The sequence below is a fragment of the Citrus sinensis genome, chromosome 2, assembly GCF_022201045.2.
Source record: "Citrus sinensis cultivar Valencia sweet orange chromosome 2, DVS_A1.0, whole genome shotgun sequence".
Taxonomy (NCBI): Eukaryota; Viridiplantae; Streptophyta; class Magnoliopsida; order Sapindales; family Rutaceae; genus Citrus; species Citrus sinensis.
Genome location: NC_068557.1, coordinates 843,193 through 912,042, shown reverse-complemented (window position 1 = coordinate 912,042; position 68,850 = coordinate 843,193). Strand labels below are relative to the sequence as shown.

Sequence of the window (68,850 nt, the reverse complement as noted above, 5' to 3'; positions counted from 1 at the left end):
TTAGTCTAGAATGTTAGAATCCAGAAAAATTTGTAGAGTTTAATAGTATTATAAAATTAAATTTTAAAATTATTTTTTTGAATTTTTCCACACTTTAAAAAAATTTCTACTTTTATCATTATGTGCTTCACTTGACTTACGCTCACCGCAGACAATTTTTTCTTGGTAGGAAATTAATCTGTAATTTCACAATAACAATTTTAACTTCGATCAAAATTTCTCACCTAAAGCAACTAATTCATTATGAAAAATTTAAGGTATATCTCTTGCTAATCTCCATTTTCGACGTTAGCTCCGTGACGCATTCTAAAATTGAGATGACACATAGACAATTAATAAATTGGTCTGTCTCTTTATTTCGATAAATTAGTAAAAGGCTACGGCTATTTTAAAGGAGTTTCGTAGCTATACAATTGAAATAAAAAATAATAAAAATAAGTTATTATTTTGATTGTATAGTTATAAAGGCATGCTCTAAAGTAGAGTAATTACAACATAATCCGACCCGATTAGTAAAATCATCAAATTTTTATTATTATGGAATTGGAAAGGTGAGTGAAAACAACAGCAGTAAGTACAGAAATCAACTGCTCTGGTATATTTTTAACAATGTTAGCTAGGTGACAATTTAAAATTGAGGTGACAAGTAGACAATATATGTGTACAATGTTTGTTTCATTGATTATGTGCTTGACCTTTTGGAAAGGTGAGTGAAAACAGCAACACTAAGTACAGAAATCAATTGCTCTTATTTGTTTTTCATTCTGTGGTTGAGGTGAGCTAAAGAGAAGCACAGACAATATCCAAGCTGTGAAATGCAGAAATAAATTGATTGACAATGCAATGAGAAGAACAAACTGTTTGTGTGAATGTAAGTAGAAGGAGAACAACTGCTGCAATGACGGAGATAGATGCCCACGGAGTGTTGAAATAATTTTGCTTCAAGGTTGCCTTCCACTTGCGCCATGGTGATTTGGAGAACAGGCTTGTCGATTAGCAACAATACCAGAATATTGGAAATGAAGATAATCGATAGCGCATTCTTTATCAAGTGTAATTAAACGCTTGAAGGAGGAGAGAAAAAAAAAGTGATTTTGAGACGAAAAGTGCTTTCCAGAAGTTGTTAGGGTTGGGTTTTTGACAAAAAGATCAAATTTTCGGTCCCTGAAATGGGAGAGGAAAAACACGAACGTAGAAGATCTGGGTTTTGTGGTTGTCCGTTTTTAACCACTTGTTCTTTTAACCCTTGTTCTAATCCATGGTTAATTTTCAACCCCCAAACCCCACTCAGGGTTTGTTATGGCGTGAGATGCTCTGTAATAAATGGACTAATAACATCTAGCCCCTTGAATGTTGACAATTTCTCAAGTGGTGGTTTGGTTTCTCCATTTATATTACATAGTTCCCTAATTCAAGAATTCCTGGGCTTACATTTTTAGCGCTAAGTTGAGCAGATTCTCTTATAGGTAATGATGAATAAAGGATATGAGGCATATCTCTTGCTAAAACTAGAATCAATAGTCGATAATAATACTGGTTATTCACTTATTAAGATCTTTCACAGAATCGCAGTGATACATTATTACATTATTGCTTTTCTTTTCTCTCTGCCAGGCCATCGTCCATTACTGATGTTAGCTAGGCGACACAATTTAGAAAAGTCAAGCGACAAGTGGACAATATATGCTTACAAATGTACAATGTTTGTTTCTCAATTAATTTATTCCAATAAGCTACTAAATTATCAAGTTTTTATCATTACGTACTTGAAAAACATTAAGGGCAGAAATCAATTGCTCTTATTTCATTTACAATCTGTGTGGTTGAGCTAGACAGAAGCACCGGCAGTACAAATTTTGAAAAACATTAGAAATAAATCTACAAAGCAATTAGAGAAGAAACGGTTTGTGTGGCTGTGAGTAGAAGGAGAATAACTGCTGCAATTACGGAGAGAGATGCCCATGGAGTGTTGAAATAATTTTGCTTCAAGGTTGCCTTCCACATGTGCCATCGGAGTTTGGAATAGTCTTGTAGATCAGCAACAATTCCAGAATATTGGAAATGAAAATGATCCATTCCACAATCTTTATCAAGTTCGCGGAAAGTAGTTGCAAGTGCTTCAGTATTCCCTAGCCCAAAAATTTTGTTTCGAATGAGTAATTCTGCATCTTTTGGAGTTTTGACGAGGTCAGCCATCATTATAATAAAGTCATTAAAATATCCAGCGTAGCCATGCAATCTCTCGAAGGCAATCAGATTTCTGTACAAACGCTCCGTGGCATCATACAACGTTAGATATGGAATTTCCAGGATTCCTTGATTAAAATTGATGTCAAGCAGATTTTGGGTTGACCCTTTAGCAGCTGGTTTAAACTTGACTCCGGCTTGGTGAAGTTCCTTCAAACTGGGTATGTTTGGATCTTTCAATTCAGTTCCAGCTCGCGACTGAGAGTCAGATGGCTGAAGACAGTACAATCAGATCAAGAAAATGTTGAGCGTTGGGAAAGTGGATTTCTAATAAATTCTTCTGTATTGGTAGATGAACACCTATATAATCACCGATCAGAGGGCAACTAATTGTCATGAAGGACATATTCTTGAGGAAGCCATCACCACAGGTTTCTGTTTTGGCCAGCTTAAACAAGTCAATCAGAATGAACAATGGAAGCTGATTTTCAACCAGCCACAGGTCATGCCGTATGTTCCAATGCAATTCGGGTTTTCCAAATATGCGATCATCATCGGTTCTGAAACGAGGTTCGTAATATCTCAGAAAGAACACTATGAGAAAGAGAGCATCCACTAAAACCATTGTTACTCAATGAGAAAGAGAGCATCCACTAAAACCATTGTTACAAACTCATCGCTTCCGAGATTGTGAATTGTTTCAGCATAACAATCGCGCAATTCTGCTTCCTTATCCTTTATATGTGTAAGAAAACGTGTCATGCATACCTCGGTTCGTTGAAGAAAGCATTTAAGGTATCTTCGTTTATGCTCTTCCATGGGTTGTAGCTCTTCCTTACCATGATGAAAAGGGCCAATTGAAACCATTTGCGGAGTGTAATGACTCGGATTTAAACGCCGCCTGGGCTCAGCAACTCTGTAGATGGAACACTCTTTAGACAAGGGAGGCAGGGTCTCCAACTTCCCACTCAAAGAATCGGCCAACTTCTTCATATCAACCGATACATCCATCTTCTGATAAAATATTGCTCGCTGCACCAGCAACAAATTAAAATAAATGAAATTATTCAGATAATTTAGATAACTGCATCAAAAACAATTAACAACCGCAAATAATCTGCAGAGCTGACTCATTTTCAGAATTAATGATTAAAGGAAAATATAAGAATATGTATCTTGAAACGTCAATATTAAATGGAAAAAAAGGAAGAACAAGAAGAACGACTCACATTCCTGCTTCTGCCTATCGGCTTTGTGCTTCACATACCCAAACAACCCACTTTTAAAATTGAAAAACAAAAGCCCTCAACCAAAAAATAAATGAATAATATTCAAAATAACTTATTCCTTATAAAGACCAAGTGGACGACTTATATATATATATATATATAAAAGTGCTTTCGTCGGAAAACTTTATGATTGCTTTAATAAAACAAGTTGGATCGCAGTTGGTTCTTTTTAAATAGCTTTACCGAGTTTGGTTATTAGATTCTTTGAAAATAAATGGATAGATCTGCTTTGGAACGTGGTTAATCAAATTTTAGACTTGATATGGTACGTAGCGTTGTTATCTGAGGAATCGCTCCTGCTCAGTTATTTTAGAGCAGATCTTTAATAGCGCTTTGGACCAGTAGCCCGTATCCTCGAGTATTCCAGCTGATATACTAAATCAATTTTACTTTACCATATAATAATTAAATTCTTTAAACGCGGTTGTCAGATTTTAAATATTTTACCAAATCTTTATTAATTTCTTTAGCAAGCCTAGCAACACATACATCTAAAGGCTTGGGTACAAACACAGTACCAGATCCGGTTCCCGAAAATGGTGCTCTGAAGGAATGGAGGGAGAAAAGAAGGTTTACAACTGAGGATCGAGATCTGGTCTCTTTGCCTCAGAGGAATGTACAATTTATATGGCAGATTTGATACGGATCAGTCTGCAATGCATGCATGAAATTAAATTGCTTTAAAATAAATTGCAGAAATTTAAAGTTCAGAAATTTAAACTTGCTTTAAAAATATTTACATTTATTTCTTTTGATCTGGCAGCTTTAAGAGATTACAAGAGAGATTCCAGAAAAATTCTGAAGACAAGGAACTTAACCGATGATAGGAAAATTCCTTGAATACAAAAAACTTCTTTTGTCTCAGGAGAGAAAGAAGAGAGAGAGAGAGAGTCGGAAGAGAGGAAGAAGAGAGGAGAAGTTTTTAGAGAGAAGGGAGAGAAGAAGAGAAATGAAAAACCTGAGGAGTCTAAGTCTTCCTCTTGGTTTTTATAGAAACATTTTAAACTGTTCACTGTAGCGGAGTTTTAAGTGCACAGTAAACTTTGGAAATTGGCACTGTAGACTGTAGCGGAACTTTAAGTGCACAGTAAACTTTGGAAATTGGCACTGTAGCGGTGCTGTTGCTTTGTACAAAATACAAAATACACCCCGGGTGAAGAGACATGTGCGCTCTCACTTGTGTCCAGGGGACCACCCGAATATTTTTTTTTAAAGTAAATAATCAAATAATTATTTACAATGCTTTACTGGAGAGAAAATTCCGAAACAGTCATCTTCATTATCGTCTCCAAGAGAAATGAATGGTTCTTCATCAAATGGCTCTTCATCTTCTTCTTCTTCTTCAGAGGTGTCAGCTACTGAAGACTTTGATCTGGAGGTAAGGAGTTGTTCCATGACTTTGAAGTATTCATCTTCAGTTTTGGCACTAGCCAGGAGAGATTGGGCTTTGGATTTTTGGGTTAGGAAGGTTTGTTGGACTTTGGAGTCTTTAATGGTTTGTGGTAGAAAGCCTTTTGAACAAAGCCAATTTTTGATGAGGGATTCAGTCAATTTGGTTTGTTCATCGAATTTTGACCACCACTTGACTTTGAAAGTTCTTTGTATGATGAGTTGTTTTTCATGAGTATGAAATCTGAAATTCCACATCCATACCCATGGGAGGAAGAAATTAGTACAAAAACAGAGGAATGGAGAAAACCGTTTCTCTGAATCTGATGGGGAATAATGGGTTTTGAAAAGGTTTAAACAATGAGTGGCATTTGGAGTTAGGATTTGTGGTGTTGGACCAAAAAAATTCCACCACTGTTGGAACCAATTTGGAAGACTTTGGACGGTTATTTTTGAATTGAAGAAAAATAACCATGAATGGGACCTTTTTGGGTTTTGTAAGAAAAATGTGTTGAACCAAGCTTGCTGGTAGTCCCAATAGGAATAGGCCAGGCAGTGTGGTAAACGCATTTGAAAACTTGGAGGGAATGTTTTGAATTTGTGGAGTTGGTCACCCCACTGGTTTGGGCTTAAAACTTTTAAAATAGTGGCCGTGGAGTAGGCCGGCTCTGAATGGGTTTCACTGAGAAAGAAATGTTTAAATTTTACAGACTCAGTGGCTTCTAAAATGCTTTGATAATAAGGCTGGGGTTTTGTTAAATCCCATGGTTTAAAAAACCAGCCTTTAGGAAAAAACTTTGAGATTGCTTGGAAAGGATCAGTGTGGTAAAATTCATCTTCCATAGTTAAAACATTTTGAAAATGAGTTTTATCATACCAATCGGAAGTTTTATTTGAAGCTGTTGGCTGGGAAAGAACAATCTGAGAAGATGAACTTTCACCAGAAAGAACAACAGTTTGGCTTTGGGAAGAAGACTTTGTAATTTCTTTAGAAATTGGTTTTTCTTCCTCAGGGATCTGAGAAAGGGCTTTAGATTTTGAGATGCCTTGTAAGGCAAGCATAAGCTCAGGGGACTTTGTAATAGATTCCATCCACTCTTTGACTTGTTGTTCAGAGGAGATGGATTTGTACTGGGTTCCTTGATTTTCTTCAACCAATTCAATCCAGGATTTAATGGGTATGGCTGAAGAAAGTAATTTTTCTTTAGAGGGAGTAGATTGAGGTTCTTTGGAGGTTTTTGTAGGTTCGGTATCTTTGAGAATAGCTTTACCTTTGTCTTTTTTCTTCGGCGGCATTATCTGCTTTGCAAAAATTCTCTGGTTAGAAAATCAGGAATAAAATTTGTATCTCCTTTAATGAATTCAATATCAAAATCAAAAACACTTAAAATGGCTTGCCATCGTGCAAAAATTTGTTTTGATGCAATGTTTTGAACATCTTTTTCTAAAACATGTTTTGCAGCTTTGCAATCAATTCTAAGTAGAAATTTTTTATTTAATAAATCATGTTGGAATTTTGAAATGCATAAAACAATGGAAAGAATTTCTTTTTTGATGGTTGAATAATGTTTTTGGCATTCATTCCAATGTGCAGAAACATATTGAACTATCTGTTCCTTATCAATATCTTTTTGCTTTAATATTCCTCCATAACCTAAATCAGATGCATCAGTTTTAACAATTTTAGGTAAAGCAGGATTTGCAAGAAATAAGCATGGGATGCTTTTTACAGAATTCTTTATAAGTCTAACTACTTTAGTATGCTCATCGGTCCAGGAAACAAGATTCTTTTTTAACCTATCATGCAAAGGTTTGGACATCCTATTGATATTTGGACAGAAATCAAGAACATAATTTAGACTTCCTAGAAATCTTTGTAATTGAGTTTTATCAAGGATTTTATCAGGAAACTTGTCTGCAAAAGCAAGAGAACGCTCAATAGGGGTAATGGTTCCTTTGGAAATATGGTGACCTAAGAACCTGATCTTTGTATGAAACAAAGAGACTTTAGACTTAGAGATTGCTAAACCAGCTTTTTTGGTAGCAAGGTAAAAGGTCTTTAGATGTTTAAAATGTTGGTCGATGGTTTGAGAAAAAATCAAAACATCATCGATATAAACAATGCAAAAATCAGAATAAGGGTTATAAATGTCATTCATAATTCTTTGAAATTCTGAAGGCGCATTTTTCAACCCAAATGGCATAACAATCCACTCATACTGTCCAAAAGGAACAGTAAAAGCAGTTTTATAACGGTCTTTTGGATGAATTTGAATTTGCCAAAAACCCGATTTCATGTCAAATTTGGAAAATATGAAAGCAGAATGCAGTTTTTGAAGCAAATCCTTTTTGTTAGGTATTGGGTACCTAATCCATTTTAATGCTTTATTAAGGGGTTTATAATTTATGACTAATCTTGGTACTCCTCTTTCAATTTCAGAATTTTTGTTTACATAAAAAGCGGCACAAGACCATGAGGATCTAGATTTTACAATGAGTCCTTTAGACTCCAAGTCTTTTATTTCAGTTCTACAATGTTGTTCCAAATCCATATTCATTTGGATTGGACGAGCTTTAGTAGGTATATGTTTTTCATCAAAAGAATTCTCGTAAGACAAATCTACCAAATGTTGTTTCCTATTCCAAAAGGCTGAAGGTAGATCGGCACAAATTTCTTTCTCAATTAGATCTTTAAAATCAGAGATTTTCTTTTGGATGAAATCATTTTGTAATTGGCTTTCTATTCTTTTTAAACTTAAATCCTTTTGTAAAAACATTAAATCACTTTGTCTTGATCGGAGAAGATTGTTGATTTGATTCTGATAGACAGAACATGCTTTAACAATATTCAAATTTCTTGTTTTTGGCTTTTCAATAAATGGGAAAACAAACCTTTTGACTTTTGCTTTAAAAGATATACTATCATAATTGACAGTATAAGGAGTGATAAGGTTTATAAAATGGGTTCCTAAAATGACAGCATGGTGTATGTCATTTGTAAGAACAAAAGAAGTTTTAAATTCAAAACCATTGTTATGAATTGAAGCTTCGACTTTAGAATTTACATTAAGCTTTGAATTGTTGGCGGCAGAAAGTCTTTCTTTTGTTTTCTCATGAAATCTTTTGGGGACAATGTCCTCTCTTATGCAATTTAAATCGGCACCAGTGTCAAAAAGGGCAATGGCGTCAATTGCAAAATCATCAGAAAAAATCAAAGTGATTTTAATCAAATACTTTCTCATGGTGATCTATTTTAAAGCAAATAGAAAATCATTTGGTATAGACTCAATGTTTTCTAAATTATGGTCAATATTATCACCATCATTAGGATTTGACTCATTATCTGAGCTATCCTGTAAATGCTTTGGTAAAAGGAGTTGGATAGTTTCAGAATCACTTTTTTGTTTTTCTTTTAAATCTTTTATTTCAAGTTTAATGTCTTTGATTTCTTTTTGAATATCTTGAATTGTGGGTGTTGACTTCTTTGTTTTCTTTTTATCCAAAATCTGAGTAAGATGATAAGATTTTTTTTTAACAATTGGGACTTTAAAAGTTTCGGCTTTATTAAAATCCAAAGTTTTTAGAAGTTTATCAAGATATTCTTTTTGAAGATTCGGATAAGAAATATGCTTTACAAGTTCAAAAAAAGTTTCTTGGTCTTTAGTCAAAACATTGATTTTCTTTAAAAATGAATCAGATTCAGATTCGCTACTGCTAGATGCAGAGTCATCTGAGTCAAATAGCTCATCAACTTGATATGGATCATTGTCTCCTGACATAGAAGACTCGGAATCAGAAGACTCGATAAGAAGAGGGGCTAATTTAGAAAAGATCTCATCATCAAGGTCAAGCTCATGAAGTTTTTTGTTCATTCTGCAATATTTTGCAGTATGACCTTTTATGCCACACTTGTGACATATAGCTTCTCTGTAATTGAAAGGAGTGTTTGGTTTGGCTTTAAACTCTTTTTTAGAGAATTTGGGTTTCTTATAAGGTCTCGAAGGTTTCTTATAAGGAAGTTCTCTAAAATTACGAAAGGGTTTCCTAAAATTTTTAGATTTGTAATGTTTCCTGCGAGGTTTAGTAGAACACTCACCATTACAATCTTTGGAGATAGAAGTTTTAAAGGGGTCATAATTGAATTGTTTACAGAAACCGCCTAATTCTTGTTTAGACTTCTTAAGCTCCCACTTAAGTCGTTTCTGTAATTTCAAATCTTGACAAATCTTTAAACCTTCTTTATTGACAAAACTGACAAGTTCACCGTAGGTGAGCTCATCATAAGGAATACGATTATCATAAAGGGTTTTGATGGAATTTCTTACCTTTTCACCTAAAAGGGTAGGTAATCCAGCAAGAAAATTTTCTTTCCAAGTTATATGATTTGCATCATCTCTTAGAAATAGTCTGGTAAAAAATGAGGTTTTGTAACTTTGAAATTCACTAAGTTTCCTACATCTTAAATTATGTAGTAACTCAGCGTTTTTATCTCGAAGGTGTGAAGGATCACCAATGAAATGGAGGGAAATAATTAAAATTAGAGTAGCAACAGCATCCTTGATTGGATTGTTGAACTCATCAAGAATAGGTGCTCTATTTTCATCGACTTGAATGGAATTTAAAATGTCTAATTGTTGCTGATTATTGAGAAGATGATCCCACCAACCTTTTAGTTGACCAGTAAAACCGGCAATGAGGATTTCTGATATGGCACGATCAGAAGTTCCTGCTTGGGTTTTATAGGCATTGGCTGCCATTGTCATTTGTTGCAACAATCCTAGGATATTGTAGTCGGACATACCATCAATATTCCACTCATAGACTGAAGATGCATTGTATCGGGATTGATTTAATTCACTTGGTCTATTATCTATTGCTAGATCCGGTGGAGTCTTGGCAGTGGGAAGGGCTAATTCCCAATGAATTTTGTTGGCTTTAGGAGTAGAAGGTTCTTCTTTGAAGGCTTCTATATCAGAAGAGGCTATAGACATTTGGTCTTGTTCTAATACTCCAATCTTGCTAGATTGAGGAGTATCAGGGGCTATCTGAACTTTGCTAGATGAGAAAGAAGCAGCTTCTATCCTATCTAGTTATTCTCTAATGGCTTTAGCAAAATCTGATTTTGACTCTTGAACAAACTTTTGGCTAGTTTTCGAAACCTGAAAAGGTTTGAAAATAGGTTCCTTAAGTTTTTTGTCAGAATCCGATTTTGGTGGAATCGAAGAAACAGTAATGGTTGACTTTTGGAATTGGTTTTCTATCCTAGTCAACTGCTTTCTGATTGTATTTAAGTTGGTATTACAGAAATTATTCTGTTGGATAATACTACTTAAATTGGCTTCAGAATCATTTGGCTTTGGAATTTTGTAAGGTGAAGCTCTAATTTGGACAGGAGGTTCTCCATGATCAATGGTTACACTCCGAAGAGGTGGGTGTTCAGACTCTATGATTCTATTGCTATCAAGAAGTTTCCATTCAGGAATTTTCTTCCTAATAGTAATAGGGTTTGACTCTTTAAAAGGATATTCAATGTTGTTCTCAGAAGAATATATTTCGAACCAATCAAAAAACAATATATAAACTTGATGAAGATTAACAAATTCATAATAGATTTGTTGGATTTCTTTCCTTTGATTTAAAAAATTCTTAAAAAACCAAAGTCTTTTTTCTTTATTAAAGTCAGAGTAAAAATCATTATGAAGAAGATTTTTATCAAGCTCAAAATTCTTTTCAATAACATTTATGACATTTTCTGTGATAGCAGAAAAAGTAGGGGAAGTTGGAGGAGAAGGTTCCTTCTCTTCTTGTTTTTGTTCATGTTGACTACTAGTATAAATTGGATAAGGAACATTTGTGGTATAGTCAACAGAACGAATAGATGAACTCGGAATATCTGAGGTGGAAAACCTCGGTTGACTCCTTACGGGTTGATAAGGAAGATTTATAACTGAAGGTATTTTTGTAAATTTCCTTTCTAAGGAAGGAATGCTTGAGCACGACTCTTTATCAGAAAATCTGGTTGAGTTAGATCTTCTGAAAGATAGTTTGACTTTACCATCAGAATATTGAGTCACATTTTGCAACTCTGTATTTGGCTCAAGTTGTTTTGGAATTGCTGGTGGAGCAGCTCCTTCGAGAATCCATTCTTCTGGAAGATTGACATCTTTCCATTGGATAGGTTTAGGAATTACAGTGTTGGCTCTAGACAAATCAGTCTACAAGAGAAGAGTCTCATCTCTTTTTGACTGGAATTTATGTTGCGTACTGAACGCAGAAACCATAGCCTTATAGGAAATTTTAAAAATTAAGGCTACTGGAACAGATCCTTTAATCATATTATAATTATGGGTTTTGATTTGTAAAATCATGCTTTTCAAAATATTTTTGTCTTTAAGAGAAATTGTTATATTTGGATAGCAATCAAAAGAAATTGGACCTTTACAGAGACTCGATTCAATACTACTTAGTAAAGAATCATCAAAAGAGATGAATCGACCATCTCTAAGGACAGCGAGGATAGAAGTATCCAAACCTTCTTTGGTTAGGGGTTTTATACCAACCTGAATGAGTCCTATATGAACATAATTAAAATTCTTTTCTTTTAATTTCTTTAAAGACTTTTCTGAAAACAAATGAATTGTTTCAAATGGCTCAGAAAGAGTTATGTCACGTTCTTCAGTCTTTATTACATAATCATTTTTTAAAAAATCAAGCTTTTTTGTTTTGTAAATCTTTTCTTTGGAAATCTTTGGAAGTTCCCAACAATCAATTGCTTTATCAAAGTTCTCAATAATGAATTCTTCTGAACTCACAACATGCTTTGAATCACTAGTCTTCCCGGAAAAAGAGCTAGAAAAGGACGATGCTCTACAGAGCAGAGGATCCATAAAGAAAGAACTTATGGTCAATCTAAGGTCTTGGTTGAATGGCTACACGTATGGTTTTACAGCCCTATGCGGAAATCCTTATCCTATGACAGGACTTACTACCAGTAAAAATTCACCACACAAACAATATTTAAATAAAACACAAGTCTTTAATCACAAAAACTCAAAACTGTATTACACTATCCTCCCCTTGGCTCTGATACCAGAAGGAAATAGGATCGAAGGATGGAAGTGCTTTCGTCGGAAAACTTTATGATTGCTTTAATAAAACAAGTTGGATCGCAGTTGGTTCTTTTTAAATAGCTTTACCGAGTTTGGTTATTAGATTCTTTGAAAATAAATGGATAGATCTGCTTTGGAACGTGGTTAATCAAATTTTAGACTTGATATGGTACGTAGCGTTGTTATATATATATATATAATTATCTAATTTTAATCATTATGTACTTTGCTTGACTTGACTTGGGGCTTACCGTAGACAATTTTTCCAGGTTGGAAAGTACTCTGCAATTTCACAATAAAAATTTTGACTTTGATTAAAATTTCTCGCTAAAGCAACTAATTCAAGATAAAAAAAATTTAAGGTATATCTCTTGCTAATCTAGAATTAATACGCATGCTGATTTATTCAATTATCTGGTTTAGCTATTTTATTAAAATATTTGCTTATTTATCTTTCTTTTGCTATTTCGTTTAATTGACTGCATCAAACTTTTACATTATTGCTTTTCTTTTTCTTCTGCCTTTCTCCATTATTGATGTTAGCTAGGTGACGCATTCTAAAATTGAGGGGACACGCAGATCTGTCTCTTTATTTCGATAAATTAGTAAAAGGCCATGGCTATTTTAGAGGAGTTTCGTAGCCTTATAATCGAAATGAAAAATAATAAAAAAATACATTATTATTTTGATCGTGTAGTTATAAAGATAGCTCTAAAGTGGAGCAACTCCTGTCAACGCCCCATCGAAAAGGGCAGAAGAAAAAAAGAAAAGGAGGCACGCCGTGTGAGAAAAAAAAAATTTCACCCACAACCATGAACTTTCCACGAAACTTTAAACAGGTCAGATGTTGCTTTGTGGATGACAGCAACGCAGGAAGAAATTGAGGCTCTACACAAGAATAAGACATGGGAACTTGTATCACTACCACGTGGAAGAAAAGTCATTTGTAACAAATGGGTCTATAAGATCAAACATGATGACAATGACCAAGTGGAGCGGTATCGTGCAAGATTGGTGGTGAAAGGACTCTGCAATTTTTCCAGGTTGGAAAGTACTCTGCAATTTCACAATAAAAATTTTGACTTTGATTAAAATTTCTCGCTAAAGCAACTAATTCATGATAAAAAAATTTTAAGGTATATATCTTGCTATTCTAGAATTAATACGCATACTGATTTATTCAATTATCTGGTTTAGCTATTTTATTAAAATATTTGCTTATTTATCTTTCTTTTGCTATTTCGTTTAATTGACTGCATCAAACTTTTACATTATTGCTTTTCTTTCTCTTCTGCCTTTCTCCATTATTGACGTTAGCTAGGTGACACATTCTAAAATTGAGGTGACACGAAGACAATTTATAAATTTGTCTGCCTCTTTATTTTGATAAATTAGTAAAAGGCCGTGGCTATTTTACAGGAGTTTCGCAGCCATATAATCGAAATGAAAAATAATAAAAAAAATACATTATTATTTTGATCGTGTAGTTATAAAGATAGCTCTAAAGTGGAGCAACTCCTGTCAACGCCCCATCGAAAAGGGCAGAAAAAAAGAAGAAGAAGAAACAAAAGAAAAGAAGGCGCGCCGCGTGAGAAAAAAAAATAAAATATTTCATCCACAGCCATGAACTTTCCACGAAGCTTTAAACAGGTCAGATGTTGCTTTGTGGATGACAGCAACGTAGGAAGAAATTGAGGCTCTACACAAGAACAAGACATGGGAACTTGTATCACTACCACGCGAAAGAAAAGCCATTTGTAACAAATGGGTCTACAAGATCAAATGTGATGACAATGACCAAGTGGAGCGGTATCGTGCAAGATTGGTGGTGAAAGGACTCTGCAATTTTTCCAGGTTGGAAAGTACTCTGCATTTTCACAATAAAAATTTTGACTTTGATTAAAATTTCTCGCTAAAGCAACTAATTCATGATAAAAAAAAAAAAAAAGGTATATGTCTTGCTATTCTAGAATTAATACGCATACTGATTTATTCAATTATCTGGTTTAGCTATTTTATTAAAATATTTGCTTATTTATCTTTCTTTTGCTATCTCCTTTAATTGACTGCATCAAACTTTTACAATATTGCTTTTCTTTTTCTACTGCCTTTCTCCATTATTGACGTTAGCTAGGTGACGCATTCTAAAATTGAGGTGACACGCAGACAATTAATAAAGATGACTGTTACCGATACAACTTGGCCCGAGAGTAATGACAAGTCAGCACTTGAAACAGAGGAAGAAGCCCAGCTTGTCGAGGAGCCCATAAAAGGTCCAACTGGTATGCGCAGGGCACCAACATACCTCAAGATTACATTACCTAAAGAACATTCGAGAAGGAACAAAAAGAGGGAGAAACATTGCAGCTGTGATTTTGTTATTTTGTTTTGTCTATTTGTGCAAATCATTACATTGGTGGTTAGTTACGCGTGTAATGTTGAGGGGGTAAAAGATATATGTAGAAAGAAACATGTCAGTAAAGAAACGAGGAATTGGCAAATATTTCTTCTTCGCTCTCAGTCTCTCCTGCTATCTCTGTTTCTCATCGAATTTCCATTCTGCTTTGTTTCTTTTTGCTGGAGTTAGCACTTACTCGAAAAGTGTAATTCGAAGATTTAAAAACTCTGAGCTGCAGAGTTGTATCAGTTACAGAGCTTATACAGAGGAGATTACAAGGAACAAGAAGACTCTCTCACTTTCTAAACCCCTCTGGAAAGCTCTATCAAAAACCATGCATTTTTCCCTCAACAACCAGCCTTTATATCCCCTGATATCGAAACCCAGACTGCACAACTTTTTGACGCGTGTGTAACGGCTTAATAACGAATATGGTTCCTTCCTCACATGCTGTCTCACGTGCTTCACTTAAGCTTTGCCCAAAACGACTGAAAACAACGCCGTTTCTCTCTTAAGTTAAGTGAAGTATACGACATGCGAGCTGCACATGATTTCATGAATAAAATCACTTACTCAAAACATAGCCGTTTTGAATTCATTGCACTCCAGTCCACACTCTCAAATTTAGAGGTACATTTTTGGCATCGCTTTCTACATTCCTATTAGTCCTGATTTTTGTTTTATCTTCTCGTTAGTTATTATTTGAGATACTCATTTGTCAAAGAGATAGTTATTAAAGTGTTACTGTAAGTCAAGATTTTTGAGATTATTGATATTGTTATCTAGAGATAAATATTAGCCTCTAGTGTTATCTAGAGAAGAAATTATGATGTAATCCCATTATTAATATAGTAGAAGATTATATCAGACTAGGGTCCTATGGTCTTTTCGAATTTGAGATTTCCATATAAAAAATCTATGTCTATTGTGATCGATTTATTACTTTGGATTGTGTTAGTTTATTTATTTTTAATTCATTTGTGGTGCACATGCTATTTTAATCACACAAAGAATGAAAAAATTAATTTCCACTTAATTTGCAATTGCTTGTGTAGATTCCTTTTCCATTTCCTGTTCAATCAGTTACTAATGGAAGAATAATAAAATAAACAACGTTAGTATGGATAAGTCTTGCTGTGCTCCAGGAGGATTGCTCATTTTCCATTCACTCATTGCCAAATATATTTTTCAATCAATCGTGATAATATTTGTACACTCATGGCAACTAGAGAATAATGAGTAATGCTCCTTCAGTACCAAGGATATATCTAGATTAATCAAAAGATGTGACGATCGAGTGTGTATGAAGAATCGGCCAACTTCAGTACCAAGGATATATCTAGATTAATAAGCCATCAAAAATTAAGACAAAAGTGAATACTCACATTGTGGATGAAGAATCGGCCAACTTCTCCATTTCGAACGGTACATGCTCGTCCTCCCAGTCATCCATCGCCGGCCTTTTAAAGAAAAAAAGAGTACAATAAAAAGAAAGGGCCGGAACATCCTTGGCCAGCTAGCTAAAAGAAGAATGATGTATGTATCCAGGTTAATTAAGAGATATAATGATCAAGTGCTTATAAATCAGATACTTAACACATCAAAAATTAACAAAAAAATAAATACTCACATTGCTTTTCTTTGTAGCCAGTATTAATTGTGGATATGAAACACAGTTACATATAAGATCGACCTGGTCCTCGTAATAAATTGGTCCGCATACTCCATATATATGTAGGAATAATACGAATAAATTGATATTGTTCACTCACTAATTCCTTTCTTCAGAACATAACAATTCTCATCTTTTATGGAATCTCTTTCAATAAAGTCATTTAAGTGTTATCTTTCTTTATCGGTTCCCATCTAATAAGCTGCATGCTTTAAGCTTCATAACGGAAATTATCAAAAATTACAAAATGAATAATCAAGAACAAAGATTATATTGGTTGTTAGAGATTTAGAGAAATTAATAGCTTGACACAATAGTTTAACTTAAGAGTCAATAACTATTAATTAATAGGTCCCTTCAAGTACCAGACAAAACCAGAGCCTGTAGATGAGCCGCGAGACAACAGAATTTAAAATTAAGCCAATAAATTCAACTTAGATGTCTTGTTAGAGAAACAACTTAGTTCAAAAGCTCAAGCACAATGATAAGGGTCCAATAATAATGTTAAAAGTTAATTCTTATGACGAATCTATTACGACAAAAAAATTAGTGTAGCTTAAAATGAATTACTACGATAAATTCCTGAAGAAAAAACTGTATAATATTCTTGAACCTCATCTAAGTTAATTAATTTAAAACTTAACGCAGGTTTGTTTCGGCTTCTTCATGAAAAAAGGTAAAAGCATAAACATGTGTTAAGTATTGATGTCGATACTTTCATCCATGGGGAAGCTGCTTCATGGAAAACAGAGGCCCTGCCCTGTTATTGTAGGTCCAAAAACAATTATTCAATATAATTATATAAATTTTCAATTTCAGATTTTAAAATATTTATTTTTCTGTTTAGCCCCTACAACTTTAAAAGTTTAATATTTTACCCATTAATTAAATACTCTTTTTCAATTTTAACCCAAAAGATTTACCTCTATAATATTTGACCCCCCTAAATATTTTATTCTAGCTCCACCGCCCTTCATCCATCCTTGTATGCAAAACTTATTCAATACTTCAAACATATGCATGACACAGCCGTATGATTTTACATAACTTGTATACATCGATCATTTGGAACTATGAATTTACAATGTAACTACTTATTTGAAGAGTTTAGAATTATTCATCTATGGATTTACGATGAATTTGCAATAGGCCTGCCGATTAACAACACAACACCGGAAAAAAATAAACCAAGGGCCATCGAACAGTCTTTACTAAAGCTGCTAAAACTAACCAACAAAGTGTTGGCTCCACTGGCAATGAAGTCCCTTTAAGTGGCTTGACTGGGTTTGCTCCTCAGTTCGAGTCGCAGAGAAGTCGCCTTTGTTGGGAGAACTTGTGCCTCCCGGTTCGAGCGGAGACTTCTAGTCTGGGTTGTGGTATGGGCTTAAAGGTGCCTCCCACAATTGAGGCCCTTCCCAGGATATCTCGTGGTTAAAACAAAAAAAAAAAGCTGCTAAAACTAGTTGCAAGTAGTTCACTATACGCAAATCCAGAAGAATGATGAAATAAACAACGTTAATAGTATAGATCCAAATTGATTAAAGGACATAACGATCGCAGTGTACATAAATCAGAAACTTAACCCATCGTAATTTAAGATTAAAAGTGAGTGAATATCTTCTCACATTGCTTTTTCTGTAGCCCCTGTATTAATTGCAGATGAAGAAACACAATAATATGATCAACTAGTCCTTAAAATAAATGGAGCCATGTATGTAGAAACTCAAATCGATTGATACTGATCATAATTCCTTTCTTCAGAACAATAATATTAATTCTCTTGCCTTTAACCAAACAATTCGATTATACCAGTCGTTACAGAAACCACTTGACATGAAAGTTTAGTTTGATCGGTAAGGGCACAAAAGTAGTATTCCACACAGGTACTAGAAGGCACCCAACGGCCGCAGCAGCTTTGCAGCATCCTTTCCTCTGCTGTCGTTTTATGCGGCATGTATAGTGCTTCCATATTTCTTAGCCACATTTTCCATGTACCACCATAAAACTATTTGTTAACCACATATCCTAACTACCCTCCCTTCCTGGATATATATAATTCTAGACATTTTTTGTTAACAAGTGGACGATTGGACGAGTGGAGGACTTGAGGCTTTTTCTAATATTAATTGAATCATCAAATTTTTATCATTATGTGCTTGACTTATTGTGCAAACAGCAAAAGTAAGCACAGAAATCAGCTGCTCTTATTTCTTTTATTTACATACTGTGGTTGAGCTAAACAGAAACACTCACTGGTAAAACAAGTGAAATCCTTCTAAGAAAATAATACATAATAAACTGTAAAAGTTTATCTACAATGCGATGAGAGAACAAACTGTTTGTATGAATGTGAGTAGAAGAAGAATAACAGCAGCGATTACAGAGATAGACGCCCATGGAGTGTGGAAATAATTTTGCTTCAAGGTTGCCTTCCACTTGTGCCATGGTAATTTGCAGTAGGCCTGTAGATCAGCAACAACACCAGAATATTGGAAATAAGAATAATTTATCATACATTCTTTATCAAGGTTATGAAATAAAGTTGGAACTGCTTCAGTATCCCCTAGCCCTATAATTTCGTTCTGAAGGAGTAATTCCGCATCTTTTGGAGTGTTGACAAGATAATTCATCATTAAAATAGCCAGTGTAGCCATGCATCATCTCGAAAGCCAGAACATTTCTGTACAAACGCTCTGTGGTACCATACACCGTTAAAAATGGAATTTCTAGAATTCCCTCATTAAATTTGATGTCGAGTAGATTTTTGCTTGACCCTGGTTTAAACTTGACTCCAGCTTGGTGAAGTTCCTTTACACTGGGAATGTTTGGATCTTTCAACTCAATATGTGCACGCAACTGGGATGGCTGAAGACAGAGTATAAGCAGATCAACAAAATGTTTAGCTTTCGAAAAGTTGATTTCTAGCAAATTCTCCTGTATTGGAAGATATCCAACAATATCATCCCTGAACCAAAAACAGGTCATTGTCATGAAGGAAATTTCCTCATACAAGTTTGTTTCAAACGTTTCTGTTTTGGCTAGATTAAACAAGTCGTTGGGAATGAACAATGGAAGCTGATTTTCTAGCGGCAAAATCTCATGCCTCACATCATCATACAATATGATTTTCCTAATATGGGATCCTCATTCGTTCTGAGGTTAGGTTGATAATACTTCAGAAAGAGCTCAATGAGAAACACACCATCCACAAAAACCATTTTTATGAACTCATCACTCTCAAGATGAATTGTTTCACCATGATGAAAAGGGCCTATTGAAACAATTCGCGGAGTAAAATGACTTGGATGGAAACACCGCGTGGTCTCCGGTACTCTGTAGATGGAACACTCTCTGGCTAAAGGATGCAATGACCCCATCTCCCCACTCAAAGAATCCGCCAACTTCTCAATATCAATCGATACATCATAACCCTTGTTGGGGGGACTTAGCATAAGATTTCTAGGTATCCAACCCAAAAGACTAGCCTTTTAGGTGGAGTGACCTACCACCTTATAAACCCAAGCATCTCCCCTTTACTAGCCAATGTGGGACACAACTTAACAATCCCCCCCTCGGACGAAACCACCGCCGGACTCCGGTCCTTTCATCCGACACACCTGAGTTGTTCCACCACCACATTCCGGCTACTAGGGTCTAGCTCTGATACCAATTGTTGGGGGGACTTAGCATAAGATTTCTAGGTATCCAACCCAAAAGACTAGCCTTTTAGGTGGAGTGACCTACCACCTTATAAACCCAAGCATCTCCCCTTTACTAGCCAATGTGGGACACAACTCAACAACCCTCATGCTCATGCTTTCTTGCGTCCATCTTCTCATTAATTGCTGGCTGCAGTAGCAACAAAATAAATGAAAAAGAGTGATGATAGAGACACAAACTCTTGTACAAATTTACTCTGCACAAACTGATTTGGCATCAACTCATTGGTTGAATAAAAATACTTGAATAAAAATACAATATAATTAAAAAAAAAAGATGGAATAAGAGATATTTAATTCAACCAATTAAATCATGCCATATCAATTTATACAAAAAAATTTGACATGCCTCCTTATAAACCCAAGTATCTCCCAATTTTTTAGCCAGTTTAGGACACAACTCAATACATATCTATCATAAACTTATTAACAATTCAAAAATTAAGACAAGCCAATACTCACATTTCTATCTTTGTTTCTTGAATTAATTATGGATGATGAAATCAGTATTACATATGATCGACCTTGTCGTCCGAATAAATCGGTCCATATACTTCATATATATATATATATAATAAATTGATGTTGCACATTTATTCCTTTCTTCAGAACATCGCAATTCTCTTGTCTTTTATGGAATCTCTCTTTCAATAAAGTCAGTAACTGTTTTCTTTCTTTACAGGTTCCCATCTAATAGGATGCATGCTTTAAGCTTCATAATTGAAATCATCAAAAATTACAAAACAAAAAATCAAGGACAAAGATTGTATTGGTTGTTATAGTCTTAGAGAAATCTCTTTACATAAAAGTTTAAGTTGATTGGTAAGAATCAATAAGTATTATAAGTTTCCTCAAGCATTAAAACCAGAACCCGTAGGTAAGCTGAGAGATAAGAGAATTTTAAAGTAAGTCAATAAATTAAAATAAAATAAAATTTGTATGAAGGAGAATAAACTTGAGAAAGCTTGTTAGTGAAATAATTTGGTTCAAGAGTTTAAGCAGAATCATAAGGATCCAATAATAGCGTTAAAATCAAGTCTCGTTATGATAAACAATTTAGTGTAGCCTAAAATGAATTATTGAACATCATCTTAAGTTAACTAAAACTTAAAGCAGGTTGGTTTGGGTTTCTCTAAGAAAATAGGTAAAAGCATAAACATGTATCAAGTCTTATTGTAGATACTTCCACCCAGGGGAAGCTGCCCCATGTAAAACAGAGGCCACGCCCTGTTGTAGGTCCAAAAGCAATTATTAAATATAGTTATGTAAATTTACAATTTCAGGTTTTAATATTTATTTTGCTGATTTGGCCCCCGCTAACTTTAAAAGTTTAACATTTTACCCATTAATTATTATGATACTCTTTTTAACTTTAACCTTAAAACATTTACCCGTATAATATTTGGAAACCCCCCCCCCCCCCCACCAAAAAAAATTTTATTCTAGCTCCGCCCCTTTTCATCCATCCATGCATGCAAAAGTTATTTAATACTTCAAATTTCTCAACATTTATTTATGCATGACACAGCAACTTTAATATTTGAAAAAATTTACCGTTCTACAATGAGACTCACTGCTGTACCAAACGAAATATCATGTTCTTTCGCAAGTTAGTTGTCTAGAAGCAGCATTTTTTTTCCTTTAAAATTAAAGGCTGGGGTCATGATTTCCCGCCAAATTCAAAACCGAATCCAGCTGTCAAAAAATGCCCATCATCTTCATCAACTCCAGTCTCTTCTCTATTCCTCAAAACGCCACTTGATCACAATACAGACATTATATCACACTTCATACTTACTTCACTTTCAATTACACTTAACTTTACAAGATCATTTTCCAATAACTTGCCTTATAAGAGCTGTTTTTGTCCAATATTGTTCAGCCCGAAACCTAATGGGATCTTTTTTATGCAGAAAGTGGTTTCCTGGTGAAGATCAATGTTGGGCTGTCTGCAGATAGTTTTGGCTAGATTAAACAAGTCATTGAGAATGAACAATGGAAGCTGATTTTCTAGCAGCAAAATCTCAAGCTTGACATCATCATGCAAAAATGATTTTCTTAATATGGGATCCTCATTAGTTCTGAAATTAGGTTGGTAGAATTTCATAAAGAACTCGATGATAAACACAACATCCACTAAAACCATGGGAGGACCCAATTAAGGTCCATAAGGGTTGCCCAATTAAGGCACAACTACTTCTGAGCCATTAATTTTTTTTTTTTTAAATGTACCCAAAGTCCCTTCTCAAAGAGTTAAATAAAAAAATTTGGACACATTTTGTATATAACAAAAGACTTGTAGTTCAATGGTAAGAGTGTTATTTGATGGTTTTAAAGTCTTGATTTAAATCCCAATAACCATATTGTTTTGTTTTTTTTTTAAATATTTTGTGAAAAATACTTAGAAAAATGATACTTTCATGCATTTAAAATAAACAATTTATTAGAATTATTATTTAGAATTTAAAAGAAAATAATGAAATTTGAGTTTATGAGACTTAAAATATTATTCAAATGAACGTTAAAAAAAATCTCAAATTAAATAAAATAATTTTAACTAAGCCCCTAATTTAAGTGTCTGGATCTCCCACTGACTAAAACCATTTTTATGAACTCATCAGTCTCAAGATGAATTGTTTCAGCATAACAGTTGCGCAATTCTGCTTCCCTTGCCTTTATGAATCCAAGGAAACTTATTGCTATCTTTTCTTATGCTCGTTGAAGAAAGCACTTAAGGTATCTTTTCTTATGCTCTTCCATGGCTTTTACTATGAATAGCCTTGTAATCAGGTTCACGATTAATTAGAATTATTGCTTTGTTTTTATCAGAATTTTCTCTCTCAATTCTCAGCTTTCTCTTTACTTTTCTCGGCAACCAAACAGTACAAATTAGTTAAATAAGCTTTGATTGCAATGACTCCAATTCCCCACTCAAAGAATCTGCCAACCTCTCCATATCAATCGATACATCACAACGCTCACGCTCACGCTTCCTGGCATCCATCTTCTTATTAATTGCTCGCTGCGGTGGCAACAAAATGTATGAAATCAGTAAAATAGAAAGAAAACAAGTAGCATTAAGAACTGTTTGATAATGAGAAAAACTCTGTTTGGTTGTAGAGAAAGTGAGAAAGAAAGTGATGTAAAATGAAGAAGAAAGTAAACTTTTTGTATTATTGAGTTTTTGGAAGCTAACAAAATAACAACTAACTAATGATATTTATACATGCTAATAATACATACGCACGCGAGTTTGTTATGGAATCTATCTAGAAGATTCATACAGCTAACAGCTACTGAATCTGTTTGTAACTAACTATCCACATCAGCATAACTAACATTTGTTTTTTGAGAACTTGAGAAGGTCTATTGGACTGTTTAAACTTGTTCAGTTTAGTAATAGAACAATTCCAACCAATCGTGCACTCGTCGGATAACAAAACCGAGTTGCTTTCTTTTAAAATTGAATAATTTGTTTTCATCTTATTTTTTTCAATAAAGCAAAAAATTAGCAATCGCGTTCAAATAATCCAATAGGCCACAAACACTCCAAAGTTTCTGTTGAGGCTGGGTGACAGTGACACGATTTATTAAAACCGGGCCCCGGCTCATGAGCCTGTTTCTGTACTTGATCATATTTTAATGAAGAGTGTGTAAGAAAATGAATCCTGTTTCCTATATTAAATTAGTCTATTCCACTGGTGTAACTGTCTGGCTATACCAAGAAAGCCTTTCGTATCTTCCATCTCTTCAATGATTTGGGGTCTCTCCATTGGTGTTCTAAATACTCATTGAAATTGAGTGGGAAAATTTGTCAGTTCAGCTCAAAAAATATGTGCATGTATTGATGGTGGTGACATATATAGTAGATAAGTGTGACAGTTTACACAACTACTTGAAAATGCTTTGATCCTTTAGATGACAATCTAGGTTTTGTTGCACTTTTTGACCGTGGTAGAAATTGTCACTAATATTGTGATATATCTTTTATGCCATAAGTACCTCACATTTATATGTCTCAAATTCAGGGTTAGGCCGACTATGGGCCAATTAGGTAATGTTATAACTTTTAAAATAATTAATATTAATTGTGTTGTAAAATTAATCAGCTACAAAAGTTAAACATTTACTAAAAAAATATTTTTAAAAGTATTGTGAGTTATAAAATCAGTCATATGTATTTAGTAAGAATCCTATTATAATACAAATGAAAAAAATAGACATAATATTAAATAAAATTTATTTGCATATTTATAAACAAGTATATATAATATTTTTTAGTGTATATATAATAATTGATAACTGAAATAAATATTTTTATTTTATTAAGTTTAATTCTCATTTTGTTATCTTAATATAATTGGTAATGATGATAATCTCTTTAAATTTAATGATTTTGTTTCCCAATTGAATATGAATAATTTTGGATATTTATAATATATGTAAAAATGTATATGAAATTGTATTAGATGTTTGTTTGATATTTGTTTATTCAATAGTCATAAGTGCTTATCTAATCTCATATAAGTTCTTTTTAAAATTTTTGTTTTTGTTTGATTTAAAAAAAAAAAAGAGCTTTTGACGATTAAATAAGTTATTTTGCCTCTATTAGCAAAGCTTAAATTTTGGACTTTGGGAAGTAAAGGTTAAAAAGTTTTTTAAAAATGTTAAAATATCTAAAATATCATTTATTTAATTGACAATATTTTTTCATTCATTTTCTTGTCTATTAAAGAAATTTTATAATTTTTAATAAAAGCTCTCATTGACAACCAAACAAATAAAATTATTTTGGTAAAAGCTCTTCTACTTCAATAAATTGTATTTAAAAAGTTATACTAAATAGGGTCTAAGCATAAAACTGATTCTCAAAATTAGTTGTGAATAGCTATTCCTTCTCTGTTTTTAAAATCTAACGTACGATGGGGTGATTTTATTAAAAGTAATTTTGAAAAAAATTAACCAAATATTAAAATTAACTTTTATCTTTTCAAAAATTAATTTTGAGCCTCAAGAGCACTCTATGCCAAACCACATTTTAGTTGAAAATTTGAATTTGAAAAAGAATTTGATATTACTTCGATTGCCAAGAAAATGGTTTTGTTGTAAGTGCCATATTGTTACAACTGACATAAAAAGTTTCTAATATTTAAAAAATAAATATTGCGAATTTAAAACTAAGCCCATAAATTCAACTTTGATATCTTGTTAGAGAAATAACTTAGCTCAAAAGCTCAAGCATAATGTTAAAGTTAAGTCTTTCGACGAATCTATTACGATAAAAAATTTAGTGTAGCCTAAAACGAATTACTACGATAAATTCCTGAGGGAAAAACCGTGTAATATTCTTGAACCTCATCTAAGTTAATTAATTTAAAACCTAACGCATGTTTGTTTCGGCTTCTCCATGAAAAAAGGTAAAAGCATAAACATGTTTTGAGTATTGATGTCGATACTTTCATCCATGGGGAAGCTGCTTCATGGAAAACAGAGACCCTGCCCTGTTATTGTAGGTCCAAAAACAATTATTAAATATAATTATATAAATTATATGCAGCATCCTTTCCTCAGCTGTCGTTTTATGCAGCATGTATAGTGCTTCCATATTTCTTATCCACATTTTCCATGTACCACCATATAACTATTTGTTAACCACATATCCTAACTACCCTCCCTTCTTGGATATATATAATTCTAGATATTTTTTGTTAACAAGTGGACGATTGGACGAGTGGAGGACTTGAGTCTTCTTCTAATATTAATTGAATCATCAAATTTTTATCATTATGTGCTTGACTTATTGTGAAAACAGCAAAAGTAAGTACAGAAATCAGCTGCTCTTATTTCTTTTATTTACATACTGTGGTTGAGCTAAACAGAAACACTCACTGGTAATACAAGTGAAATCCTTCTAAGAAAATAATATATAATAAACTGTAAAAGTGAATCTACAATGCGATGAGGGAACAAACTGTTTGTATGGATGTGAGTAGAAGAAGAATAACAGCTGCAATTACAGAGATAGACGCCCATGGAGTGTTGAAATAATTTTGCTTCAAGGTTGCCTTCCACTTGTGCCATGGTAATTTGCAATAGGCCTGTAGATCACTAATAATACCAGAATATTGGAAATCATAATAATTTATCGCACATCCTTTATCAAGGTTATGAAATAAAGTTGGAACTGCTTCAGTATTCCCTAGCCCAATAATTTCGTTCTGAAGCAGTAATTCCGCGTCTTTTGAAGTGCTGACAAGATAATTCATCATTATAATATAGTCATTCAAATATCTAGTGTAGCAATGCATCCTCTCGAAAGCCAGAACATTTCTGTACAAACGCTCTGTGGAGCCATACACCGTTAAAAATGGAATTTCTAGAATTCCCTCATTAAATTTGATGTCGAGTAGATTTTTGCTTGACCCTGGTTTAAACTTGACTCCAGCTTGGTGAAGTTCCTTTACACTGGGAATGTTTGGATCTTTCAACGCAATATCTGCACGCGACTGGGATGGCTGAAGACAGAGTATAAGCAGATCAACAAAATGCTTAGCTTTCGAAAAGTTGAGTTCTAGCAAATTCTCCTGTATTGGAAGATATCCAACAATACAATTCCTGAACCAAAAGCAGGTAATTGTCATGAAGGAAATTTCCTCATACAAGTTTGTTTCAAACGTTGCTGTTTTGGCTAGATTAAACAAGTCGTTGGGAATGAACAATGGAAGCTGATTTTCTAGCAGCAAAATCTCCAGCTTCACATCATCATACAAAAATGATTTTCCGAATATGGGATCCTCATTCGTTCTGAGATTACGTTGATAATACTTCAGAAAGAACTCAATGAGAAACACAGCATCCACTAAAACCATTTTTATGAACTCATCACTCTCAAGATGAATTGCTTCAGCATAACAGTTGCGCAATTCTGCTTCCCTTGCCTTTATAAATACAAGGAAACTTGCTACGCGTACCTTAGTTCGTTGAAGAAAGCACTTAAGGTATCTTTTCTTATGCTCTTCCATGGCTTTTAGCTCTTCCTTACCATGATGAAAAGGGCCAATTGAAACCATTCGCGGAGCAAAATGACTTGGATGGAAACACCGCGTGGCCTCAGGAACTCTGTAGATGGAACACTCTCTGGCTAAGGGATGCAATGACTCCAGTTCCCCGCTCAAAGAATCTGCCAACTTCTCCATATCAATCGAAACATCATAAACCTCATGCTCATGCTTTCTGGCGTCCATCTTCTCATTAATTGCTCGCTGCGGTGGCAACAAAATAAATGAAATCAGTAAAACAGAAAGAAAGCAGGTAGCATTAAGAACAATAACCGGAACAGAAGTTGAAGACGCTCAACTAGGAGTTTGGGAAGAGCAAGAGCAATGATGAGTCGAAGGAGATGATAGTGGTGGCGAATTATTTGAATATCAAAAAGATGTTGGATTATTTGACCGAGGCTCTGGCCAACAAGATTAAGAACAAGAGTGTCGAGTATGTCAGGAAGTAAAGTTATTTGGGATTGAAAATGATTTTACGCCCGAGGAGGAGGAAGCAGCCAGGAAGGAGTGTGAGTGGACTTTTGAGGGTGTTGACCCAGATGGTGACGATTAAGCATAAGCTTTTTAAATTTTAATCCCCATCATTATTTAATTGAAGTAGTTTTATGTTTTATGTTTTACAATAATTACTGGCTGCATATTGATTGATGTTGAATTTGATTATATCTGATCACACTTTATTACATTCAATTTATATTTACTAGTGTCTTTTGTAGTTTTTTTTCTTTCTTATTTATTTTTTGACATTGATTTAGGGAAAAATAATAATTTTATGTTTGTGGGTAAAAAAAATCATTTGATCAACCCCGTTAAAACAGCGATGGACGAGTGCATAAAAATATATTTTCAAGTAGAATTCAGCTTTAAAAAAAATGTGTATTTAAAAAAAAAAACACAAGAAGAGAGGTGATGCATGGATGATTGCTCTTTATTAACAGACCAAGCTCTCGTAATAAGAAATAATTTGTGGGCTGATTTTTTATTTTTTATTTTTGGTTTTTTGAGAATGCCCGTTGGATTGTTTAAACGTGCGCTTTGCTCGCATGATCCTCGATCGAGGAATATAATAAAACAATTCCCAACCAATCGTGCACTCTTCAGACAAATTGATAAGAGGTCAAGAGTCTTTTTTTAATACAACAAAACCGAGTTGCTTTCTCTATAAAATTGAATAAGTTGTTTTCATTTTAATTTTTCAATCAAGCAAAAAATTAGCAACTAGGCGATCGTGCTCAAACAATTCAATAGGCCACAAATCAGTCCAAAATTTATGTCGAGGTTAGGTGACCCAATTTAATTAAAAAAATAAAGCGAATTCCTACTTTAAATTTGTCTATTTTCACTGGTTAAACTGTATTGCTATACCAAGAAAGCCCTTCGTATCTTCTACCTCTTCAATGATTTGGGTTCTCTCGATTGATGTTCTGAATACTCATTGAAATTGACGGAGAAAATTAGTCAGTTCAGCTCAAAAAATATGCGCATATATTGATGGTGGTAACTTACAATAGATAAATGTGAGAGATTAAACAACGACTTCAAAATACTTTGATCCTTTAGATGACAATTTAGGTTTTGTTGCACTTTGTGACCGTGGTAGAAATTGCAACCACGATTGTGATGGATTTTTTACGCCATATGTACCTCACATTTTTACGTCTCAAATTTAGGGTTGGACCGACTATGGGTCAATTTGACAATGTTATAACTTTTAAAATAATTATTAATAATTGTGCTTTAAAATTAATCAGCTGTAAAAGTTAAATATTTTGTAATTTTAAGTGTCTCTCCCGTGCTTTACCGATGTGGGATTCGCATAGGGTGTTATAATTTCTTAATTGAATAAGGATAATTTGGATATTTATAGTATATGTGAAGATATATATGAAATTAGTTGTGTAAAGTTATTTCTTTTTTACTTTTCTAATTTACCATATAATGGGGTGATTTTACCAAAAGTAATTTTAAAAAAATATCAAAACTAATTTTTATCTTTTCGAAATCAAAATTTTGAGCCTAAAAAACAATCCCAAAAGAGCTCTATGACAAACCACATTTCAGTTGAAATTTTGAATTTAAAAAAAAAATGACATTACTTCAATTGCCAAGAAAATGGTTTTGTTGCAAGTGTCATGTTGTTACCACTGTCATAAAAAGTTTCTAATATTTAAAAAATAATAGTTTTTTTTTTCTTTTATTTCTCAACTTTTATGCTTATTCATGCATCTCCACACGTTAGTGTCGTACTACAACTTTTAGCGTGGAAAACATCATCCGTACTCACGCCCTCCTTATCGAGCGAACGAGTTCGAATCCCAGTGGGAGTAGTTCATTTGGCCGCACCATAATGGAAAAGAAGTAGATTCCTTTTCTATGAAGGTGTAGTACGTTTCGCCGCGTCATAATAAAACCGATGCCAGTAGTTTTCTGATTAATAAATATCAATATTGTTATAATTGTAATTCAAAATGAAAAGAACTTCGATGGTGATTTGGAACAAATAATTTTCAATGTAACATACCATTTGAGGAGTATAGAATCATTCAATTATGATAATATATCCAAGACTTCTGAAAATTTTAAGACAGTGTTATGGAGATGAAAGATTCATTATATATTTATAAACCCAACGCTGGTCTCAAGTTCACCTTTCAATTTAGCTGAGTGATTTTTCGAACAGTTAGTTGTCGAAACAGAATAGCTTTAGTTTAGGGTCATGATTTCCCGCCATATTGAAACCCTGATCCAACTGTCAAAAACCGTCCACCACCTTCATCAACTCCACACTCTATTCCTCAAAACATCACTCGATCACAACACATGCATAATCTCACGCTTCATTCTCACTTCACTTTCAATCTCACTCCACTTTACGAGATCCTTATTCAATAACTTGCCCGTCACGCCACCACTTTTTGCTTACAATACCCTTATAAGGGCGTACGCAAAAACCTCTTGTTCGATTGAATCAATCAAACTGTTCGATGAAATGCTAAAAACAGGGCTTAGACCTGATAATTTTACGTACCCTTTTGTTGTAAAAGCTTGTGGTCGGTGTCTGTTGATTGGAATTGGTGGGTCAGTGCATTCGTTGATTTTTAAAGTGGGTTTGGATTCGGATAAATATATTGGGAATACCCTTTTGAGGATGTATGCTGCCTGTAAGGAAATTGATGTTGCGAAAGCAGTGTTCGAGGAAATGCCTGTGAGAGATGTGGTTTCTTGGAGTTCTATGATTGCGGGTTTTGTTGCTTGGTATGTTTCTTCAATGATTTGATTTTAATTGTTTGAATGTGTTATTGTTACTTGTCGTGGATTTAAAAAAATAAAATAAAATAAAAAACCGTTAATGTGAATAAAAGCCAAATAATTGCTGCGTGAAGTTCATTAGTTAATGAGTTTGTCTAGTTGCGGTGCTTGTTTTCATGTGAATCTGCTATTTTGCTTTCGTTTCCTTTATTACCGTATATCCTGATATCACTTTTTTTGCATACAGTGATAGTCCATCGGACGCATTGAAGGTGTTCCATCGAATGAAGTTAGCAAATGAAAGTCCAAACTCTGTCACCTTGGTAAGCTTGGTTTCTGCTTGTACCAGTCTGATCAATGTCAGGGCAGGAGAATCCATTCATTCATACGCTGTCGTTAATGGTTTGGAGCTGGATGTTGCTCTAGGAACCGCCCTGGTTGAGATGTATTCCAAGTGTGGGCATGTTGAGAAAGCTTTCAAAGTTTTCAATTTAATGCGTGAGAAGAATTTGCAGTCTTGGACAATCATGATTTCTGGGCTTGCAGATAACGGCCGAGGAAATTATGCTATTTCCTTGTTTGCCAAGATGATACAAACAGGGCTAAAACCAGACAGCATTTCATTTTCTGCAATCTTATCAGCTTGTAGCCATTTGGGTCTTGTTGATGAGGGTAAGAATTATTTTGATGAAATGGCGAGAGTATATAATATCAAACCAACAATGGAGCATTATGGATGCATGGTTGATATGCTTGGAAGAGCTGGATTGATTGAAGAAGCTTATCATATTATCAGGAACATGCCAACGGAGCCTAATGCAGTTATATTAAGGAGTTTCCTAGGGGCTTGTAGAAACCACGGGCAGGTCCTCTATTTAGATGATAACCTTGGAAAGCTTTTACTTAAACTAGAGCCTGAACTAGGAGCCAACTATGTACTTGCTGCTAGTGTATCTTCTCTATCCGGTAATTGGGATACTGCAGCTGAGCTGATGGTTGCCATAAATCAGAAGGGATTGAACAAAGTGCCTGGATGCAGTTGGGTTAAGGTGAATGATGGTTCAGCGGAAGAAATGTCAAAGGAGACAGCAGCATAAGTGCAAATTTCTCAGCTAGAGGGTCAATTTTGTTTGCAACAGGTTGGATTCTTCTAAATGAGAAGAGATATATTGGATTTCAAATTGTTACTTTGTGAATTATTGCCTCTGTTAAAAAATGTTAACATATAGGACAAAGCTACTGACAGAGGCTCAATAATTCTGTATCTTGTATCATTACTTGGTCACACAAGTCCACAAAAGCAACCACACAAAAAAAAAAAGAAAAAAGAAAAGAAGAAAAATTGTACCATGTTATCTTTAAAACCCTCGAGTCCTGTCCCATCTAGCTCCAAACCACTTGCTTCAACTTATGGCTTCATCTGCAAGATCAAGGCCTCTGAGTGCCGGCCTAACAGAGCAATGGTTTCTCAAGGCAGCAATGATACTCGCTTGCGGATTCCTGGGTTACTTAGTCTATGATGCAGTAATGGCCACAGCATCTGAGCTGCTGCAAAGACTACTAGTGGTGTCTCCTTTGATTTTGATCATCATTGTTCATTGGCTTTCTGCAGGTAGCCAGGTTAGCCTCCCTATTCCCGGGTCTGAGCCTAGTGCCATCCACCGAGCTGGTGGCTCGCCCTGGGGTGTAGCATTTGTACTGCTGCTGCTTTTCCTTCTCATCACTTACCAACCCTCCATTCTTGGCCTTATTTCATAGCTTAGGTGCTCCATTGATGGCATTATTTCATAGCTTAAGTACCTCTCTATCTATTCACATCTAATGTATCCTTAACTCATCACTCATCAGTGTATAATGCAGACTAGCTTCTTAATAAAAAGGTTCAAGTTTCCTTTATTGCAAATCTTTTAATGCTTTAATCCGCAGTGCATCACTAGGTGGATTTCATATTCTTAAGTTATTATTAAGATATTTTTAGTCCAATTATCAGTTTATTTGGTCCAAATTTAGTATTTTCACTTCAGTTATTGGTTCTAAAGTTGGCATCAGAGGAAATATAATGTGAAAAATATGAAAGTACTTTTGTTTTGAGTGGTGGAGATGTTGATAAAACTCAATAATGGAGAGAGTACACAAAAATTATGCACAGAAAATGATATAAAGGACCACAGATGTAATTGTATTATGTTTTTTAAGAGTCTACTAAATCTGTAATCACCCAAATTTTGATTAAGTTAATGCTTAGTTATAATTATAATCCCTGTCAAGCCTCAAGATACGAAAATGAAGTTCACTTTAATTACTGTAAAAAGTGACTATTTTTCCTTTATCTTTCAACTTTATACTCATAGAATTTAAATCCATTCAAAAAGTAATAACAATTGAAAGACCCCCTCACCACCCCCACACCCCCCCCCCCCCCCCCCCAAAAAAAAAAAAAAGGAAGAAGAAGGAGAAGGAAAAGAATCTATTATAAATTTTATCTTTTTTAATTATACAATTTACAGATACCACAATATGAGAATAATATAATCCAGAGGTCTACTAAGAACATACAAACTAATGGCGAAATATTTACTCCCATATTTAAGTAGCCAGTCAAATATATTTAAAAAATAGTTTATCAAAGCCTCCCGGCAAAACAAGGTTAAGTGTACAAATTAATTGGGATTGGTTTAGATATATTCTTAATGTCTAATATATGAGAAATTTTAAAATACATTAAAGATATCATGTCAGTCATTTAATAAACAAATGATGTTATAAAATATATATTCTAAAATTTCTCTTTTGTACACATCTTAATTTTTTTAGCACAAAAATATATTTCAAATGATGTAGTATTCATCAATAAATTGATGAGATAGTATAATTAATTCATTTAAATCTTAAAAAAAATACCAACTACTCAATTAATGATAAATAATTTGAGATAAAATTTAAAATATTTATCGTTACTCATGTCTTATTTATTTACTTATTAATTATAAGTACATTACTTCAATCAATATATATGTAAACTAGGGTAGATCTGGAGGATTAAACATTTATTGAGTAAATTTTTGAACAATCACCGTTAGATAATCAAGTCCACATATTTTATGACAATCCAACGGCAACGACAACTCAATTTATTTGAGCTCTAATAAGTGTTCAAAAAGTTAGCAACAGAAACGTCTGCATAGGTCTTGGAAGTGACCAGTCGTCCAACTTTTCACGCATGAAGAGTAGCACACGTGCCATTTGACACTTAACACGTGTGTTTCGATTAGAGAGATTGTCAGTCAGTGAGTCATTGATGACACTGTACGGACTATGCTTTGCAAAAGGATTTTTCAATTTTGTTTTTTGTTATTAATTTTTTTCCCATATAAATTGGCTTACGAAGTTGTCACGAGACACTGATTTGGTCAATTTAATTTTTTTTTCTTTTTAAATTACTAATACCAGTAGTTAACACTTGGCAAATCAAAATTACCTATTTAGCATAATACTGCATTTACATATATTAGATAACCAATAATATCATAAGTCATCAATGGACTCAGTGACTCAAAACGGGATGGGGTGAAAGTCAGTTCAATGGCATAAACTAGCCACTTAGGCCATGGTAAGCCGTCCTCTTTACAATATTTCAAGTAGTTCCTACATTTATTCATTGTCACCCACAAAGTCAAAGATGCCTACTTTTAATAGTCCAAAGTTAGGTTAAATCTTACCAGAAAAAATATTTATTGTGAGAGAAATCTTGGGTGTGTGTTTGTATAGGATTGGCCCACTAGTGAAGAGTTCAAAATTTTAATAGAACGTTTACTTATTAACAATAGAAATGAGAATTTAAAAAATTAATAATACTACATATTTTAAATTATTTATTTTAAATAATTACTCTAAATAATGTAATATTTATCGGTTGATTAATTTAAATAAAAAACAAAGTGGCGAACCTAGAGTTTTTATTAAATGGGAATGAAAATCTAATTCTTTAAAGAGAACATATTAACTCACTTAAATCTTGAGACTCTAATTCTCTAATTCTTTGGAGAGGAACACATCAAAGTGGTAAAGACAGTTATGTCCGGTGTCTGTCTTCTTCTCCACCAATAATAGGCCTCAATGTTATATTGACCACAAAAAAGCAAGTGGCCACCCACAATGCACTCTCTCTTGTATAAATTAAAAGAAAAGTAAAAATTAATATAATGTTGGTTCCATTGATAATGAAGTCTCTTTAAATAATTTGATTGAGTTTACTCTCCAATTTAAATTACAAGAAAATCTCATTTATTGAGAGAATTTGTGCCTCTTAATTCAAACGGGAACTTCTAATTTAGATTGTGATACAGACTTAAAGATGCCTCCCAAAATTAAGGCTCTCCCAAGATACTTCATGATAAAAAAAAAAAAAAAAGAGGAAGAAGAAAGTTACAATACGAAATTGTATTGGCGCTTGTGAATGCTTCTTTAATTTTTTTTTTTTTGGGAATATACATATCAAAGCACTAATGAAGAAGCAATAGAAAATGTATTTCAAATATATACTTCTCCTTTTACAGATACAAGCAAAGTTAAAAATAACACAGGCCTAAAAATATGGAGAATTCTACATAATAATTGTAGTGTAGATATATGTATATATATATATCCATAAAACCAACCTCTAAGTGATAAACTCATACAAACACATTAAAAATAAAACACGCTTAGTTAATTACTTTATATTTACATCACGAAAGCTTAATAAATCACTTGGTAATCAAAGGGAACCAACGTTCATGCAAAGAAGACTGATGAGAAACCATGAACAAAACAAGCACAAGCAAAGCAGCAACTCCCCATGGTGACCCTCCAGCTCTGTGAAGAGCATCTGGCTCTGCTGGAAACGGAGAAAAGAAGGGAACGCCGCCGGATAAGCAGTGAACGATGAGCAATAAAATGAGAGGAGAAAGCATGAGGTAAAATTTCACTTGGTTCATGAAATCTTCAAACACGGACTCATAGTTTATGTACCATGAAAGCCCTAATACGAAGAAGAGAATAAGCATGAAGAAGAAGAGAGGAAGAGGAAGAGAGAAGGCGTAAATGTAATCTAAGTATGAAGAGTTGTATCTAGCCATGGATGAAAAATATTTTGACGAGCTTGCAATAGTGATGAAATTTTTCTAGAATGAACTAGCTTCTGTTCAAGGGGGAGTGAGAAAACGTGTGAACATTGCCTTATATAGAGGGTTAGCTATGGCTGAATTGTGTTATTTAACGACAATGGTCCCTCAGTATTTACATTTTCTTCAAAAAAGAAATAGGTTGTCCGCTTTTATCAAATAGGTTCATGGACCCTTTGATAATGAGTAGGGATGGCAATGGGCACCGCCCGCAGCGGGTTTGCCATTACCAAACCCAAGCCCGCACAAAATTTAAATTACCAAACCCACCCGCAACCCGCAGCGGGTTTTAATTTTTTTACAAAAACCCACCCGCAGCGGGTTTTAACAATTACCAAACCCGCAATGGTATCCGGCGGATTTTTTGCGGGTTTCCGTATTTAAAATCACAAATGTTTAATATATAAATTTATAATAATAACCTCAAATTTCATATAATATACTCAATTTTATATTTAAATAATGTAAATGAAAAATTAAAATTTCCACATCAATTCAACACAAATTCTCAAATTTAAGTATAAATTACACAAATCCATTTAAAAAACACAAACTAGTATCTAAAAATAATAATTACATTTCATATTATCATTTAAAACAAGCTCCAAGAGAAGATATTCATTTCATTCACCACCATAAGCACCCATCCAACACAATGCCCATAATAATAATTAAGATTAATATTTTCAAATACTAATTCGAAGGAAAATGTCTTTAGTTTTCTTTAGATTATGACTTTAGAATAGGATATAGGCCACATACACACATACACAACTTTGAGCCTTTGGCTATTTGGTAATTTAATTAATGACATTATTTTCTTTATACATTTTTAGATTAAAATTAAATTAAAAATATTTGAAAAAAATATTGCGGGTTTGGTGGATATCCATGCGGGTATCCACCAGATATAATGTTAATACCAAACCCACCCGCATCCATGTGCGGGTTTTAATTTATAATACTAAACCCGCCCGCAACGGGTAAAATTACCCACAACGGGCGGGTTTTGGCGGGTGGGTTTGGGCGGGTTTGCGGGTTTGCGGGTACAATTGCCATCCCTAATAATGAGGGTAAAGTAGCCTTGGCAATGTTTGAAATTTGACCATTACAATAAAGAGTATGTAACTTAGAAGTGAAGGGTATTTATGTCATTTTATGTAGCCAAAGGACCTATTTAATACAAACCAACAAAGTATATCCTTAATTAAGAAAACATAAATATTTACTGTGGTTCAATGCCTATTTATTTTTTTCATTAAAAAAATTTGAGCCAACCCCACCGCCCCAATAAAAAGCAAGTGAAAGTACTCACTAGATCAGGTCCACTAAAATAATATTTGAAAAGGAGAAAAAATAAACCAGGGAAAAGAATAATAATTGAAACATTCTGAAGGATTCAATAAACACAAAAAAGCCCTATTCGATTTGCTTTTTCAAAGGAATAAAGTTATATCTAGGCGCAAAAATTACCTAGTAACATATATTAAAAAAAATCGAGAGAGCTCATTGTGAGAAAAATAAAAATATTGGAAGTCTCTTCTTTGCCCAATTTACTTATTGATTGCTTTTTGCAGGAAAATTTCAATGTGCTTATATATATATATATATATATATATATATATATATATATATATATATATATATATATATATATGAAGGATTGTGATAATCCTTTTTTTTTTCTTTCAATGGAAGAAAAATTATTCTATGATTTGTCCAAGTATAACATTATAAATAGGCACATACTTCTGGTAGAGAAAATATGTTGAAAATTATATGTAAAATGAATAACTAAACACGTCATAAATTCATGAAGTAGTACAAACGCTACAATGCCTTTCATATCACTTTATTATTTTCTTTTCGAAATTATAGTGATTTTTTTCCTTTCACAAAACTCTCCTTAGCCCCTAAGGAATCTTACATTATTGGCAATTTGGAGCCACATGCATGCATGGCATTGGAGGAGAATTCATCATTTAATATTATATTAGCGGTTCCATTAATTAAAACCTCAAGTTTTAAACTTAGATTAGAAAAAAAGGTTAAATAATAGAGGAATATCTAAGTTATGTGCGTGTAGCTTTCTTTAGTAGCTCAATAGGATTCACCCTTTTGACGATGCATCGAGATACTTCCAAGGAGTTTGAGAATTTTTTTATGGTTGAGATTTGTAGCTGTAAAGTTGTGGACCAATGGGAACGCGCCGCGTTCTGCCGACCATGAATGGAACATCGAAAGATGAGAAAGAATATATAATAAAGAAAAACTTGAAAAAAAAAAGAAAAGAAAAGCTAGGGGGGCTTTAGTGAAGGAAGATTATTAAAGGAGAACATGTTATTGGGAAAGTTGAATCTAGAGATTGTGGTCCTCTTGTCCGTTTTGCTCGGCTTTATCTATCCTTATGACTCAATCAATGAAGCTAACAGATGAAAAAGATATGCATATTCCTATTATTTATGCATCTTAGATTGCTATGTGGTCAAGTGGTGACATGTGGATGGAACAAGGGGAAAAAAACACTTTTTGTGACACCTCAAGGGGTTTGAATAGTTTCGTTAATTAATTGGGAGCCTTTAAGTTATAATTATTGTAACATATATCTCTAATGTAAATCACATAAATTGTAGATCCTTCTTATGTGAACCATATAAAATTATAGGATCCATAATTTATGTGGTTCACATGAGAGATGTATGTTACAATAATTGTAACTTAACATTTGCCTAATTATGATATCAATTTTTGAAATTAACGGTATGTTATTGATGGGGTGGGGTGATCTCTTACTTCCACTCAACAGAGTTTCTTGGTGGAATTGGTCGACATCCGCAAACAAAAAAAAAAGTGAAATAAAAATTACTAATGTCATGAATAAATTGATTGACCTCAAGAATTAAGATGTGCAATGACATATTTATCATATAAATTCTCAATTATAGAGATTATTGACAATTTTGCAACCAAATTTTGAAAATTAACCGGTTTGACTTTGAGCCACCAACTCCCCTGATTAACGTCCATTTGGTATGATGACTTGGAGCCACCACTCTTAATCTAGTACCACAAAGTTAAGAGACTAACAACAATGATTCTGAGACAGCCACCTGCTCATTTTTGTGAGTAAAAATGTCACCCCAAGATCATAATGACCGTGACTAGTTGGCACTTAATTGGTCCACTTAAATCATCGGCTTATCAATAATGACATGATTGATGATGGACTAATTGTTTATAGAATTTGCCTGTGTGTTCTTCAAATCTTCGTAGTGTGCAAAGGCGGTGTCCTCCCATTGGCGAGCAAGAAATTAACATGATTTTGATGACCCACTTTCCGATATTCTTCCCTCAGAATGTGCAAGTGGCATTCCCATCAAAATCCATTTTAAACTTTAATCGAACATATGATTTCTAAATAAATTAAGAAAAGATTTAATCTATTGTCCAAAGTCCAAAGTGTTTGTAATTCTTTAAGCAGGCCGTTGAAAAAGGTCAAATCAAGTTAGGCATCGATGATTTAAAAAAAAAAAAAAAATTGTAGGACCATACAAATTCATTTTCTTGTTTATGAGGAGAGGTCTAAATTGGATTATATCCTGGGTGTCGGAAATAGGTCCAACCCGAGCCCGATCCATTTAATGCATACCCATTAGTGCAGCATGTTCTGAACCGTGGGCTGCTCTTGGCCCAATATTCAAAACATAGTTCCAAAATTAAAAAGTTAGGCATATAAGCATGAAATTAAAAAGTCAATTCATAATTTGCTTATATAATTGTTGTTCGAACTGCAGATGAGCCATACAATCTACGTGACAATATGTTCATAATAACACAAGCAATTTCTCCGATTACTATTTCATTACTATATTTCATATAAGTGTATTTTTATTTATACATTTTATTTATATTGACTTAGTAAATAATTCTGCTATCTAGACTTTCATGACATACATGAATGCTAAAATCAAGATCATTACATGATGTACATATGACAATAATCTAGAATGTTATCATATTTAATAAGATTTTAAACCCATATACATTTTTTTTTATATTGACTCAGTAAATAATTCTGTTATCTAGACTTTCATGACACATACGAATGGTAAAATCAAGATCATTACATGATGTACATATGACAATAATTTAGAATGTTATCATATTTAATAAGAATTTAAAACCCATATGTAAGATACAAATGGCAATAACCATAACCATTAGGTACATGAAGAAAAAAACTCAAAATATTGAATTTGATTATAACTTAATTAGATTTTGTGTTCTTATATAAATAGAGCCTTGTAGCCATTTGGATTTTGGAATGAATAAGATTGAAAAGACTACCCCCCTATATTGACACTCTAAATTATTGTTTAATACATTAATAATAACCGACCCCAATAAGGTTAAAAAATCATTATTAAAGGTGAGCAAAAACATTTTTGAAACTAGTAAGCCATTGTCTCAACAAAGAGAATAATTCTAAAGGAAAGGCGAAACAATACACGAAAGAAATGGAAAAAGAAAAGACTATAAGCATAGTGTCAATAGTGCAGCACATAACAGTTGTACTCTACTGTGGCATCGCCTGAATTTTGATCAAACTTGTAAGTTTTAGCCTGAACATATCCCCGAGCAAATCGGAAGACCCCCGTTCCTCCGATCACCGGCATCTCTCTCACCTTCGAAAAAACTGTGTTCCTCCCTAGCACAGTGAAAGTGCTACCATTATATTTACCTTTAATGAAAGCAAAATTCATAGCCATTAATAGTCCAACTTCTTGTTGCGACGCGGCCGCGTAGAATCCTTGAGCTCTTCCAAGCATCTTTGAGCTTAATTCAGGACCTTCGGTTAAGGGATCATCGATCATGTTCATCAAACCAAATGCTGTTGATGAATTAGCAACTGGTGGCACAACTTGGACTGCCGTAGGGCTAGTACCAGAAAGAATGTCGTGCCAAAAGAGGCGTAAATGGGTAAATTTTTCTTCGTTCAAACCAAATAATTTCTCGTCTAGGGCCTTTGCGAATCCATGAGCTTCTCCTGATATGAAAATTATGAAAAAGAAAGAGAAGATGAAGAAGATGTTGAGCTGTGAAGATAAAATAGGAAGAATTTTAGCCATGGACAAACTATATCGTAAAATATAAGGGTTTTGGAGTCCAAGGTTGTTTCCGTATGGTGTGTGTGTACATACATTTATATATAAAGTGAATTATGCACATATCTTTAAGTTAGGTCAAATATATAATTAAGAAAGTTCACTGTCGTTTTATTTACCAACCCAATAAGTATAAATGGGTTGTTATGGTGGGAGTGCAATGGCCCCTAATTTTATGTGGTAGGCTGATAGCTTATCGTGAAACTGTGAAGGCACTTTTTGTGAGGGTGCTTAACCTTTTTTTTTTTTGTTTTTTTAAATTTCTCAATGCATCACGTTGCATTTATTTTGTAATTTTTATTAGAGCAACTATACAGCCACGACAATATTATACAAACAATGTGTATAAATTAATGTGACATGAAGAGATTGATTGTGTAAAACAATCATGAACAACATATATTAAAAACATAACTATTATTATTTTTCAATCAATCTCTTCATATCATATTAGTTTGTATGAACTAATTTATACAAAATTATTTGTGACTTTATTATTATTGTTTATATTATAATACATAAAAAAAATTATATTTACTCTGTGGGTGCTGATGTATAATCATTAATTACAATAATAGTAAGAATAATATTTTTCGTGCAAGGAAAAATCAATTTGATACTTGAAAAATTATCTATAACTACTCGAATTCAATAATAAGAAAAGAGTTTTCACCATCTGATTAATGGCATGAGGTTGGTTTCTGGAAACAATACCAAAGACAAATCCCTTTGACACTCTGTGGAATGGGACTAATAAATTCTCTGACCAGTTAATGGCTTGCACTTGGCATGCTGGAATTGCTGTTGAGGGTTTGGTAAATGAGATTGTCTAATTAATTTGTTCCCAATAGTGTATGATATGATGAACACAATGGAAAGCTATTGATTCTTCTTTCATTTTATGTCCCCTCCGAGTACATGCATACGCTGAAAAAGACAAGGGATTTGTTGGGCCTAAGTTTTCAATCAAGCATCACAGACAACGAATCATCTTCATCAAAGTGGACCATTTTTTATTTATTTTATGGAGCCCGCATGCCATCTTGCCAGAAAACAAGTAACAGGTGCCAGACTGCCAGTTCACTGGCACATTGTCACCACTCACCACTCTTGCAAAGCACTTAATGAGAAAGTGCTTCGATCAATCTTGTTTGGCTCTGAAAGAAAGCAAATGAAGAGGGAATTCAGGCTTGACAGGCCCCCACATTATTCTCGATTTCTTGCTCCTGGTGGCCTACTTGTATGAGGCCAACGCACACGTATTAATATTTTTTTCGCCTTTTCTGGATAGAGCATTAATGTCTACGTACATATTTTTCTTTCTTGCATTTGAGAGAAAAAAATACCAAAACGGGGTACGAAATCCAAAAAACTCGTTCCATAGTATGATAATAAAACCATTTGATTCAGAGATTTTTCTTTTTTAAAACAAATTTTGTTTGTTTTTTTAAATGGGTCGGTCAGGCACTCTACTTTACAAGGACTTTATGTGAGGTAGCATGACCTCATTTCAATCACTAACTCCTTATTGTGTGAAAATCAAACGTATATATTAAATCAACACCAACGATTTTATTTAAATCAATCAAAACAGACCAGCAATGTGGTTAGAAATTATGCATCCTCCATTAGAAGAGAACAAATATATATTTATTCAAGCAAAAATATCAAAATTAGCCTAGCACGCATCATCAATAATGCAACACATAAATATTGTATTCAACTGTTGCATCTCCAGTTGTAGCATCAAACTTATGAGTTCTAGCCTCAACGTACCCTCTAGCAAACCGGAAAAGCCCGCTTCCGCCGATCACCGGCATCTCCCTCATCGGCGAAAACACCTTATTCCTCCCCAATACACTTATTGTGCTTCCATTATACTTTCCTTCCATGAAAGCAAAATTCATTACCATCATCAAACCATTTTCATCTCGCGCAGCAGATGCATAAAACCCTTGCGCCTTTCCCACCAATTTCGAGCTCAATTCGGGCCCTTCGGTCAACGGATCATCAATCATGCTTATGGCACCGAACAATGTCGATGAATTCTTCTGCGGCGCCGCCACCACTGCCACTGCTGTAGGGTTGCTGCCGCTATAGATGTCGTGCCAATAGAGTCTAAAGTGGCTCAACTTTTCTTCCTTGAGGCGAAAAAAGTTCTTGTCTAGGGTTGTCGCATAACCGTAGCTTTGATTAGAGAAAGAAAATAGGAAGAAGATGATGATCTGAGAAGCTAACAAGGGGAAAACCCTAGCCATTGTTGTGATATATTACAGGTCGCTTGCTTCTGCATGCATAATATATAGTGACCAATAAGTTCCTAGATTATGGATTCAATCTGATTTATGACATATATTTGAAGTTGAAGAAATGCTGACCCTATGCAATATTTATTGGTCTTGGTGGCCTAATCTCTTAACTTACTGAAACAAGATAAAAGATTCCCAATGCCAAATAGAATATGGACCACCAAGATATTTATTGTGTTTGGTGACCTAATCTATGAAAAACTAGCAAGTATTATTGAACAAGAAGCCGAACGGGCGTTACATCCATAATAATTACAAATAAAAGAATCACAAGGTTCCTTTCATCTCACGCACGATATGATTGGAAGTTGTTAAATTCATTGTGCCTAATGAGCGTTTCTAAATCAATAACTTATCTTTTTCGGAATCCAAAGCCACAATAATTTTCTGATCGTCACCAATATTAATCACTGGACCGACAATTAATGAACATATATAGGTCAAAAAGCAGTTCTCATTTCTCAAGGAGGAATTTGCTTCAATAAGTTGTAGATAAATCTGCTTATTATGTACCAATAAAGTATTGATTCTACTGGCAGTGGAGTCCCTTTAAGTGGTTTGACTGGGTTTGCTCTTTAGTTCGAGTCGCAGAGAAGTCGCCTTTGTTGGAAAAACCTGTGCCTCTCGATTCGAGCAGAGACTTCTAGTTTGGATTGTGGTACAGGTTTAAAGGTGCCTCCCACAGTTGGGTCCTCCCCAAAATACCTCGTGTTTAAGACAAAAAAAAAAAATTCTGCTTATTATGTAAATCTAATTGCGCACCCTCAAAATCCTTATAATTATTATGTAAATCTCTTGCATAATAATTCTCTCAATATACTTGTGAAGAAATAATCAGAATCCATTGGTTGATGACCAATCGATCAACCTCAACAAATATCAATCACAGAAGTAATCAAAGAATTCAAGAAGCAAACTAAATACCAGCAAGAACTTAATAATATGAACACAGCAAATTACACAACACAGCACAAGCAAGCACACTTCAACCCAAAAACAGAGCAACACAAGCAAGCACACTCAACAACAAAAACAGAGCAACACAAGCAAGCACACTCAACAACAAAAACAGAGCAAGATTTGTTTTTTTTCATTAATGAAACAACATGCAGATTACAAGAGGATTTTTACAAGTTATCGTCAAGCCCTAATTGACTCATAATCTCGCTTTAAAACACAAGATATGACCTGGAGCTAGAGCAGTTTTCCAGCTTTTATTAAACAGGTGCATCAATGCTCAAGAGGTAACCATATATATATGAATTATCAAGGTAGATCAAGAGAGTCTGGGCTGGTAAACTGAGTTATTGTATTAAATTTTAAAGTCTATTTTTTGTCCTACAAAATTTTGATTATTACAATCATCTAAATTTTTAAACATTGATGAAGAACCTGACATAGTACCGGAGAGCTCTTCGGTTCTAGAAGAGCTCACTAAGCGTTTTTTAGAGGAAAAATCGATAAGCTGTCATCTTCATGATCTGATTCACTTGTGGATAAGCCCGCATCTTCAATATCAACCTGAGGGAAAGCAGTCCCTAAACTGTCACTAGGCAACCAAACATCGACACCAGGAGGAGGGACTGAGAAGACATGGAACCCCAGAGGTAAAGAAAGAGCAAAATTCGCCTTTCGATAAAAGATTATAGTATCATCTCGAATTATCTGCATAGGGATTCACCACTTAATCTGGCAATTTCCTCGGCAAACTCATTTATCTGGCCAGGTTTAGAGGGCTTGCAGAAGACCTTAACAATTTCATGTTTCTTCCAATGCATATGCATGTTAAGAATAACACCACCAAATACTCGTCTTCTTCCACTTGGCAAACAGCTGGACCTTTTCTGGGCCATCTTTTTGTAAGAGAAAAGTTCCTCATGGTTTAGCCACAGGACCCTGTACTTTTGGAACTTCATATCACTTAAACCTTTCAATCAGCAAGGCTTCCTTAATTCGGGCTTGAAATCAGAAGAAAGTCATGCAGAACACGAGTGAGGATTAACTACCAACAATTAGAACAAGATTGTGGTCCAACAACAAAAAATCTATGACAGAGCATGCTGTTAATGAGAGCCAGGAATTACCTTGTTTGGTGTCTCAATTCAATCCATATGACCGAAGAACAACTCCTTTTTGAAGAAAAGTCTCAAGCTGATTTCTACTAGTCACGGAAAATAGTTCAAAAGAACTAAGGGCTTGTTTGGTATTGTTTCTGAATTTATATTTTCTGAGAATAAAAATAAAAATGAAAATGGTGTTTTATAGTTGCTGTATTTCGAATTTAAATATGCGTTTGGTATCATTTTTTGTATCCTGTATTTTAAAATTGAAAACAGTAATATGCGTTTGGTAGACACAGTTGAAAATGACAAAAATAGAGAATATACGTTTGGTAATACTTTTTTCAAAAACAGTTTTTACTAAAATTGTTTAATTAATACATATACATACATACCATAAATAATTTAAACAAAATAATTATAAAAAATCAAATAATGATAAAGTTTTAGTATTAGCATTAATAGGGAAAAGTTTGACATTATCATTATTTTTACAGTATACTTAAGTTACATATTACAACACAAATAAATTAAACAAAATAATTATAAAAAATTACATAATAGACATCATAAGTTAATAGTTGCTAGAGATAAATCAAATTTAATAGTGTACAATGTACTTTCAAGTTACACTTATTTTGTGTAAACAAGCTCTAACAACAACAATGTTTATGCTTGCGCCATGCAACAAAGTGATTAGAGTACGCCAACAGGGTTTGACAAAATTTCAACATGTACTTTCTAGAACAACACAAAACATAAAACTGCTACCACATAAATAGAGAATTAAAAAGATGGATGGAAGAAAAGCAAGTCCCATCCGGAAAAAAAAAGGGTGAACTACAAGTGCTTATCCTTGAAGCTTATTGATCCCAAATGAAATTGTGCAAACCATAAGTCCAAGCAAAGCCAAGAATCCATATTTCCTGCACATGAATTATTAAAAATGACATTAAATGCATGTATAAATCATCAAAATTAACTAGGATTGTTCCATTAAACTTAATAAATACATCCAAGATTCACTTTAGCCAAACACTTCTCAATCAAATTCATACCCTTTTAATCAATGAAAATACAAGCGAACTGAACAAAGTTGTCTGCAATTCATATAGGAAATAAGAATTAATAGACTTTTGAGTAAAAAAAAAAATCAAAAACTCTAAGAAAAAAGTTATTTCCTCTATCGCACAATTCCCATTAAAGGCTTTCCTATCAAATTTCAATTTGAACTACTTTTATGGAGCCACCAAGTACAGAATTTTGTAATTCACTGGACAAGTATCCTAATTTCTTTCCTTCTCATATTTCTCATATGGGCATCTAAATAGATATGTGTTTCCTTTCTCACAAATCGAGCCAATAGCAAATCGTTCCTTTCTCTAACATTCCTTAAATAAGATACAAATGCAGAGCTCAAGAAATGACCATCCTATTTGTCTAAAAAATTAAATGAATATGATTTGGATCTAAAAGAAACAAAAAGAACCACACCCACAATTTACTTAAATCGAAAAATTCAAGACTAGTACCAGCGAGTAGAGATGGTAACAGAGACGAAGCAAAGAGCAGCATGAGCAGTAGTCCAAATTGAGTAGAGACGGAGCAACAACAGCGGAGACGGAGCAACAATAGTAGCGGAGATGGAGCAGCAGTCGATTTTGGGCATGGAGAGAGAGAGTGGTGACGGTAGATTGCGGTTGACGAACGAGTAACAGCCACCGAGAGTGAGAGAGCTATGAAGTAGACTTGGATGAAGAGGGAGGAGACAGAGAGATCTGTACACAGTTCAGGTGGGTTGTGGTTGAAGGAGAAGTATGACAGCCACGAAGAAGGGAGAGCTGTGAAGAGATGACGAGAGGGAGGGGATAAGATTTCGGGAGAGGAAGATAACTTTCAGATTTTGTTTTGGGGTTCATTTTTTAATTTAATTTGTAATTCGTTTGAGAACGTGTTTAAGTTGTTCTCAATTTTATAACTGTAAATGCGAATACGAATTCTCTGTTTTATAATTTATTTTTGGATTCATCCCACCAAACATGTATTATGTTTGTACTCTGGAAACAAAAATGAAAACAAAGCCTTGAAAACGGTACCAAACAGGCCCTAAATTTCTAACCTCTCAAACACTGATTCCAAACCCCCCCACCCCCCACAACAAGAAAAACAAAAAAAAAAAACCTCATTAACTTTAAAGAGATGCTAATACATTTTTCGTCCTTCACTCTAATCAACCCCCGACTAACCCAAAAACAATAATCTTCGAGTAAAAGTACATCTCACAAAAGCAACTCATGAATTTTCTTTCTAATAGCTCCTTGCAAGTGTTGCTCCAAAAGCACTTCAAGCCATTATCAAGCGCTTTCTCAAAAGCGCTTAGCATCGCAGAAAGCACTCTCTTATAAATCACCCAAGCATGCTAAAATGTAAACAAAAGAGCTTTTGGTTAATTAAATCACCCTAAATCATACTGAACTTCTCAAGCCTGTGAAAAAAAAATATATATTCTGCATTAAAAGGGACTTATATGACAAAAGGACATCATCATACCATCATTAATATAATTACAAAGATTCTCCATGCCTACAGATGAAATTATTTTCGACTTTAAAAAGTTGTATTGTTTGAGTCACGTTCAGTAGCGAAGCTAACAGTTAGTTTGCTGCCGGGCTAGGCTAGTATATGTTTTCTAAAGAAAAGATTATGCATTTATGTATTTAACTATAAAAATAAGTAGTGATTAGTACTTATAATTAATTAAGAAACTTGGGTTAGAATTAATACTGACAGGATTGTCAAAGGGAAATCTAAGTCCCCCTACTTGTGAGGTTATTTTTCAATGGAGTTAGTTAATAATTATTTTTTAGACTGTTTTGTCATACTTTTTGGCGTTCATTTATCATTTTATGCTGTGTATGCAGCCGTTTCTTAATTGAAGAAATCGAGTACAAAGGAGTTTATATACACTAGTGATTAATAATTTAAGCAGATCACGTCTATTTACTACTCGGATTCAATGCGCAGAAGGTCGGAGATCTGTTAATATATGTGTACTTTTGTGTGAATCACGCATGACATGTTTCATGAATGGTTTTGAGTTTGAATGATTCGAGCTGATGAAATTCTTCTTGTCAAAGCTTTGCAGATTGCCATATTTGATTCAATAATGCATCTGAAAATTGTTTGTGTGTTGGTGAATATTTTTATCAGTTAATTCTAGATTATTTGGACAAGGGTTCTCGATCTCTTTCAGAGAAAGCATGCACAAAATTATATATTATTGATCATAGCAAAGGGTGGGGCTAAGTTATATAATATTAATGGTACCTTACATCAACTCAAAAGTTATATCCAATAACCTAAAAATATTTGAAATTTAAACTACACTTAACTTGTTTGATACAACTCTTATATTGATGTAAGTTAGCAAGATCCCATAGCGAAATAATAAAACAAAATCAACAATACATTCACATCATTAATTATAACCGATGAAAGTAGATTTATCCACATATATTGAAAAAAATATAATTCAGACACAAATTTTGTATAAATTTATGTCATACAAACTAATGTGTTATATATATTACTGCTATGGTATTTTAAGGAACAATACAACTATGTCACAACGATTTGTAAAAAGTTTGAAACTTTATGCAATTTTAAATATTGTAATTAACCTTCCATCACGAGAGAACAAAAAAAAGAAAAAAAAAATCGAGGCATATATATCGAAAGCCCTAGAATCAATAATGCAACACATAAATATTGTACTCAACTGTGGCATCTCCATTTGTTTGATTAAACTTGATAGTTCTAGCCTTAACGTACCCTCTTGCAAACCGGAAAAGCCCGCTTCCGCCGATTACCGGCATCTCCCGCACCGGCAAAAAAACCTTATTCCTCCCTAATATTGTTAATGTGCTGCCATTGTATTTTCCTTCCATGAAAACAAAATTCATTATCACTATCAAACCATTTTCTTCTTGTGAAGCAGATCCATAAAACCCTTGTGCTTTACCAACCAATTTCGAGTTCAGTTCGGGTCCTTCAGTTAATGGATCATCGATCATACTTAAGAAACCAAACATCGTCGATGAATTATTGTGTGGTTGCACAATTGCCACTGCCGTGGGGTTACTGCCACTATAGATATCGTGCCAGTATACTCTAAAATGGCTCCTTTTCTCTTCCTTGAGGCCAAAAAATTTCTTGTCTATGGTTCTTGCATAGCCATAACTTTCTCCAAAGACTAAGCTTATAAGACAGCAAGAAAAGAGAAAGAAGATGATGGTTTGGTAACCTAGCGTTGGAAAAACCCTAGCCATAGAAACTGTGATGAAATTTCTTTTTGCTTTTGCATAATTATATAGTGAATTTTGCATGTCTCTCGAGGTTACTTGTTTCATTTATTAAATTCATTAGTGATTGGGAGGTTGGACCTATGAATTGTAACATATGATATTATGATGCTTAAATTTCGGGCTAGTTTTGTTGTCATGAACTAAGTCTATTGTAATTTGTGAAATATATTAGTTTTATATCAGGCCATATTTGTTTTGCTTTATTGTGATGATTTATTGAGAGTCTTATTTGATTTTGTTATTATTCGAGTTATATTCTGGCTGAATAAAGATCAGTTAGCTAGTTAACCATTTTTATTGGTCTTGCTACTTAGAAAATTAACAAGTATACTATTGAACTAAATGGCATAGCGGTTGTGATGTCCTTTTAAACAAATAAATGAATAAATAAAATAAAATTTCTGTTTGGGGTAACTTAATTGTATAAACAAATTGTACACCTAATCAGAGATGTAACGTGGGGGTCTTATTTCTTAAAAGATACGATGTATATTAATAATACTAATTTATTAGGAATACGTAATTTGCAAATAATGCAATTAATTCTAAATTTGTCATGTACACGATGTGCTTGTTTCAAAACGCGGAAGTTGATGAAAATAAACGAGGGGATGATCATTGGCTAATCTTTGCTAGAGTTGGCAGATTTTGATTGAGCTCTTGATTCTTGCCAATTTTGGATTTTTGTTAATCACGTGCCTTATGCTTCTAACTTTTTTCTAACCTTTCATAAAGATACAATTAGTGGTTGTTAGAAAAGAATATAAAACTGATTAAATTTTAATTATATATTATTAATTTGTTGTTTATGGACATGTAGTAGAAAACTATGAAGAATTGTGCATTAATCAGTTTAGTATTGGATCCAAATATGAGATCTAAAATCAAACCAAATTAAGTTGAAGTTTCATTTTAATTATAAAACCAAAACCAATAATGGTGAAATTATATTGTGTTTTTTTTTCCTTTTTTAAAATATTGACATGTTATTATAATCAGAAATATATTAATATTTATAATTTTGATGTACTAGTACTTATAATTTTAAATGTATAGGGAATAATTTAGATCAATAATTTTATTAAGACACAATTTAAAATTCTATATTCAATATCAGAATGTATCTATCTTATTACTTTTCGGGGAATATGGAGGCATGAAGCCTACATTCTGAGGAGTAGAATAGAAGGGCATGGGAATATAAAGTCCAGCACTAAATTAGTGCTGCGACTCGAACATATATATAAGCCCACAATTAACCTGAAGGTGCCAATTTCATTGTGATTGTGGTGGTTGTGCCAATCTCATTGGAATGACCTTGATTTCTAATAATTAAAAGTCTTAAGGTGCCAACACGGAAAGCGAACCCATGTTTCTTTTAAAATCAACAAATTAATGTGGCCAACAACATCATTGAAATTTCAAAGCTATCACCTACCGCAAAATAAAAAAGAGAATAACTTTATTAATAAAAACAAAGAAGAAAAGGACCAAAAGCGAAACCGATTATATCATCAATAATGCATCACATAGACATTATACTGAACTGTAGCATCCCCTGTTTTCGGATCAAAGTTGTGGGTTCTAGCTTGAACATAACCTCTTGCAAACCTGAAAAGCCCACTGCCCCCAATGACTGGCATCTCTCTCATCTTTGAAAACACTGGGTTTCTTCCAAGCACAGTGATGCTGCTGCCATTGTATTTCCCTTCAATGAAAGCAAAATTCATGGCCATTAACAGGTCAACTTCTTCCTGTGAAGCTAGTGCATAAAACCCTTGTGCCCTTCCCACCATTTTTGAGCTCATTTCTGGCCCTGCAGTGAGTGGATTATCAATCATATTTATTATGCCAAAACCGTTTGTTGATGTGTTTGTGGGTGGCCTCACTACTGAGATTGAAGTAGGGTTTTGGCCACTTTGGATGTCGTGCCAGTAGATTTGAAAATGGGTTAGTTTTTCTTTCTTCAGCCCCATTAGGTTTTTGTTCATGGTCTTGGCATAGCCGTGGACTTGAATTTTGGTGAAGGAAGAGAGGAGAAAGAGGAGAAAGATGATTTGGGTAGCAAAGATTGGAAGAAATCTAGCCATGGATCGAATTCTCTTAGATTTGATCACTACTCGCTATGGTGTCCACCTAGGTATATATACATACACAGTAAATAGATCATAAGCAACGCTGTCAATATCAACTTTAAAAGTTGACTGACCTAAGCCTTTATTTCAATAATATAAATTTATTATTCGTAATAGATAATATAATATTTAAATAAAAATAACATTAGATTTGATTTAATAATAATGTCTAATATTTACTTAATAAATAATGTTAGGCATCTCTATATTTGAGTCTCAACTTGAATTTCAATATTATAAATTACTCATCTATTAGATGATGGATTTCATAATTTATAAATGACTTACCAACTATAATCAAATGAATAAATACTATATCAATTGGGACTCAAATTAAAACTTAGACGTTTGGTTACCTAGTATTATTACTCAAATCTAATGTTTCTCTACTTATTGATTTATTTTTAACTAGTTAATTTAGATTTATCTCATTTTTGTTCTCCATGTATATTTCAGATATATATGTCTTCTTTTATCATGAAGGAATGCTGAAATGGTCATTCCCTCTTACGGAATAAATAAATATACCCGATTATTATACTTGATAGATGTTCAAAGTACATGATAAAGAGATTATTATCTTACATAATTATATAAGATACATGATTCTTTTATAATCGTTTGGTGAAAATTTAAAGGTTGTAGAAATATAAGATAATAAAATTAAATTATTTCTATAATTGTTAGATAAAAATATAATAACTGTGAAAGAATCATATATCTTACATGATTTTATATAAGATAACAAAAGCCATATGATAATTGTGCCGGTTTGAATTGAGTTATTATACGTATAAATTAAAAGTTATAAACCAAAAAAGAAGAAGGGGATGTGTAAAGAATTTCTCAGTCTCTATTAATTGTGGTTGGCAGCGCTTTTAAGTCCCACCATAATTGAAAGATGTGGACCACATAAATGCTGGATTTTTCCAATTGAAACAGGACGGGTGTCGAAAATATGTTGCCACGAGGAAGCTTCATTATCAAGAAAAAAACGTGATACCCTTTTGGTTGTTGAGACTTGAGACCAAACTTTGTGATAAAATTTCAACATTTCGCCGTCCCATTCATCATCATGCTTCATTCGCAGTGTGCGCGCATAACTTCCATTTCCAGCCAAGAATTCACTGACACTGTAATTTTTATATTGTTTTATGATCTCGCGTAGAAACGAAGTCTGATTATGGGAGGTTAAAAAAGAAAAAAGAAAAAAGAAATAATTAATAATTTTTAGTGATACTGGCTTACTGTTTGGGGTGGTGGGTCTGCAGCAGCCAATTCCACCTTTCCACGTGTTCCAGAATTAATGAAATTATCAATGTGGCCTTAATGTTAACTACATGAGATGGGGTACAAGAAGGTCATCATGTTGCTAAAACATAAACCGAAAAAGCGATGCGCTTTTTGATTTATAATTGTTATATTTTTATTACAAAGTTTGTAAGCAATGTTTGTCGAATGATAATCCGAGATGCTTATGAGTTAATTATTATTCTCATGAATAAGATTAAATAAAAATACAAAAGAGTTAGGTTTAATCATGAAAGGGCCCGACTTTGGAGAGCGAGCTTCATTATTGCTGATGGCGGCATATGCGAAACAAAATCTGATGAAGCCGTTGAGTAACGGAGAGGCAATTCAGAACCGTGCGCAAAATGGCAATAACTTGGGAACTGAAAATAAATTGGCAAGAAAAAATGTTTTCGTTCCTTTTTTTTTTTTTCCCAAACATTTATTTCTATGTATATTAAATGTGGTATTGATATTTTGTTCAATGGTACATCTAATATTTATGAGCTTTAGGATAAAAAACACCATTAGTATATAGGGTCTAGCTATGGTGCAATTGTGGTACCATATTACAGCTGCACTTAACCATTGAATTCAGCTATAGTACATGTGTGCAGCTAAATCTAATGGCTAGGTGCAGCTGTGGTATGGTATCACAGTTGCACCATAGTTTTGTCCTAGTATGTATGAGTGTGGTATTCAATGTCTATTTTCTCATAGATTGTGTTATCAGTGAAACGTGATGAGTGAATATGTGGTGGCAAATGGTCTTTTAAATGTATATGTAGTTAGTCAGTGGGCTCCTAGCCCAACTGGTCCTATTTGGAACCTGATTTCTAGTCTGGGACTCTCATTCTCTTTAACAATCATATATCTCTAGTTTGGTGAGAATTGATTTCTCTCTCGCTAGTTTGTAGATTGAGCTTAGGGTTGAATACTAGAATGTGTTTTAGTGATATTGATCCCCCAATTGAATTCTGATAGTAAATATATCAATTGAATCGTACCATATTAAAAAAATGGTCAAATTTTGGTATGTTATAATTCTTTTTTTTTTTAAAAAACTAATCTATAGTTATAATAAAACTCAGAGGCACAAGTGTTATTTTAGGTTTATGTTAAACATGTTCTAAGCATAGGTGACACAGAATGATATCTCGGATTTAGAATAATAGTACACTTCTTAAACAATATCTCACTCATATATAACAAGGACCAAAGTAAGAATTACCCATTAATTAATTGATCCGATTACTTAATCTACGCTCTATTAAATATTATAGTTTTGTGATTGTTTCTGTTATATAACTTTTTGTATGTTGTTTTCTTGAAAATTTATATATATATATGTTCATGATTTTGCCATTGACTTTATCTTGAGGAGTAACTTGTGGACAATAAATGGATACTTTAAAATTCAATTGAAAATGGAGAAGTTTCAGTACTTAATTTGGCGTATTCGCAAAATGAAATCTTTTGCTTCTATAGTTTTGATTACGGTATCCATATAATAACAAAAGATATACAATTTGTAACACATAAGCATAATTGCAGCATTAAATATTAACTAGTGAGGAAAGGCCACAAGATTGCAAAACAAGAAGCAAAAGATTTAATATCTTAGTTGATTCTCTTAATCACCATCGTAATTATTTCATTTCAATATAAATATACGGTAGGATTTTCCCATCTTAAATCATTAAACAATATAGTTTTGGTCTAGGGAAAACTTAAAGTAGATTATGACTAAATTATTTGGGCATGTAGCCCTAGGCTTCACCTTCTCTTCACTTGGTTTATGGCGTCTTTTTAGTAACATCAAGCTCCATTCTCTACACCCAAATTCCTTCATATCTCCCCCATGGTTTCCTTCAAAAATAATAAGGCACATAGAGCTCTTCTCCTTAATGGCAGTGAGCTCAATCTTTATAGCCTCTGAGCTTTATTGGGGCTTCCGAATACCCTTACATAACTCAGATCTAATTATACCGTTAAATAGTTTTCGCCATTTTGAGCATGCAACAATCTCACTAAATTTCTTCACTCATGCAGCCTTTGCTATAATTCTCGACAAAATTGGCTCCAAAGCTCATTATGCTCTAACACTTTTCCTTGAAGCAATAGCCTTTGGGCAAGAGCTTCTTCTCATTCTTTTTCACTACCATTTGCTTTTGCAAATTATCCTTCTTGTTTCTTTGATCACAACCCTAATGACCATCGGCCACACGCAAAACTTCTTGCTTAGCTTTGTTAGGTCAACTAGTATTACGTTCAATGGTGTTTGGCTCATAGTTACCGGCTTCATGCTTTGGACTCCAGCGCTTATACCTAAGGGCTGCTTCATCAATCTTGAAGAGGAGCATCAAGTTGTTAGATGCCTTGGTGATGAGGATTTACTCCGAGCTAAGTCATTGGTGAACCTTCAATTCAGCTGGTTTTTGATTGCAATCACAGTGTTTTCAGTCTCTTTTTATTTGGTTTTGGACAAAATTTATGATGAAAAGCTTGATTATTCAACCTTGAGTAGAAAAGAAGATGATTCTTTTTTAACATAGGCATATTGAACGAAGGCAAAATGTTTGATATAATGAATCAGCTGCTCGACGATTTGCCTGTATGAGAGCAATTTGTAATATCACCAGCAGCCCACTGTCTAGAGCTTGTATAGTCATGTGGCATTTAATATGATGTGCGAAGGTGGCAAGGATGAGTGACTCAGCAGGAGCTCATCGAGAAATATTTAGAGCAAAGAAGACAAAACAGCCTTTAAAATCAACCATTAGATTAAATCAAGATTATATCAGCCTTAAGTTGCTTACACCAGCTGCATATTGTACTCGCTTATCTTGAACAAAAATAAAAATATATCTAGTATACACTACAAGAAAAATAGTATATAACAACAGGCAAAGAGTGTTGTAGAAGGGATATCACAACAAGCATCTAAGCGTTGCGGTTCTTGATGTAGCGAAAAGTAGGTAACTTTCGACTACGCGCAATTCACGTTGTTGAAAAAGATATGAACGTTGTTAAATATCATATGACAACTTATAATGATTGTGGTTAAAAAGATCATGTGCTTCCAAACTTTCCACTACAAGCCTATGAATGTGGCTATAAATTACATAGCAACATGCAACTAAATGTTGCCATTAATTCTAATTTTTATTTACAATAAACCACATATCCTGCATGTTGTCAAAATATATATATATTATTAATAATTATTATTATCATTATTATGACTACTAATATTATCATTTTTATTACACTATTACTGCCGCCATATGTAAAATTCATGCGAACTATTTCTACAATTTGGCTTGTTATAATAAGTTTTCATAAACTTAGTAATAAGCCCACATCACAGCTAAGGCTCACACCAACATTTTTGTATTCATACAAATCCTGTTACATAGCAAATATGAAAAACACCATATAGCAATTAATCCATAGAAATTTACAACATCAGTTTAAATTTCATCTAGCAAAACACCCAAAAAATTAGTAAAGAAACACATTAGTGGCTGTTGCAATTCCATAAATATCAACTTAAAAAAAACCATCTCCAACGAAAGCTTCTTCAATTTAGCTATTCCATCAAAAACTTGTTCAGAGCATATATACACTCCAACAAAAACATCTTCAAGGCACAAACTCCTACAAAAAGATTAACTGAATCAATATTCATTTGTTGCATTTGGAATATAATTATACACACACACCCCCAAGAAGAATATTTTATGCCTACATACCTTTTTAAAAACAATTTGATACAACTTCCTGATTATTTCTCATTTCTCTAAACTTCTTGCTTATTGCTTGTCCAGCAAATATTAAAATGTATAATTTGCATAGACATGAAACTTAACATGGATACTATAAGTGCAATGCAACGGGCTAGCTTACTTTAAATTCTGGAGACAATCTTTACTTGACAATATTAGCCCAATCTTCTTTGAAAATTATACTTTTTTGGCCTAATAAGAGCAACATTCTCTGTCATGTACTTTTTTGGTTTCCTTTATCTTAGTTGTTAGCTCTGATTTGTATGGTCTCCAACAGTCACCCATCGTTCTTAATGCCAAGCATTCAAGATAAATAATGTATTTCTAAATAAAGATAATTACTATGTAATTCCATAAGCATGCACCAATGGCCAATAGTTCGCTGTCAACTAAAAGCTAATTTTCAATACACACAAGCACATGCTCTCATGTTATAACTATAATAAAAGTGCATATTTGTAAGAATTTACACCTACTGGCTGGCCATAGTAGTTAAATTCAATGCTTAATGATGGAGAATAATCTTGAATCATTCCAAGTTTGGTTGGACCTCTTTTGTCTTTTGGTGCATCTATCATCAGATTGGGGTTTGTGTGCATTTTCCCTATTGCCAGTTGCTAATGATCCATTCTCCTCTTGAATAGTTGCATTTTCTCTAAATTTATCTCGACTTGCCTAAAAGACTTTGTAACACATAGCAAAATTAATGTAGGAATAAACATACTAGAAAAAAGTATATGAACATGAAAAAGTATAATTTAAAGTTGAACAAAAAAAAATCTTACTAGCCAATAATAAATCTTGGAACCCTCTTTGTGGTTTTTTCAATACTAAATACTAATTTGATTTTTCATTTTCCTTACAATAAATCCAAATTGGCTTTGTCCCTCGTGAAGGTTAACCAAAGTGAATCCTTAGTCAACTTTAACACCATTAACTATATTAGTTCAGTCACATTTGAAAATAGGGAGCTAAAAGTATTGTAATCAAGCACTAATATATCTCTCAAAACTCCATAGTAAGTAACTTTTCCAAAAGAGAAATCCATTTTGAATTTTAATTATACAAGGGGGAAACAATACCTCAAGTTTGCTCTATAATCAGATCCTAAAATGTCACAGCTGATTCAAGAGATTAATGGCATTAACAAAAGTAACTTATCTGTTTCATAAAGTCAACAACGCCAATAAGAGATTAAAATTGTGCCTTTCAATTGAAAAAAAAAATCATTATCCATCTCACTAGTAATATTTACTCATTTAAATTATTTTTACCGAAATCAGTTTATCTTGAAAATAAAATATAATCTTCAAAATTATCTTTTCCATGTAAAATATTTAGCTTCAGGCATTTCAAAAGAAAATAATCTTTTGGTTTCAATCACCCATCACAAAAAAAGTAACATTTATTTTATTCATGCATAACAGATGAACCCCACAAGCAATAAAGAATTGTGCCGCTTACCAAACAATGAATCTACAATGGGATGATGTCGAGCGATTTTGAGTGAGAAGAAGTATAGGGCAAAGACCCAAATCTTCTAAAAACAAAATAGGTGGAAAGAGTAAATTATTAATTAAATGGAATTAGGGAAGTGAAAGTGAGCTTTATCAATAAAATTGAAAAGAAGAGTACCTGATACACTCATTTCCTTGGGTGGGCAGCCGCCATTACGATGAAGATTGAGAGGCTTGCTTTCCTTTAGTGGCAGAGAAAGAGTAAAGTGGTACTGCAAAGAGAACCGAGGGTTTCACTAAGTCAATTTGTCTCTTTTTTTTTTACCGCGCTTTAACCCGTGCGCGCAAAATGAAATTATTTATTTATTACACATTATTTTCTATTACTTTACTTTTAAAAAATATTATAGTTAATGATACCCTCAAAAAATTTATTTGTTATAATTTACTTTTAAAAAATATTGTAGTTAATGATACCCTCAAAAAATTTATTTGTTATAATACTTTTATGCATAAATTCCATGAGCAACTATTTATGTTTTAATTTTCACCAATGTCATATTAAATTGAGTTAACAAAGAATTTTACAAAAAAAAACTATTTTCAACAACATGCAACATATAAACGTTTTTATTTAAATAATAATTTTTGCAACAGGCAATTCATTGTTGCCTTAAATAACTAATTGCAACATGCAAATTATGAATGTTGTTATTATATACTCCTATACCGCAACAAATGGTCGCTCGTTGTCGTAAAGTTTTAGACCACAGTCACTTTTTGCATCTTGCTAAAACTTTTTATTTACCAACATGTAATTTATTACTGTTGTTAATTATAAATTTGACAACATTCCATCTGTGCACGTTGTTAAAATGATGTTGCCTTATCCCAATTTTCTTGTAGTGATATATTACCATTAATTGAGAAATGAATCAATTAGATATATACTGAGTTTATTATATTAATCCGATGTTTTATTGCTTTGAGTATCTACCATTAGTTTCTTCATTTAATTAACTTGGTAGAGAATTCCAAATCATGGAACATTCTTATTTATTTGAATCCTGGAAATCAGGAAGAGGTGACGATTAATTAACACCATTAACAATGCTTCGCACACCAGCCAAGTGATCGATGCACAATCTTCAAACTCCGGCCAAAGCACTAATCTCTTTCATTTTCTTAGTTCCTATCGAACCTGATGACGGGACTGATTTTATCGTCTGACAGATACAGGTCTTGGCTGCCGTTCGTGGGTTATTGGCTTGTTCCTCTCCCTGACCCTATTTTTTCGTTGAATCTTTGAATGAAAATGACAATGATTTCAATTGGGCTAAAATTTTATTAAACCACTAAAAGAAATTAACAAAGAGCAAAAGCAATCTAGAAAAGCATTATGAGCTTTGGCTTTAAAAGAGAGCTGAGTAGCACCCCTCACCGTTACATATTATGATCCTCGAACAAACAATAACCGTAAAGAAAAGTGCTTGCATGCAAACTTATTTGAATCACAACACTAATGACTAAACCATCATATAGATTTGGTTGCCACGAGCTTGAGAGGCTTTTTCTTGTGCTGGGTAAGACCAGGCGTAGCCTCAAAATCCAAGTCATCAATCTTCATTCCATGAGGCATTTTCCAATCAAATTTGTAAAGAAGATTGGCAAGTGCAAGCTCCACACTGGGCAATGCTATAGGTATCCCTGGACAAATTCTTCTGCCGGAACCAAATGGTATAAATTCAAAGTTTTGTCCTCCCATATCAATGTTAGACCCCACAAATCTCTCAGGAAAAAATTTGTCTGGCTTATCCCAAACTTGAGGGTCCCTTCCTATTGCCCACACATTAACTAAAACCATTGTCTCAGCTGGTATGTGATAACCATCGATAACGCACCTTTCTGAAGTTGCCTTTGGGATGAATTGAGCCGCTGGTTGAATCCTCATTGTCTCTTTGATTACAGCATTGATATACTCTAATCTTGGAATATCATCTTCATCTACAAACCCTTTATCTTTAACCACACTTCTAACTTCTTCTTGAGCCTTCTTCATTGCTTCAGGATTCTTCATTAGGTGGGTCATAGCCATTTCAATAGTAACTTTACTCGTGTCCGTGGTACCTATAAATATTTCCTGCATATATGCAAATTAAAGCACATGTATTAAGCAAGTGAATTATACGAGAAATGGCAAACCAAAATTGATGATTCGAACTGGGGTGGCCAGGCATACTTGAGATCCACTCGGCCAAGTACGTCAGTGGGGAACAGCTAGATGAGAAATAAATTAATTTTTGGTAAAAGGAATAGATTATGTATGTACCATGATTGCTGCTTTGACATCATCCAATGTCAGATCACCAGCTTTAGTGAGATTAAGTAAGTCGTCGATTAAGTCCCCTTGCTGACCAGCAGCTTGTGGTCGCTTTGGATCCAAATGGTCATCGATGAGTTGTTGATAATATCGATCACAATCTTTGAAATGCTTTTGGAGACGGCGATGCATTCCTGTGATTCTATCGAGGCAATTACCGATGAAAGAAAAAGAGCAGTCTGAGAAAAAAATGGTCCCAGACAGGAGCTGAGTTTCCGCAAGAAGATAATCCAATCTATTTACAGCTGCTGGGCCATCATCTTCAAAGCGCTTGCTAAAAGTGACTCTAAAAATAATATTACGTACGCAAGTCATCGCTATCTCGCTTAAGTTGATTGGCACTTTGGATGAACCATCTTCATCAGCGGCATCGCCTAGCTTTGATATTTTTTCAACCATACGGAAAATCTCATCCTTTCGAACTCGACGAAATTGCTCAATTCTATTAGAGTTAAGCAAAGAGGTGACAAATCTTTTCCTCATGTCTCTCCATTCATTGTAATGTGGGGCAAAAGTGACGCCCAAGTAATTGTAAGATAGCGTTTGCAGGCCAAGCAAAACTGGCCTGCCAGCAAATTGAAGATCGTGAGTTTTGAAGGTCTCTTTAGCCAATTTTGCTGAAGAAATTACTATGGCTGGTCTAAGACCAAGACGTAGAGAAAAGATGGAACCATATTGTTTGGAAAGTTTCCATAAATAAAATGCAAGGTTTGTGGTATCGAACTGGTGGAGGTTACCGATTATGGGGAGACCAGGAGGGCCAGGTGGAAATTTAGCGCTTTTGTTTTTTCTGTGTTTTTGAAGAAGAAACAATAGAAAGATGGGAAGACAAAAAAGGATCACAACAACAAGTAGAGCCATTCCTTGTTTCCTTAGCAAGTAGCTGGGGAGTCTTGTGCATACAACAACAACAGACCTATTCCTACTTATATATTATGATGCATGGGCGGATTAAAGCCTTTCGCTGGATGAGATCGGGCACATCCCTCTTTTTGCGTTTCGATAATTTTTTATTCTTCATGGTTGTTCAATTACGACTGGTGGATGAGATGGGGCACATGCCTTATTTTGAGTTTTAAAACTTTTTTATTCTTCATAATAATTCATAGCAGTCTTCTTTTTCTTTTTCTTTTATAAGCACGAGGTTTGCTTATGACTTATAAACACATATAAGCACGAGGTTTTCTTTTTATTTTATAATTGCTTATGAGCACGAGGTTTGCTTATAAGCACGAGGTTTGCTTATGACTTATAAACACATATAAGCACGAGGTTTGCTTATGACTTATAAAATAAAAAGAAAAAGAAGACTGATATGAACTATTATGAAGAATAAAAACGTTTTAAAACTCAAAGGATCAAAATAGTCACGTTTCTTGTATGTGTACCAATAATGTATATCTGAAAGGATCAAAATGGGAGAGCAATCTCATTATAATGCTATAGCAATAATCACCTACGTTTAATTTATTGATCCTGTAAAAAAAAAACTACTGAATTTGTTTTTTGAGTTAGACTATTGGCACCCTCTTGTTACCCTCTTAAAACTCATTTTCTAAATATACCCTATTAAATAATTTGAAACATCAGATAATTTTTATTGACACCCTTTTTTATTCCAGAAATATCCCTACTTCGCTCTTTTCTCTAAAGAAACCTATTCATGATGTCTCTTTTCTTAATTTCTTTAGGTATGTAAACAAAACTTTCTATGTTTCTCTTGTTGATAATGTTAATCGTGCATCTTATATAAAAGAAAACGGTTAATATCATTTTGGGATTGATTAATTTTATGGTAGTTTGTCTTTTGTCTAACTTTTCATAGACTTAAAATTCAAAATAAGAAAAAAATTAAAATTTGAATGTCTTGAGTACATCTAAAGGTTCACAACAAGTCGTGGGATGCTTTCATCTCTATCTATTTTTATTCATAACATTTTTCCAGGATTTGACTCTTTTTTTACGCATGAAACAAGATATCATTGATATTTTTTGAGATAATTAAGAATAAAGAATAGTACAATATAAATTAATGAATTTATTTTAATTAATGTAAATTAGTTTTACCACAGGTAAATGGTATTCATCAAACTCTTAAAAAGGGAAAGAATAAATCTGCAGCTGTGTGTGTGGTCCTTAAATTTTATTTATGACTTTGCATTGGCTGTGGGTATGTGGGGCGTTTTCAGTTAGGGGTAAATTTGTAAAAGAAAATAAGGGAGTTTTAAGAGGATAATGCAGGTGTGCCAATAGCACCACTCAATTTTTTTTTTTTTTTTGTTGGCAATGGCTGGGAATGGCCCATCTCTGGAGCGATAACCTATTTAATTGGAACATTATTAGCACCGATGCCTTTCAAACATGTAACTTACTCAATTTGAACACGTGATGATTTCTGTTTATGGTTGGGGCTGCTCGATCAAAATTTCTTTATTAGCTGAGATAGCCCTCCCACCTTGACCCTTTGAGACATGCTTGGACGTATGTTAATAACAGAATATTAATTAATGTTAGCAATTTCCACACACACACACACACACTATATAAAGGTTTAGCGTTCCATAAACTAAGCACTACTCTTCAGCATCCATACAGCACCTTGTTAGTTTCTCCATTATAATCCTAATTAGCCTAAGAAGATGGGTTCACTCCAAGATGATTACCAAGTCATGTTGAAACCAGCAAGGGATGAGCAAGACTTCTTGTTGGCCATGGAACTCGCTTCCGGCGCAGTACTTCCGATGACCATTAAATCTGCCACTGAGCTCGGTTTGTTGGAGATAATGGCGAAAGTTAGCCCAACTCAACTCTCGTCTTCAGAGATTGCCTCTCAGCTGCCCACAAATAACAAAAAAGCCCCAATAATACTGGACAGAATGCTACGCCTCCTAGCCAGTTACTCTTTTCTCACATGTAATCTTGTCTCGAACAAAGACGGAAGTGTTCAGAGATTATATGGCTTGACACCAGTTTCCAAATATTTTGTTCCAAATAAAGATGGAGTTTCTCTTGCTCCCACTCTGCTCATAATTCAGGACAAAATTAGTATGGATTCTTGGTAATTTGCTTTCTAATTTCCTTGTACTCACAATAATTGTATCTGTAGACGTTATAACATAATATATGCACTCAATTAATTAATACTCATATGTGTGCATGATATCTTCTGACAGGTCCTGCGCGAAGGATGCTTTATTGGAAGGGTCAGTACCATTTATGAAGGCACATAATGGAATGGATGGATTTGCGGCTGCCGCCAAAGATGAAAGAATAAATAACCTCTTCAATCAATCAATGCACAATCACACAACTATAGTCATGAAGGAAATTCTTGAGATCTACAAGGGATTTGAAGGGCTGAACCAATTGGTGGATGTTGCCGGTGGCTTAGGTGCAAATCTTAAATCAGTTGTTTCTAAATATCCACAATTAAGGGGTATTAACTTTGATTTACCTCATGTCCTCAAACATGCACCCTCTTGTCCAGGTATATAATTATTCACGTATACGTCACTCGTTGCCAGCTTATTTAATTTTGTAGATCCTTCTCTTACGTAAAATTTTTTTCAATTAATTATCATTTTAAAAACAACGATAATTTCATTTTTCCCTTGTGTTTTAATTCTCGTGAAGGTGTGGAGCATGTTGGAGGAGATATGTTTGTTGAAGTTCCTAAAGGACAAGCTATTTTCATGAAGGTTAGTTCTCTACTTAATATTTAATTATTGAAATAGAAAATAAAATATTGATTACGTATGTCAATTCCGAAAATTTTGAAATTTCACGAAATTTTCATATAAATTAATCTCTCAGTGGATACTTCATGACTGGAGCGATGAAGACTGTTCGAAGATACTGAGGAACTGCTACGAAGCAATACCGGAATCCGGAAAGGTCATTTTGGTGGAATCAATAGTGCCAGAATTCCCCGAGACTGATATTGTAAGCAAGAATATAGCAAGTCTTGACTTACACCTCTCCAATCTATTTCCCGGAGCAAAGGAGAGGACATTGGCGGAGTTCAAGGCCTTGGCAACAGAAGCCGGATTTACAGATATTAAAGTTATATGTCGTGTTTACTGCTATTGGGTTATTGAATTCTACAAAACGATCTAAGCATTACGATTTACGAGTGCTGGTCATTTTATGGTTCGCATGCATTTTCTTTTTCTTTTTTTAAATTAAATGACAGAATCCTGTCCTTATTCTGTCTGATCAACACTTCTATCTCTTCCCACGTTTCAATAATTTCTAGGTATTGTTCATTTTGTTCCTCCATGACTTTTGTAATTTCATTTCTTATAGCAATAATAAACCCGCCTCTTATTGAGATTTATTAAAAATAATTTGCTTCATTTCTCATAATTGTGCTTTACAAAATATCCAGCTATAGGTGCTCATAGTCCAAACCAGAGCACCCAGTTCTGGAAATTCCAATTCATTTTTTTTTTCAATCTGGTGGATTGGTTGATAGGATATGATTTAAAATTTTTCCCGATTGGTGGATTGAATACAATTTGTAGTATTGTAAGTGACAACAAGGTTTGCAAATTGATTAATAAAACAAATTATTTGAAAAAAATAAAATCACAAGTACGATTATAGGCATAAAATATTGAAAAAAAAATTAGAGAAAGATAGTAGAATTGTTTACTGACAGAGGGATTTGAGGTTGTTTAAAAATGATCACTTGGAAAATGATTAATTTACTGGAACAGCATAAATTTTGATCATTTCCCCTTTTTGTTTAATTTTTTCGGTTGTCAATCACATGCTTAAAATTCATTTTATTTCTCCAAAAATAAATAAATTCTCAACTATCATAGAAATAAATCGAATTAAGAGAAAAGATTTTCTTAAAGACATCCGACGAGGCCATGAAAACCCAACTAGCCTAGTTCCTTCCCTAGAGCAAAACCGAGTAAGGCGAAAGGAATCCCAAAATATTTTATTCATTATTTACTTTTATGACGTTTTATCTTATGTATAAATAAGTATTTGATCCACATAAAATGAATAAAAGTGAAGTTTATTTGTTTCTTAAAATCTTTCCGCACAAAGCATATTGAATTGTAAAACAGCACATTTGTTCGTGAAGAAGTTACACGCCACATCCCCCCTCCATTTTGTTGAGAAATTTGGCGGGTGAAGCAGAAATGTAATTAAAGTGAAATTAAAAATTAATGATCACACAGTGACATCAAAATTTACGTGATTCTTTTAGTCTATGGTCACGGGCGAACACATAAAAAAATATTTTCCTAGTGGTAATGAATTGCAAGTATTATAGTGTTTTGTCTCACAACCCAAAACTCCAATACATTCGAACTCTCAAAAACATTAGAACTAGCGCTCAAAACTTTCAATACTCTCCACTTACACCTCTTGGTACTCTCACTTAAATTAGAGAAAATAGGATGATTAAAGAGGGCAAATGAAGCCTCTATTTATAGGTCAAGTGATGCCCAAAAAATCAACAATAGTGGGCATTAAAATAATATAAATTTTCACTCAACTTTCCACTTTGGTGCCAAAGTTAAAAGTTGTGTGCCTCCCACTTACTCAACAAATTTATGCCAAGAGTTAAAAGTTGCATGCTAGCCACATGTAATTATTTGCCACATGCATGTACATGTTCAACAATTCTCCCACTTGAAGACTTGATTGAGAACCAATCATGTCTCCACACACAAAACACATAAATTTTTCCTTATTTGTGCCCGAGCTCCTCCAATGACCTCTGTATTCAAATAGCTTTCATGCAAGCTTATGTAATTGTTATGTATACTGCTTCTGTTATAGATAAAGCCACAACAGCCTGCAGGTTTGAAACCCAGCTTATAGCTCCTCCTATAAGTGTTAACACATTGCCAGTAGTAGATTTCCTTTTATCAAGATCTCCTCCAAAATCTGAGTGCACATAGATCCTGACGACAACTTTTGATCCTCCGTAATATAATGCAACATATGAGGTTCCTCTAATGTATCTCAAGATCGTCTTCACAGTTTTCCAATGCTCTCCACTAGGATTCGACATATATCTACTGACTGTTTCCACTGCTTGTGCAATATATGGTCTAGTGCATATCATATCGAATATCAAACTTTCCATTGATGATGCATACGGTACTCGAGGCATTTCTTTTCTCTTTTCTTCATTGTTAGGACACATATGTGAGGATAACTTGAAATTAATAAGAAATGTGGTAGAAATTTACTTACAATCTTGCATGTTAAAGCATCACAAGATTTTCTTCAAGTAATTCTTCTAAGAAAACTAAATCTTCCCATTATTTCTGTCTGGTGAATTTGCATCCCTAGAAATTTATTTGTTGGTCCCAAGTCCTTCATTTCAAACTCTCTAGCCAATTATGCCTTTAATTCTTGGACTCGATTTTTGTTGAGGCCTACTACCAACATGTCATACACATACAACAGCAAAATGATAAAATCATTGTTATCAAACCTTTTGTAGTATGCACAATAGTCTGAACTGAGTTTGTTGTATCCAAGACTCATGATGAAGGAATCAAATCTCTTATACCAATACCTCGGTGCCTGTTTGAGACCGTATAGAGATTTGTTCAATCTACAAACCAAGTTCTCCTTTTCTATTTCAGCAAAACCTTCTAATTGGAATAGTAACTTTATTCTTGTCCGTGTTACTTATAAATATTTCCTACGTATATACAAATTAAATTGTATGTCTTATATGAGAGAGATGGCAACCCAAAATTGATGATTCAAACTGCGATGGCTAGGTATACTTGAAAAACACTCGGCCAAGCATGTTAATGGGGAGCAAATAGTTGAGAAATAAAATTAATTTTCGGTAAAAGGAATAGATTATTTACATACCATGATCACTACTTTGACATCATCCAATGTCAGAGCACTAGCTTTAGTGAGACTAAGTAGGTCATCGATTAAGTCCCCTTGTTGACTAACAATTTTTGCGTGCTTTGGATCCAAATGGTCATTGATGAGTTATTGATAATATTGATCGAAATCTTGGAAATGCTTTTGGAGACGACGGCGCATTCGTGTGAGTTTATCGTGCCAATTATTGATGAAAGAAAAAGAGCAATCTGAGAACAAAAAGGCCTAAAAAAAGAGGTGAGTTTCTACAAAAAGATAATCCAATCTATTTATAAATGTTGAGCCATCATCTTCAAACCTCTTACTAAAAGCGAATCTGCAAATAATATTACGTACCGAAGTCTGTTGAAAAGTCAAGAGACAATGCATGGTAAAACTTGTGGTGACTGGCAATAGCATGCCAAAAGTGAAATTTCAAACAAAGAAGCCAACTTCAAAGCTATCACCTACCACAAAATAAAAAAGAGAATAACTTTATTACTAAAAACAAAGAAGAAAAGGACCAAAAGCGAAACCGATTATATCATCAATAATGCATCACATAGACATTATACTGAACTGTAGCATCCCCTGTTTTCGGATCAAAGTTGTGGGTTCTAGCTTGAACATAACCTCTTGCAAACCTGAAAAGCCCACTGCCCCCAATGACTGGCATCTCTCTCACCTTTGAAAACACCGGGTTTCTTCAGAGCACAATGATGCTGCTGCCATTGTATTTCCCTTAAATGAAAGCAAAATTCATGGCCATTAACAAGCCAACTTCTTCTTGTGAAGCTAGTGCATAAAACCCTTGTGCCCTTCCCACCATTTTTGTGCTCATTTCTGGCCCTGCAGTGAGTGGATTATCAATCATATTTATTATGCCAAAACCGTTTGTTGATGTGTTTGTGGGTGGCCTCACTACTGAGATTGAAGTAGGGTTTTGGCCACTTTGGATGTCGTGCCAGTGGATTTGAAAATGGGTTAGTTTTTCTTTCTTCAGCCCCATTAGGTTTTTGTTCATGGTCTTGGCATAGCCGTAGACTTGAATTTTGGTGAAGGAAGAGAGGAGAAAGAGGAGAAAGATGATTTGGGTAGCAAAGATTGGAAGAAATCTAGCCATGGATCGAATTCTCTTGGATTTGATCACTACTCGTTATGGTGTCCACCTAGGTATATATACATACACAGTAAATAGATCATAAGCAACGCTGTCAATATCAACTTTAAAAGTTGACTGACCTAAGCTTTTATTTCAATAATATAAATTTATTATTCGTAATAGATAATATAATATTTAAATAAAAATAAAATTAGATTTGATTTAATAATAATGTCCAATATATACTTAATCAATAATGTTAGGCATCTCTGTATATAGCCCCAACTTGAATTTCAATATTATGAATTACTCATCTATTAGATGATGAATTTCATAATTTATAAATGACTTACTAGCTATAATCCAATGAATAAATACTATATTAGTTGGGACTCAAATTAAAATTTAGACGTTTGGTTACCTAGCATTATTACTCTAATCTAATGTTTCTCTACTTATTGATTTATTTTTAACTAGTTAATTTAGATTTATCTCATTCTTGTCTTCCACCGATATTTCACATATATATGTCTTCTTTTATCATGAAGGAATGTTGAAATGGTCATTCCCTCTTACGGAATAAATAAATATACCCTATTGTTATACTTGACAGACGCTCAAAGTACATGATAAAGAGATTATTATCTTACATAATTATGTAAGATATATGATTCTTTTATAGCTGTTTGATGAAAATCCAACAATTATAG

The 68,850-nt window shown here is 33.8% G+C and overlaps 10 protein-coding genes, 1 long non-coding RNA gene and 1 pseudogene across 11 annotated transcripts in view; 2 read left to right on the top strand and 10 right to left on the bottom strand.

Annotated features, from left to right (window-relative positions):
• The window catches only part of LOC102620791 (putative UPF0481 protein At3g02645), a 5,395-nt gene extending 1,963 nt beyond the window's left edge, over nt 1–3,432 (bottom strand). The window contains exon 1 of the mRNA XM_052434588.1: nt 3,417–3,432. The gene's annotated coding sequence lies outside the window, so the exon portion shown is untranslated. The remainder of the gene's footprint in view (nt 1–3,416) is intronic.
• Nucleotides 3,433–25,551: 22,119 nt separating this feature from the next.
• LOC102609637 (putative UPF0481 protein At3g02645) lies at nt 25,552–27,287 on the bottom strand. Its single transcript, XM_006492675.4, has 2 exons — nt 27,121–27,287; nt 25,552–27,025 (listed from the first exon to the last, which is right to left on the bottom strand). The coding sequence occupies exon 2, from the start codon at nt 27,005–27,007 to the stop codon at nt 25,712–25,714; it is 1,296 nt and encodes a 431-aa protein (XP_006492738.2). The 5' UTR covers nt 27,008–27,025; nt 27,121–27,287; the 3' UTR covers nt 25,552–25,711.
• A 1,803-nt stretch (nt 27,288–29,090) lies between these two features.
• Nucleotides 29,091–31,966, top strand: LOC102621080 (pentatricopeptide repeat-containing protein At5g66520-like). The gene is made up of 2 exons (XM_006492631.3): nt 29,091–30,076; nt 30,318–31,966. Exons 1-2 carry the CDS (start codon nt 29,538–29,540, stop codon nt 31,165–31,167), a joined length of 1,389 nt encoding a protein of 462 aa, XP_006492694.2. The 5' UTR covers nt 29,091–29,537; the 3' UTR covers nt 31,168–31,966.
• Nucleotides 31,967–34,576: 2,610 nt separating this feature from the next.
• LOC102621349 (hypothetical protein) lies at nt 34,577–35,280 on the bottom strand. Its single transcript, XM_006492632.4, has one exon. The coding sequence runs from the start codon at nt 35,185–35,187 to the stop codon at nt 34,816–34,818; it is 372 nt and encodes a 123-aa protein (XP_006492695.1). The 5' UTR covers nt 35,188–35,280; the 3' UTR covers nt 34,577–34,815.
• Nucleotides 35,281–39,636: 4,356 nt separating this feature from the next.
• LOC102610249 (dirigent protein 22) lies at nt 39,637–40,521 on the bottom strand. Its single transcript, XM_006492677.3, has one exon. The coding sequence runs from the start codon at nt 40,359–40,361 to the stop codon at nt 39,780–39,782; it is 582 nt and encodes a 193-aa protein (XP_006492740.1). The 5' UTR covers nt 40,362–40,521; the 3' UTR covers nt 39,637–39,779.
• A 1,428-nt stretch (nt 40,522–41,949) lies between these two features.
• Nucleotides 41,950–42,801, bottom strand: LOC102621638 (dirigent protein 22). The gene has a single exon (XM_006492633.4). The coding sequence runs from the start codon at nt 42,653–42,655 to the stop codon at nt 42,089–42,091; it is 567 nt and encodes a 188-aa protein (XP_006492696.1). The 5' UTR covers nt 42,656–42,801; the 3' UTR covers nt 41,950–42,088.
• A 1,190-nt stretch (nt 42,802–43,991) lies between these two features.
• LOC102621934 (uncharacterized) lies at nt 43,992–46,881 on the bottom strand. Its single transcript, XR_372298.4, has 3 exons — nt 46,299–46,881; nt 44,791–45,692; nt 43,992–44,664 (listed from the first exon to the last, which is right to left on the bottom strand). It is a non-coding gene; the product is annotated as an uncharacterized LOC102621934 (long non-coding RNA).
• Nucleotides 46,882–48,217: 1,336 nt separating this feature from the next.
• On the bottom strand, nt 48,218–49,094 carry LOC102610551 (dirigent protein 22-like). Its single transcript, XM_006492678.3, has one exon. It carries the CDS (start codon nt 49,092–49,094, stop codon nt 48,513–48,515), a length of 582 nt encoding a protein of 193 aa, XP_006492741.1. The 3' UTR covers nt 48,218–48,512.
• A 1,481-nt stretch (nt 49,095–50,575) lies between these two features.
• On the bottom strand, nt 50,576–51,262 carry LOC102622229 (dirigent protein 22). Its single transcript, XM_006492634.4, has one exon. The coding sequence runs from the start codon at nt 51,218–51,220 to the stop codon at nt 50,645–50,647; it is 576 nt and encodes a 191-aa protein (XP_006492697.1). The 5' UTR covers nt 51,221–51,262; the 3' UTR covers nt 50,576–50,644.
• Nucleotides 51,263–59,140: 7,878 nt separating this feature from the next.
• On the bottom strand, nt 59,141–60,772 carry LOC102612640 (cytochrome P450 83B1-like). Its single transcript, XM_006492685.3, has 2 exons — nt 60,130–60,772; nt 59,141–59,940 (listed from the first exon to the last, which is right to left on the bottom strand). Exons 1-2 carry the CDS (start codon nt 60,661–60,663, stop codon nt 59,335–59,337), a joined length of 1,140 nt encoding a protein of 379 aa, XP_006492748.2. The 5' UTR covers nt 60,664–60,772; the 3' UTR covers nt 59,141–59,334.
• Nucleotides 60,773–62,467: 1,695 nt separating this feature from the next.
• On the top strand, nt 62,468–64,503 carry LOC102623705 (caffeic acid 3-O-methyltransferase-like). Its single transcript, XM_052435554.1, has 4 exons — nt 62,468–63,238; nt 63,354–63,667; nt 63,814–63,878; nt 63,994–64,503. Exons 1-4 carry the CDS (start codon nt 62,820–62,822, stop codon nt 64,294–64,296), a joined length of 1,101 nt encoding a protein of 366 aa, XP_052291514.1. The 5' UTR covers nt 62,468–62,819; the 3' UTR covers nt 64,297–64,503.
• A 2,861-nt stretch (nt 64,504–67,364) lies between these two features.
• LOC102622527 (dirigent protein 22-like) lies at nt 67,365–68,202 on the bottom strand (annotated as a pseudogene).
• Nucleotides 68,203–68,850: the final 648 nt, after the last annotated feature.

What these genes read in the sequence shown, in the direction of transcription:
- LOC102621638 (XM_006492633.4), bottom strand. Translation starts at nt 42,655, where the DNA reads ATGGCTAGGGTTTTCCCCTTGTTAGCTTCTCAGATCATCATCTTCTTC.
- LOC102610249 (XM_006492677.3), bottom strand. Translation starts at nt 40,361, where the DNA reads ATGGCTAAAATTCTTCCTATTTTATCTTCACAGCTCAACATCTTCTTC.
- LOC102623705 (XM_052435554.1), top strand. Translation starts at nt 62,820, where the DNA reads ATGGGTTCACTCCAAGATGATTACCAAGTCATGTTGAAACCAGCAAGG. An exon ending in AAAATTAGTATGGATTCTTG is followed by an intron (nt 63,239 to 63,353) that starts GTAATTTGCTTT and finishes ATCTTCTGACAG; the next exon opens with GTCCTGCGCGAAGGATGCTT. An exon ending in GACAAGCTATTTTCATGAAG is followed by an intron (nt 63,879 to 63,993) that starts GTTAGTTCTCTA and finishes TTAATCTCTCAG; the next exon opens with TGGATACTTCATGACTGGAG.
- LOC102610551 (XM_006492678.3), bottom strand. Translation starts at nt 49,094, where the DNA reads ATGGCTAGGGTTTTTCCAACGCTAGGTTACCAAACCATCATCTTCTTT.
- LOC102622229 (XM_006492634.4), bottom strand. Translation starts at nt 51,220, where the DNA reads ATGGCTAGATTTCTTCCAATCTTTGCTACCCAAATCATCTTTCTCCTC.
- LOC102621080 (XM_006492631.3), top strand. Translation starts at nt 29,538, where the DNA reads ATGATTTCCCGCCATATTGAAACCCTGATCCAACTGTCAAAAACCGTC. An exon ending in ATTGCGGGTTTTGTTGCTTG is followed by an intron (nt 30,077 to 30,317) that starts GTATGTTTCTTC and finishes TTTTGCATACAG; the next exon opens with TGATAGTCCATCGGACGCAT.
- LOC102609637 (XM_006492675.4), bottom strand. Translation starts at nt 27,007, where the DNA reads ATGGACGCCAGAAAGCATGAGCATGAGGTTTATGATGTTTCGATTGAT.
- LOC102612640 (XM_006492685.3), bottom strand. Translation starts at nt 60,663, where the DNA reads ATGAGGAAAAGATTTGTCACCTCTTTGCTTAACTCTAATAGAATTGAG. An exon ending in ATGTCAAAGCAGCAATCATG is followed by an intron (nt 59,941 to 60,129) that starts GTACATACATAA and finishes GCATATATGCAG; the next exon opens with GAAATATTTATAGGTACCAC.
- LOC102621349 (XM_006492632.4), bottom strand. Translation starts at nt 35,187, where the DNA reads ATGGCTAGATACAACTCTTCATACTTAGATTACATTTACGCCTTCTCT.